The sequence below is a fragment of the Ambystoma mexicanum genome, chromosome 13 (genome assembly GCF_040938575.1).
Source record: "Ambystoma mexicanum isolate Mex_15411 chromosome 13, UKY_AmexF1_1, whole genome shotgun sequence".
Classification (NCBI taxonomy): Eukaryota; Metazoa; Chordata; class Amphibia; order Caudata; family Ambystomatidae; genus Ambystoma; species Ambystoma mexicanum.
Window position 1 is genome coordinate 678,823,864 of NC_090938.1, and position 72,089 is coordinate 678,895,952.

The window sequence follows — 72,089 nt, forward strand, 5'->3', positions numbered from 1 at the left end:
ACACCTTGGGAGGAGAAGATGAGTGCCCTGATTGACATTGGCACCATTGAGGGAATTGGTGGAGCGGAGGCAGGCACTGGCATTGATTCAACTGCAGGTGAGTCCCACCCCAAATGCATGCAACTGAAAGTACCACAAATGCAGACCATGCGTGAATGGATGTGAAGAAATGCGTGTGAGGCACTGCAGACACCCATAAGTGACCCCTTGATCCATTGAACCATAGTGCGGCCTAGACTACCCTGCACGTGCAGTGCATCAATAGAAGGGGCAGGGGATAGACATCCATAGCCATGGGACAGCTACGTAGAGTGTGAGTGTGCAAGAATACACCTCCAGGACCCTGAGCGCAGTGCACTCCAACCCCGCATGTAATCTTGTCAACCAAACATTCCCATGCAGTGTACCTCCACACTCACACCAAGCACCACATGGCGACTGAACAAAATGCAAGTTGAATGCATAATTGATACTGTCTTCAATCCCACTTGATGGCATGAACTGCATGATACTAATGTAGGTTGCCTTGAACTCACAGGCACACGGCAAACCCCACGGGATGAAGATGATGGGGAGGAGGCCACACCATCACGGCGCCCGAGGCAGCGAGCCTCCACCAGCACCACCACCCCACAAAGGGGCCGCATGGAAGGGAACCGACGCAGGCTACCTCCCACTTCACCACAACGCAGCCCTACCAGACCGCTGCAGCACCCACATGCCCACAGGGAGGCCACGGCCAGCTCGCCCGAAGCCACCAGGCATAGCCCCGATGCAGAGGGACTCGCCTGTGGATCGGAGCCTGACGTGGAAGTGACACCTCCACGTGCGCATCAGGCAGGACGTCTGCATTCACCAGGAAGCAGTGACGCTGAAGGGATGGTCACACCACAGGGGACCCCAGGGCCAGAAACACAGCAAGCACAAACCCCGCGTGTGCATGTGTGTCGTGTCCGCACACCACGGCCTGATGAGGATACGCCATTATATGGCAGCCCTGAAGACCGGCACTCAGAGCCCGGCAGCCCAATCCCAGCCGGCAACATGTCCCCATGCAGCCCCCCCCAACAGCGCACAAGTGGCAGGCCGGCACCTGCCACACCAGAGGTACCCTTCATCACGGGGGCAGCAGTGATGGGCCGACTGGACGTGATTGAGGCCAAACAGGCCAAAGTTGAATCTATGGCCAAGGTGCACAGCCGGCACATCAAGGCTATCAGTGCATCCATACGCCATGGATGCAAGTACATAGCGCGTGACAATGCGTGCACACGCAGAGTGGTAGAGCAATGCACCGCAGCCCTGACAGGGTTTGGACAAAGGGCGAGGGAGTTGTGCGAGGCAGTGTCAGCACTTGCTGAGAAGACAAGGGAGGGGAACAACCTTCTCCGACAGCACATGCAGCCAACCGGGTCAGTCCCTTCAACCTCTACCACACCCACAGAGGGATCCCTTGGGCCGTCTCCTAGGCGCTGTTCAATGTGCCACCTGAGGTCACACACACCGCCTGGTCAAGGAAAGCACCCACGACCATCCTAGTCGGACATGGCATCATTGTGGGTGCCCTGATAATAAACATGCACCTACCTGCACTGTTGTGGGCAGTTCATTGGGGGTAGGGGGGATTGTGTGCTGGGTGTTCACGGGGGGAGGGGGGATTGTGTGCTGGGTGTTCACTGGGGGAGGGGGGATTGTGTGCTGGGTTTTCACTGGGGGGAGGGGGATTGTTACACTGATAATAAATCACATTTAAAAAATCACAAAGCATGGACAGTAGTGATTGTGAAAAAGTGCTATTTAATGTTGAAGTGACATTTGTTAAATGCAGCCGTCACCCGTTTAAAAAGAAAACATCAATCAATCCCTGTCTGGCCAACCTCCCCTCCCTCAGCCCAACCCTTTGTGCACATGCAACACCTTCAGGCACGTCATCACCTTCACTCCCATCCTCAGGTGGCTGCACATGAGCATCAGGGGGCAGTGGCACATTCCTGCGACAGCAGATGTTGTGCAGCATGGCACATGTCAGTACACTTTTTCCAACTTTTTCTGGTGCATACATCAATGCCCCTCCCGTACGGTCTAGGCACCGGAAGCGTGCCTTCAGCAGTCCAAATGCCCTCTCCACGCAGATTCGTGTACGAGCATGTGCAAGGTTGTATGCCCGCTCCGCTGCAGTGTGTGGATGACGCACAGGGGTCATGAGCCATCTGTACTGGGGATATCCAGAATCACCTGCAGGGGAGAGAAAGCAGGTTTGGGGACAAGGTAATTTCAGTGGGTGTACAGGGCTCAGTCATCAGTGTCATTTTGACATACTTGTCATTTGGTCAATAACATTGTGGAGTGTGCTGTGCTACGAGCAGCATTGAATCAATGAGGTACTCACAACTTGGTACGCCTCTGTTTCAGTATGTGACAGTACTCATTCACTTGTCAGTGGGTAAGGGGGCCCTTCCATCTGCTTGTGCATGCGAGAAGTGGCTACCTCATGTGTCATTGCCACTCCCTTTGGCTGCAGTTGCATCTGCTGGTTGTCACTATTCTGTTCTGTTCTCCATGCATTTCATTGGCCATTCAGGGGGCAGGGTTTGTGGGATGTACATTGGCATTACTCAGGCTACTTATGTGTGGTGCATTTGTGGATGTGGAGACTTTTGTGTTACATTTGCATGACTGTCGGGTGGGCAGGGTGGGATCTCTGTACTGTGTCAGTGTTGGAAGCCATAGTGCTACTCACACAGGAGGCTTTGTGGTGGTAGGCCTTCCATATGTCACTGTGCTGCAACATGTCTTTTACATCCTGAATGGGTGTCTTCTGCTGTGTTGGACATGTCCAAGGTGTCACGTGCAAGGTGTTTGATTGGAAATGCTGCACTGATGGTGCTGCCTATTGACATTCAGGGATTTCATTGTGTGTGACCAGCCCCATCAGTTGTGGATTAACATGCATTATGGTATACAATTGTACTCACCCAGCAGCCTTGTGTTTTGGCCTCTGTGCCTTTCCATGCACGCTGGCAGGGTACTGTTGCGCAGGACCATGGAGTCGTGGGTATATCCTGGGTAGCGGGCACAGCAGTGGCTGAAGGTGAGGTCAGGGCCACATGTCATCTGCACATTCAGGGAATGGTACTGTTTCTGGTTTCTGTAGGCTGCCTCATGTGCCTGGGGTGGTACGAGTGCTACATGTGTGCAGTCCAGGGCTGCTATTACATTCGTGACTTGGGCAATGGCATGGAATTGACCCTTCAGCTGGTTCACCTGTGCCTGTGTGGCGGGCAATGTGATGTGCTCATTCACATGATTCAACAGTGCATCCAGCACCTGTCCCAGCATGGCACTGAATGTGGACTGGGCCATGCCATGCATCATGGCAACGGTGTGTTGATAGCTGCCAATCCGGACGAATTGTAGCACAGACGTGAGCTTCACTAGCAGAGGTACTGCTGTGCTGATGGCTATGCGGCTGCTGATGTCAGCCTGGATTGTGTCCAGCAACTGGGTGGTGGTTGCCCTGTCCAGCCGATATTCAGTCACCAACTGGCCATCGGTCAGGGCCCAGGGTGTTGGCCTGACCCTGGGGATGGCTGGCCGCCTTGCTGGTGCTGCTCTCCTCCTCCTTCTCCTCATCCCCACCAACCCCTGCGCTCCCAGGGCCCTGGCCTGGTTTGCTGGCCTCTGTAGCTCCAGGCGCAGCAGGTAGAAGTCCACATCAAGGGTCCTGGCTCCAAATGGCAGCATGGTGTTTGGAAGTGTGTGTTGTGCATGGGTCGGTCCTTTGTAGGTATCTGATTTGCATTGGTTTCACCTGAGCCCTTATTGCTGTGGCCTGTGTTCTTTTACCTCCAGCTTTTTGCTGGGGGTATTTTCAGCGGATTGTCCGCTGCTTTTCTGTTGCTAATTGCGCCTACGCCGGACTCGTGATTGCAATGTTTTAGCACGAATGGTTACTGGCGCTTTTACAGCCGACGCTTGTACAGCCGACTGTACTTGCACCGGCTGTAATGGCGCCGGCGGTATTTGGACTTGTGATCTGACGGACCCTTAAAATCGGAGCTAATAGCGTTACCGCCGATTTTAAGGGTTACCGCCAAACTTGTGATGAGGCCCTAAATGTGTTAAAAACAGATCTGAGCCCGGCTGAGGGAGATCCGAGGTGAACCGTGAGTCACCCAAAAAGTATTATACTACGAATATTATGTTAAGAGGATCTGAGCCCGGATGAGGGGAATCCAAGGTGATGAACATTGTGCTAAAGGGATCTGAGCCCAGCTGAGGGGTATCCGTGGTGAATAGTGAATCACATAAATTGAATACTTGTGAAAATCTGAAAGAGGAAAATTACGTATTGTTTATTTGGTTGCATCAGGCCCTCTGAATGAAGAGACTTTATAATCAAAGTGACTTCAGCACAGAAGGCCCTGATGCTAACGATTGAACTGTATCCTAGTGCTAAACAAGCCAGAGACTGTGCTGCGCTCTAGTGAGCCACCTTGTCCCGTGCTGAAAACGTGGGGAAGGGAGGCCAACAGCCTGAACATCCTGACATATAATTTCTTGAACAATTCTATCTTTTACAGAACATTGTTTACTACACTATTTGCATTTAGAGATAAGGATTGGCAATAGGTTTATTAGTATAGGCCCTTTTATTTTGACAAGACACCACTAGGACTGAGTTATTATTATTTGATGGTCGTAGCTTGCTCCCATCTGTAGATTTAAGATTAGATAGGTGTTTTTAAAACTTTTTGGGAAGTTCAATAAACACTGTTGAACTGTGGTCACTTGTGTCTGTCTTACTGTTGATACCATGCTTTCCTTACAGTCTATTGGACCCAATGGGGAATTTTTGGCACAATTACTGCCCAGTGATACCGCCAGCGGTAATTGTGCCAAAAATTGGCATTTTTCCGGTTGTTTACCCCAACCTTGCAGCTGGGGGTAAACACGCCAGACTTGAGATTTGGTGGGCCCTTAAATGTGGCGGTAACTCAATTTCCGCCGCATTTAAGCACTACCGCCCAACTTGTGATCAGGCCCACTGTCTTTTATAATCCAATACAGACAGGGACCATACAGGTAAACAAAACTCGAGCAATCTCAACTGCTGAACCTGCGTCACACATTTGTATTTGTAAGTGACATCACAAAAACAGGTCCACCCCAAAAACCTTTGGGGTGTTCTTGTTGGTCAGCTTAGACTTACTACCTATAGGACCTATATGGGTTAGTGGTTCTACTGGCTTTCGACATCAGGTGGCTCTGCCTGAGACTTCCCCCAATTTGTTGCAAACTACACTGTTGCAGGGTCGCAGGAAGACCATTGGCCCATGCAACATTTTACACCACCTCACAAATCGAGCTTCAGGATTGGCTACGGTGAGTCCTCCCAGGCCAGGGACCCTTTCTGGTCACAGAGTTTGGTGTACCTTTTCAAGGTGATGGTAAGGGACATGTAGGGCTGTGTGTTCCCTATTGTTATTACTGGTCTGATCACCTAGCCTGGGAGAGTGTCTGCAGGTTGCAGTTTTTGGTGAGCAACACTTGTATCATTCCTCTTCGTTGCGCTGGGAACTGTTTCTCTTGCCACCGCGAGTAAATGGACATTGTCCTGTCCCGCTGAGTCACGGGCGAGTGGACGGCAAAACAAAGTCCTTCTGTCTGCAATAATGAGGGTTTTATTCTGAATTCTTGCAGGTGGCTTTCCGCCTCTCGGACCAGAAATGTTCCACCTGCCCTTTTCTTTGGCTGTGAACACCAGCTCTGCGCCTCGTGCTGGAGGGATCATGTCTCCCATTCCATGTACTTGAGGCCTGGCTTTCCTACCTGATTCATTTCAGTCATTTTATAGGTTCCCTATGTGTTTTCATGGCTTCTTATAGTTAGTTGCAATAAGGCATATGCAAGCTTGGTCCACGTATATTCAGCAACTTGCGTTGTCGCTTTGGTGGAAGAAAGAAAAAAACAATACTTAGCATTATGTAAATGTACACGTCCTCTACCTACAGGAGTTATAAGCATGTTCTTCATGTCAGTCTGGTGTATGTCTGTGTAACTTCATGCATGGATGCATATTTGCTTCATGGCTAACGCAGCTATGTTGTGATGTCACTAATGATGTCATCGATGCCTGGCCTTACTGTCAGTCGATCTGATCCATTGATGAGACATCTGTCTCCTCGAAACCATCAACTGGAAAAGGTTTGAATGGCTGCCTGAGAGAATATTTTTTGTCATATCTTTGATACATTGGTGTAGTCGGTGACAGGCCAAACAGTGAGTTACACCTTTCATTCTTCATCCTGCAAGTCGACCTTCGCATAGGGGTCATAAGGGCCATTCCAGGGACCCTCTCTTCATTACTCTGGCAGTAAGGGTTACAATTAGCTAACTTCAGTATTGCCCTCTCTTGGCCTTGGCAATGGCGGTCATGAGTAGCTTCACTAGTGTAACGAGGACCCTCGCACCCCCTGCGGAGTGGGGGGCCACGCAACCACATGTCCTGAGAGGGGGCCCGCTTGGAATAGAAAAAAGAAAAAAAAATAAGATTTTCTTATTGTTTTGTCAATTTGCCTTCATAAAGAAAGTGTTTCTTTTTTAAGTTACTCTGACTTCATAAAGAAATTATTTCCGTTAAGGACCGCACCATAATGGAAATAATTTATTTCTGAAGGCAGAGTGTTTACAAAAAGAAACTCTTTTTGAAGTCCGAGGGCTCCCCCCACCCCAAGACATGGATGCCTATATGTTAGAGGCCTCCATGTCATGGGGTGGGGGGAGCTCTAGGACTTCAAAAAGAAATGGTTTCTTTTTTAATTCACTCTGCCTTCATAAAGAAATTATTTCCATTATGGTTCGGTCCATAACGGAAAAAATTTCTTTAAGAAGTCGTTGTGACTTCAAAAAGAAAAAATTTCTTTTTGAAGTAATAGGGCTCCCCTCAACCCCATGACGCTTGCATGTGTGAGTGTATGGTGAAAGGGTGCACACTTAAATGTATAGGTGGCTGCCTGTTTGAGTGTATGGTGAAATGGTGCACAATTAAATATATGGGTGGCAGGGTGTGCGTGTTGAGTGTATGGTGAAAGGGTGCACATGTAAATGTAAGGGTGGCTGTCTGGGTGTGCTTGTATGGTGAATGGGTGCACACTTAAAGGTATAGGTTGTTTCCTGTGTGAGTGTATGGTGGACAGGTGCACACTTAAATGTATAGTTGGCTGCCTGTGTGAGTGCATAGTGAAAGGGTGCACAATTAAATGTATGGGTGGCTGCCTAAGTGTGCCTGAACGATGACAGGGTGCACACTTAAATGTATAGGTGGCTGCCTGTGTGAGTGTATGGTGAAAGGGTGCAGACTTTAATGTATAGGTGGCTGCCTGTGTGAGCGTATGGTGAAAGAGTGGACACTTAAATGTATGGGTGGCTGCCTGGGTGTGTGTGCCGGTATGGTGAAAGGGTGCACACTTGAATGTATGGGTGGCTGCCTAAGTGTGCCTGAACGATGACAGGGTGCACACTTAAATGTATAGGTGGCTGCCTGTGTGAGTGTATGGTGAAAGGGTGCAGACTTTAATGTATAGGTGGCTGCCTGTGTGAGCGTATGGTGAAAGAGTGGACACTTAAATGTATGGGTGGCTGCCTGGGTGTGTGTGCCGGTATGGTGAAAGGGTGCACACTTGAATGTATGGGTGGCTGCCTGGGTGTGCCTGTATGGTGAAAGGGTGCTAACTTAAATGTATGGGTGGCTGTCTGGGTGTGCCTGTATGGTGAAAGGGTATGCACTTAAATGTATGGGTGGCTGGGTGTGCATGTGTGTGTATGGTGTGTGTGCTTGTGTTCACTGGTCTAACAGGGGCCCCTGCACTCCCCACAGTGCAGGGGGCCTGCAACCACATGCCCTGGGAGTTTTTTTTAAGTCACTCTGCCTTCATAAAGAAATGTAACAGAAATAATGTCTTTATGAAGCCAGAGTGACTACAAAAAGAAACTATTTATTTTTGAAGTCTGAGGGCTCCCCCACCCCATGACATTGAAGCCTCTAGGCTGGAGGCCTCCATGTCATGGGGTGAGGGGAGTTCTATGACTTTAAAAATAAATAGTTTCTTTTTTGAAGTCACTCTGCTATCCTAACGAAATTATTTCCATTATGGTTCGGTCCTTAATGGAAATAATTTCTTTATGAAGTCGGAGTGACTTCAAAAAGAGACCATTTCTTTTTGAAGGGATAGGGCTCCCCTCAACCCCATGACGTGTGCGTGTGTGAGTGTATGGTGGAAGGGTGCACACTTAAATGTATAGGTGGCTGCCTGTGTGAGTGCATAGTGAAAGGAAGGGTGCACAATTGAATGTATGTGTGGCTGGGTGTGTGTGTCGAGGATATGGTGAAAGGGTGCAGACTTGAATGTATGGGTGGCTGCCTGTGTGAGTGTATGGTGAAAGGGTGCACACTTAAATGTATAGGTGGTTGCCTGTGTGAGTGTATGGTGGAAGGGTGCACACTTACATGTATAGGTGGATCCCTGTGTGAGTGCATCGTGAAAGGAAGGGTGCACAATTAAATTTATGGGTGGCTGTCTGTGTGTGTTGAGGATATGGTGAAAGGGTGCACACTTAAATGTATGGGTGGCTGCCTGTGTGAGTGTATGGTGAAAGGGTGCACACTTAAATGTATGGGTGGCTGCCTGGGTGTGTGTGCCGGTATGGTGAAAGGGTGCACACTTAAATGTATTGGTGGCTGCCTATGTGTGCCTGTATGGTGAAAGGGTGCTCACTTAAATGTATGGGTGGCTGTCTGGGTGTGCCTGTATGGTGAAAGAGTATGCACTTAAATGTATGGGTGGCTGGGTGGGCATGTGTGTGTATGGTGTGTGTTCTTGTGTTCACTGGTCTAACAGGGGCCCCTGCACTCCCCACAGTGCAGGGGGCATGCAACCACATGCCCTGGGAAGGATTTTTGTTTTAGTCACTCTGCCTTCATAAAGAAATGTAACAGAAATAATGTCTTTATGAAGCCAGAGTGACTACAAAAAGAAACTATTTATTTTTGAAGTCTGAGGGCTCCCCCCACCCCATGACATTGAAGCCTCTAGGTTGGAGGCCTGCATGTCATGGGTTGGGGGGAGCTCCAGGACTTCAAAAAGAAATAGTTTCTTTTTTGAAGTCACTTTGCCTTCATAAAGAAATTATTTCCATTATGTTTCGGTCCTTAACGGAAATAATTTCTTTATGAAGTCGGATAGACTTAAAAAAGAAACCATTTCTTTTTGAAGTGATAGGGCTCCCCTCAGCCCCATGACAGGTGCATGTATGAGTGCATGGTGAAACGGTGCACACTTAAATGTATAGGTGGTTGCCTGTGTGAGTGTATGGTGAAAGGGTGCACAATTTAATGTACGGGTGGCTGCCTGTGTGATTGTATGGTGGAAGGGTGCACACTGAAATGTATAGGTGGCTGCATGTGAGAGTGTATGGTGAATGGGTGCACAATTAAATGTATGAGTGGCTGGGTGTGCATGCCAAGTGTATGGTGAACAGATGCACACTTAAATGTATGGGTGACTGCCTGGGCGTACCTTAATTATGACAGGGTGCACAATTAAATGTATAGGTGGCTGCCTATGTGAGTGTATGGTGAAAGGGTGCAGACTTAAATGTATAGGTGGCTGACTGTGTGATTGTATGGTGAAAGGGTGCACACTTAAATGTATGGGTGGCTGCCTGGTTGTGCCTGTATGGTGAAAGGGTGCTCACTTAAATGTATGGGTGGCTGCCTGGGTGTGCCTGTATGGTGAAAGGGTATGCACTTACATGTATTCTGGCTGGGTGTGCATGTGTGTGTATGGTGAATGGTGTGTCTGCTTGTGGTCTGGTGCACAAGAAAACCTACATTTGGCGGGCTAACCCTTCAAATGTTGGGAGAGGTGCTAACTTCACGGGCGGTGGGGAGGGGCAAAATGATTTGTGTGGGGCATCTAACTTCTTTATGTATTCTAATGAGGCTATTCTAGTGCAGCTTCAATGTTACAAGCAGTTAACTCTCTCCTTTAAGTCTGAAAGCACCCACTTATGGACTGCTGTGAGAATAAGCAGTCTCCTGTCCCCTCTCTACCCTTCCAATCACTTCCTTGGCATGCAAGTACTAAACCCACATCAAGATTTCAATTGCCTAAAGAATTATGCATTTGAATGCAGGTACTAACAGTTAAATACGTTACGTTAGTAATTGCTGAGACTTTGTTAACAACGAAACCAGGAGCCGTTTAACATCTGTGTCCTGCTCTGTCTGGCAACGGCTCTCTAGGTCAGCCAGGTCGAGTCAACATAGCCCTAAATTTCAAAGGGGGGTGGGGTGAGGGCTGAAGCCCAGTCAGATCAATGGTGTTGCACCACTACTTGTGTTTAATCCCTTGTTACTTGTTGGTAATCTTCATTACTCATAGCCATATTCTTCCTCGTCCCAGTACTTGTGTTGAGGCACTTTGACTCATACACAAGTACTGGGATGACGTAGATGGACATGGAGGTAATGCCTGGCTTAGTTACCTGTAATATGTATTACTCTTAGTCCCACTCTTCCTCGTCCCAGTAATTACCTATGAGGCAAGGAGCCTCATATGTGAGCACTGGGACAAGGAAAAGGGATGTGGAGGTCATTCTGGGCCGAGAAGCTGATTTTGGGGATTGGAGTGGTAGGGAGAGGGGATGCATGGAGGGGTGGGCTGTGACGGGGATTGTGTGATAAATCATAATAGTTATCCTTGTCCAGGCTAAGCAGACATGATATGTGGTATTAGTGGCTAGAGAGGCATTTTGGTGCACTCAGTCTAGTCATTTCTTAGTTTTGCTTGACTTTTTTTTAACTGGACATCTCTGATAAAGCAATCACGCTAAGCGTAATTGCCTGGCTAGACTGGCATTTGGGTGCTGCCAGTCTAGCCTTTTCCTACTGCAGCATTGTATAATTTTCTGGGCATCTGTAATAAAAACCATGATAAGTGTCACTGCTTCGACTGGCCTTTTGGTGCAACCAGTCTGGGTATGTCTAAATGTGGCCTGGCATGCTTTACTGTAATATGTTATTACGTTTCTAGACTGGTCTACATTGTGCAGCTAGTTGGACATGTTTTCATAGTGGCATGGCATTTTTAAAAGCAGAGCATTATATTAATTAAAGCATTAATGTTTCTCTGCGCTGTTGGTGACTTGCATGTATTAGATTTTTGGATTGGTGTTACCCTGCAAAACATTTGCGAACGCTCTGGCTTTTTAGCCAATTTTTCTCAGAAAGTGTGCTGTATAATGCATTAAAACACATATTTATATCTTTCAGTGTGCGGCATACCCCTGCAGCAGCATGTTTATGCGTATTGGGCAAGCGTGGTAATCTAGGCTGGCCCTGAGTGTGGCGCGACCAGTGATTTGTTGCCGAGTTGGGGGGGCCCTCAGCATGGCTCGCAGGGGGCCCCCCAAATTTTATGTTACACCACTGAGTAGCTTGTTTCAATATTGACCTTTCTTTACTTTGGCAATAGTGGTCATGAGTAGCTTGTTTCATTGTTGTCCTTTCTTTACTTTGGCAATGGTGGTTATGAGAAGTTTCTTTCAATGTTGCCCTCTCTTGGCAATTTATGTTTCCATTTTGGTTCAATATTGTTCTTTCTCTGCTTTCACAATATTCTTTGTTTGGATCATAGTAATTGTAACCTTTCCTTTCTTGACCCTTGTCAACGTTGTTATATTGCAAATATGATTCTCTTTCATTAGTTCGGTATTCAAAATAAGGAAAATTAGAAACCGGTCGACTACGGAGCGTTCCCGGATTACCTAGCAATGGTAAACTCACCGGATTCCTTATACACATCTGTTCGATCCGCTGCTGCCTCCAACTCCAGCGGCTCGTGCCGGGAAAAGGAGCTCTTCTCGCTCCTAAAATGCTCCAGTGCTCGCCTGCCACCGGAACAAGACGCGCAGTCAGGAGAGTCTCTCTCTCTCTCCATGGGGAAAGCCTTCCTAACCAGCGCTTTGCGTTGCGCGATCCCTGCACTCTCGGTCTACAAACACCAACACCCTCTCAGGGCCGGCACCCGCTTCAGGTACAGCAGCGGTTCCGGCGCCTTCGGTTCTCCCCTCCTCTTGCTGCAACTGTGATCTGCGACTTCTTCTGCCTCTTCACCTTCTTGTTCTCAAGGCCTGCACTGGACGGAACCTTATATATTCAAAAGTCCTGCTCAGGTGTGGGACATTAGAACCACTAGACTGTGCTTTGCAGTTCAGTACCTCTGAAGCCCTCGTCCCAGTACTTAGGGCATTGTGGGTCTTGAAGTCCCCAATGTTCTGATTTCTTTTTCCATCAAAAGCTTCAATTTCTACTTTATGTAATTTACTCTGCTTACTCAGTATATCTTTGGAAAAAGATAGGCAAGGCTTTATTATTGTCTTCTTGTATTCTTGTCTTCATAATCCAAATCTAAGGGAGAATCATAAGTATTCAACACTAAGGAGTTACTGCTGAAGTTCTTAAATATATTTTTCCATATTGGTCATCAGGATTTTAATTACTGACAAGGTGGATAGTTTTGGGAAGAGAGGATGTACTTTGCCAGCAAGCCATTAAATATTCTGGCAATATGGAATCTTCTTCTTCTGAAGAAGATAAATATTGCGTCTCTCCCAGCGGAACCCTCCTATTCCCTTGCGGCGCTTCTCGTCTGAGGTGATCCTCCCAGCTAATTCCACACCCAGGGTTAGGATCAGGTAGCGGCTGCCTTCCCCTGGCCACCGGGGAGGAGACTTCAGGTGGGGTTTCTGTGAGAATTCTGCAGGGTTAATCACAGTCTGCCTTCGGTTGTGCTTTACTCTGCTCCCGCTCTGCATCTCTCTTATTCTCCTTCTCACCTTTCCATTCGAAAAGGCACACAATTTTTCAATGTCCCGCACAGCTGATTGGCATTAAAATGTGTCTGCACATTTAGCTTGGTGTGTTCTCTGCTCCAAATTAACTCCCTTCTCTTCTTCCTCGTCCCAGTAGTATAGGTTTTATGGGAGTTGGAGTCCATAGGAGTTTTAGACTTTGTAAAGCTGTATTACTTTGGCTCTTTGTTCAAAGTAAGACTTTCAGAAATGGGAGCTGTTGAGTGAGCATATGCCATGGTATTTTGCTCAGATTTACAATACGTCATCAGTATTTTAGAGGTTTAGTTTCAGGGAGGCAGGATGAATACAAATCTCTTTCAAGGGAGTCATCCCTTCCTCCTGATGGTCATCACCTCCTACATGATCCACCCTCATAGTACCATCCCCATGGTCAGGATCAGGTAGCAGCTGCCTTAGCCAGGCCTTGTGGGAGGAGATCATCACCGGGGAATCAGTGATGACTCTGCAGGATTCATCACACCACTCATTTAGTAATATTTCACATGTTGATCTGAGCTAGACCATGCCAGACAGTGCTTCATTGCAATCTGTTTAGGGTCAAATTTCAGGTGATTTTTTTACTGTGATGTCATCAGGTCAAAGGTGACATGAAGTCATTGCTTATGATTTCATTATGCTAATTACTATTTTGAAACTTAAAGAATCCCACATCTTTTTGGTCACAGAATGTTGACAAGAATGAGTTAACTCATTCATGTTCTTTGCTGCTTGCAGATCAGTAAAGAGGTTAATTCAAAATGTACACCTCTTTTACCTTTATTAAAATCACGATTTTCCTACACAGCTTGCTAAGAAAATTGACAATTCTGTGGTGAACCCAAAACTACAAATTCCACAAGGCAAAAAAGGCAGGCCTGGATACACACCATACATGCCAACCCTTCCGATTTAGGTGAGAAGACTCCCAATTTTTCTATTAAAAATAATGCTATTTTTAACTGTCTTCTGCCTAAAATCATTATAACCCCAATGCATAGCTCTCAACCATTTGTCTCGCAAAGGCGGGTGAAATCACCTGATTTTGTTTTTGTCGGGTGAGACGCCCATTGGAATGAATGGGCGTGCAGGAGGCTTGGCGGGTGAGTCAGCCCTTTGCCAGGCGGGTGACACCCGCCAAAAGCGGGTGAGTTGAGAGCTATGCAATGCAGTCTTATGGGAAAACTGCATTCTACCGATTTCTGTTGTGAAATCTCCCTCTCAGAGGCTGCACAATGTTGGCATGTCTGACACACATAGCTCTCAACTCACCAACTTTGGCGGGTGTCACCTGCCTTGCAATAAGCTGCCTCATCTGCCATGCCCCCTATACGCCTATTCACTTCAATGGACTCTCACACCCCCCCCCAAAAAAAAAAATAGGTGTTTTCACTCGCCTCTGCAACACAAAAGGTTGAGAGCTATGTACACATCTCCTGAATAACCTAAGACATATTGGCATTCATGAAGATCCCATTGGTAAAATGTGCTTAGTCAGTGTTCGAAGTGTGAGAAAAGAAGTGGAGCTATGTTCCCTGCTGGTCTGACCCCGCTCCCCACAAACCCCATCACCACGCCCCCTCCCACGTGCAATCTAAACCCCCAAAGTGCTGTTTAAGGGAATGTTCAGTGCCGTGCACTGGAGTGTCAGTTTCAACTTCTTCCTACACTTTTATTTTAAAAGGAAAACATTCTGGAACTATTTCTTTTTAAAATAAAAGTATAGGAATGGTAAAATGTAATTTAAAAAAGTAAACGAGCACCGCTCCCGCTCACTTCGACCACTGAATCCTAAAATGACCAAGCACTGAAGAAGCTCAATTTTAGGCTGTGTGGAATTATTTTCTTTGCACTGTGGGACTTGTAGTGAGTTTACATTCATAAGGTTGAAATCAAATATTCACATGCCAAAAAAACAGGAAGAATAAAAGTTATAAAACCAGGAAGGGATTGGAGCTGCTCACGCTTCACTGGGACGAATTTAGTAACTCTGCATAGTGTTTCAGTTTTATCACAGAGATCCAAATAAGGACCAGAGTATGATTCCGTTCTGCATCAGGCTTATCTAACAACTAACATGTTTGCTATGATTTTCAAGCTCTGTGGCGGCGGGCGGAACCAACTTCTGACAGTGACAGTCTCAGAAAGTCCTGTCGGCACCGATTCCTAAGCCACCATTTTAAAGTCTATCGGTGGAAATTGCACCACGTGACAAAGGGGAATGAAAGCTCATTGCGCAAGCGCAGCAGAACGCTGGAAGAATCCATTTGCAGCGGGTGGGAGTCCTAAACCGTTTTACGCTATATTGGTGATCCAGCAAATGCTCTCGTTCAATTGGGCATCTTCCTGAGTAGTTATATTTCATAGAAGCGCTTGTATGTGCAGAAGAAGGCTGGTGAGAGTGCCAGTGTGCGACGTTTCGGTTCAGCCGGTGGTGTTGGGATCTCCCCCTGAGTGATAATGGGTGCGGCCGGAAGAAGAATCCTTCCTTTCCGTTCTTCGGCCGAGCCGCCGCCATGAGGTGAGGATTCGGGCTCCTCTGGGCTAATGGGTGATCTGTTGATATTTCTCGGGGGCTGCTTGATGAGCCATATAAAGGGTGGAACATTCGGGCCATGAGACAGTGGGGGTCGCGCTAGTCTGGGAACCGATGTTCTGGTGCCAGCCGACTATGGGCAGGAGTGGGTCTGAAAGCTGGCATAGTCCGGCCACCAAGGGGGGTGGTGCGGGCGGCCGATGGGAATCTACGGCTCTGAATGCTGGACGTATGAGATGCATTCCGTCGTATTTGGCGTGTCTAAACTTCTCAAGTTGAGACCTGACATGAGATTGAGAATAGGGTTACCTGCCAATACAGCCTCACTTGGTCGCTGTCACCTCCTACCCAAATGACGCATCTCGCATTCAAATATTTATGTTCTGTGAGATCCCATCGGAAACACTACAAGTTGACAGATATAATTGTGGCAGATGTCGAGTTGGACCATGTGTGGGATTGAGTAAATGCACTCATGCTGTGGGCATTTGGCAGGAAAGTGGAGGGGGTACCTTTCCGTTAAATGAGAGCAATTTTCGGAGCTGGAAGTGTTCTTAGAAATTATATTATTTGTGTCGCGCTCATACACGTGTTTCAGAGCGCGACAAGGCAAGTGAGAACACAACTACGATCTTTCTAGGCCCAGTGACATTGAGAACGCGCAAGTGCATGGGGAAGGGGGTGGGAGAGTGCAAAGGACTAAGATAAATTACTATAAAATAAATGGCTAATAGAGGCAAAAAACAGTGGTATGGCAAGGGCTGTTTACGGCTGCAGACTGGTAAATCTGAAAAGTGCAGACCAAGAAGAAAGTGGATATTGTATGGGTAAAGATGCAGTCACCAGTTGTGGCCAGGAGGCAGTGCAGGAGGGTAGCAGGGGGAGCATGTACCTGGGGCCCAGGGGACAGTGTAATGGTGCGTTTCTACTCAATAGTAAGTTGGTGACCAGTGTACTTATGTCATTCAGTGATTGCTCCAATTGGAATGTTCCATTAAAGCATGTGGCACCGGCAGCCCTATTTAAAGCATGCACACTTCCCATTTCCAAGGCAAAGTTTAGTGATTTCTTATGCTCTTAATCGTACTGACATGTAGCTTTTTCATGGAATAGCCTCAACGTGGTAAAATGTTTATGCAACGTTTCTCGATAAAGTCGTGCCTCTTCTGTTGCAGTCCATAGCAACGTGTACAGCAATACATGGAACCACGTTGTGTGCGGTACACATCCTGTAGACGTGAACTGGTGTGGCCCTTATTTTGGTCTTTGGTTTCTGGCCTATACTTTGAAGTGTAGTGACTTCTTGCCTGGGGAGATGGTCACCACTCAAGGTTGATGAGCAGACGTTTGTTAGCATGCTAAGCTTCATATTAAGTGATGTAAAGTGCAACAAAACAGGGGCATTTAGACAGTTGGAGATCTGTCACACTGAACGTGGGCCTTCACCGTGCTACCAAGTGACGTACATGCTGGAGTGCCGTATGCTATTGATGCAAAATACATAGATTTTTCAAGGCATACATTCGGGTTTTAAACCTCAATTGGGAATTATTACGTTTTTTTTCTTGATTAGCATTTTAGTGGATTAGCAGTTTATTCCCAGTTTTACATTAAGCTATTGGTATGCAAGGACATCAAATTAACATTGCCCATGTTTTTGCTCTTCCAAAACGATAGGCCAGATGGCTGTTACAGTTCAGTAGTTGGCCCCTGCAACCAGAAAGCAATATAACATGGGTTTGTGGCTTGTCTCATGTGCAGTGTTGATTCTGCAGTGTCCTGGTAGGGTTCATGCTTGTTTACACAAGTTAATGTATAAAAGGAATGCTGGAGCTGGTGGGTAATGTACTGTTATGGTATGGTGGACATTATCTTTTGGTGTGATGGAAGGAGGGTCCTTGTCTGGATCAAGTGGTTTTGTGCTCACTTTAAGGTGGGAGAAGAATCTCCTGATCCGGCTTCCATTCTGGCACTCATAAATATGGATTTCTATTGTTCTAAGCTACTAACTGGGCAAATGTGGGCGTGATGTAAGCGCAACATCAAGAGACTACGTTTGCAGTATTCGGGGATGGAGGCAGAGTAGGAGTGGTCAGACTAAATTGCATGATGTACTCATGGGGAGTGCTAAGCAGTTTCAAACCACTTGGTAGTCAGAGATAAATCTGCTACGTGCAGGGCATGGGTTCTTCTGTCTAAACTAGTTGAGTGAATGTGTTTTGTAAATGTCTAGATCACTTGCAGGATCCAGAATTGAAGATCAGTAAGATGGCACATTTGTTAAAGCAGCTGTAACCTACTGATCTACTTGCAATCAAGGGAACTTGATTGCTATCTGGATCCCTTTCAACGTCCTACAGCACCTGGCCATTTGAGTTCAGTTTCCCTGCACAATAAAAATAGTGTAAATGCTACTACAGGGCTCAAAATTAGTACCGTCAAAGCAGACTTTATTTCTGAACCATTAAATTATATTTTATTTATATCATGCTCCTACACAAGTGTTTCAGAGCGCGACCAGGCAAAAGGGGAGGGGGCACAAGGGAGGAAAAAAGAAACGGCGGTCTTGCTAGGCCTAGTGACATTAGTGTATGGAAAAGGGGAAACTGGGGGGGGGGGGGGTGAGTGCGTGGAGGGGAGTGGAAAGTGCGAGGCAGGGGAGAGAAAACATAAGGGCGATAAACCATGGTAGTGCAGCCAACAAGTGGCAGGTGAAAGTTAGTCGGTATATCTGATACGCGCAGAAGAAAAGTGGGAGGGGGACTGTATGGGTACAGAACCCTAGTGCAGAGGGTGGCCTGGAGGCAGTGCAGGAGGGTGGCAGGGTGAGCAGGTATCTGGGCCCGAATGACATAGGGTGGCCAGGTGCACAATGCCAAGAGAAGGAACAGATCAACAGGGGAGAAGCCATGCACGTAGCAAACCTGCATCTATGACTAGAAAATGAGTGACCACATGTTGGCACTGTAAGAATCCATTATAGTGCGCACATGTCTGCCGCTGGCTAACAGCTTGTAACACTAATTATGCCAATGAAGTAACGGCTACTCTTGTGAACGTGGTCTGGACCAGGTATTGCATGAAATCTAAAAATCCATTAAAAGAGATGAGCTGTATAATGTGGGTAGGCTGAGGGGAAAATGTGGGAGATCGCGAGTAGTGTTGCAAATCTGTGAGCTTCATTATGCTACATTAGGTTACATGTTAATGTATCATACTGAACTTGAGGCCGACTGTGTAAAGTCCTGAAGGTTGTGTATGGGACCATATTTTTGGGATTACTATACCAGCTGAATGGACATCTTCTGTTGCTCCCTGGTGTTGCTTTTTGGGTTGTTGGTGATTAATTTGGATTTCTACAGCACTAACCAGTGACTTGTGATATGACTCTTGACAAGTGATAGTGTGTGCTGTTATGTGGAGAACTGGCTAATAGCTTGTGACACTCTACCTCACGTGTGGCATTTTGAATGAGTATCGAAATGTCCTGGTTTCACTCATGGATCTTCAAATGGCAGACGGTTAATTAAAGCTTAAAGAATGCAATGACATTTAAGTGCTTCCAATATATACAAAATAAAGTGAGAACGGGACTGAAGTGAAGGGGTGTTATTCCTCAATAGTGCTTCATCTTCCCACCGTGAGAACTGTGACAAGGAACTCTATAGGGAGTGATGCTTGAATAAATGAACTTCGCTTTTGAAGTGTGGGCTGAATTGGCAAACTCCTTGCTTTTGATATGGTCAATCATGTCACCCTTATAAATCTGCTGTGTGATGCCCTTGGCATCAGACCTCTCACTGGACTAGCTGACCTCCCTCTCTGACCAACCTTCCCAGGTTCCACTGGGCCTTTTTTGTATTTATTTCCCTCCCCAATCACTCTCCACCTGCAGTCTCCTCGGGGCTCTATCCTCTCACTGTGGCTCTTCCACATCTACCTTGCCCCTCCGGCCCGTTTTATCGTTGCATAACACTGGAAGTAAGGAGAGAAGGCAGACAACACACAGCTCTCCTTCAAGCTTCCCTCCACTTCACCCTCATTCCTGACTGTTCAGGTTAGTTGTGCTGCTAACAATCTCTGCCTTAATGCCAGTAAGACTGACATCCTTCCCGTTGCGAGCCCTGCTCCCCATTCCCTCCTACTCTGGCCACCCTCCATTGGCTCTCCCCTCACTCTCTTGTGAGGAAGAGAAATATTAGTGTCATAAGTGTTTCACATCTTGGACCAAGAAGGCCCACTTTCGTCTGCACATCCCCACATGCATTCTCCCTTTTTTCACCTTCCCCCAGAAACTCATTTTCTTTAGAGCGCTGGCCCTCGATAGGTGGAACTACTGCAACAGCCTCTTCCTCAATTGCCTAAATCCTCCCTTTGCCCCCTTCAACTAATCCAGAATAGGACTGCAAGACTTACCCTTGGCCTCAAGCCCAGGGGCGGCATCTCTCCAGCCCTAAAATGTCCACTAGCACTCGGTTTCTGTGAGGATGTTCATGTCAAGACCCTGTGCATCATCCACAAGGCTTTCTGGGGCCTTGGACCCCGCTACCCCCATCTCCGTAAATACCTCCCTGCTAGATCCCTTTGGTCTGCCAGCTTCAAACTCTGCGGGTCAGATGCCTTTCCAAGCAGAGAGTGGGTGGTAGATCTCTTGCAGGACCCTCCCTCTGGAATGGCCTCCCTGCCCCCCTCAGGCTTGAGCCGGATCTCCTTAAGTTCAGGAAGCTTCTAAAGACACTACTTTTCTCTTCTTCCGTTGCCCCCCTCTGCAGCATTTTGACTTGCTGCCTGGTGCCTTCCGAGTCTTACAGGGCACCAGGCCCTCCTCGCCAGTCTACCAAAGCACTTTCTTTTCACCCGATTCCCACCCCCCGCAGTCCCTGTTGGGCTTCCCCCCTTACTATCATGCAGAGCCTACACCCTTATGTGCCCACACTTCTTGTTAGTGCACTTGCATGATTCGAATGACCATTTGTTCATCCCTGCCCCCCTACCTTTGCTGTATTGGCGCATAAGAACCCAATAAAGAAAAATAATCTGCACATTTATTTCCTATAGGGTGAATACATGCAACAGGGAACTAACCCATACCCAGGGGGAAAAGGGGCTTCACCTCAATGCTATACAGCACAGTTTCTTACTTAACAAATCTCTTATCACTAGCCATTGGCTAGGGACATGTGCACATTTTGCACCCTGTGCCCTGTCGTACCCTCATCACTTTCAAGACTTTTTGGTTTTCTAACTAGACACTTGTATTCAGTCATGGGCTTTATCCAATTAAAAGCCCACCCTTTGTTCAATCGTTAGTCATGCATGTTGATGCACACGGCTGGGAACAGCAGGAAGGGACTACTTTTTCAATATGCCTGGCAAGTAGCTTGCAGCTTGACACTTTACCCCTGTGATAGTTGTAGGGAAAGTTGATTGAAATATACGACTTGATAAACCTCCATGGGACAAGGAGCTAGTATATAGCAATAGCAAGCTTTACTTGTTATGTTGCGCACAAATATCTACTAATGCTTTACTTTCTTCCCCGTTATATGATGAAGTAGGTTGTTTTAGTTTGTTTGCTTGTCGTTTCAAACTGCCCACAGGGCAACAATGGGAGGGTGGGAGGGCCATGGGATTGCAGATACAATTAACGTGTGTATATATAGAAAAAAGGTGGCCGAACCTGTGAGTATTCAGAATGTGCAAGTGCAGCGGGGTATGTGAGTTGTTGGTGCTCGGGGGTGAGCCACCAATTAAGTGCAAGACTTGAAAGTGCTATGCGGACCGTGGCTGTGGTGGGTGGAAAAGTGTGTGCCAATGCAAGTGCTGAAAGTCGACAGAAGCTGGAGATGGGGGAGGTCAGCGTTCCAGAGAGTGCATAAGTAAGACACAATAATCACAACTGTGAGATGAGGCGCTTTTGGAATTAAGAATGTACTGCTCAAGACATGGAGGGTTGTTTCAGAGGTGGGATCCAGCTGAGGACAGAACCTCCTGGTCTGTTCAGTGACACTTTACATACAAGGAGTTGGTTGAGGGAGAGTATCTTGTGAGTGTTCCCTGGCTCAGGCAGCCTTGTGGATGATGCAGAGGGATTTAAATGTAATCCGTGCAGGAGCCAGTGGAGACTTTTTAGGGCAGGAGAGATGCGGTCCCTGGGCTTAAGGCCAAGTCTCAATGCTCTATTTTAGATTGGCTGAAGGGGTTGTGGGAGTGGAAGGAGGCTGTAGCAATAATCCAGCCTAGAGAGCAACATTGAGCTTCTGGGGGGAAAGTAAGAAATTCCTTTGAGGAAGAAGAGTTGGAAGTGGGACTTCTTGGCAATGTCCTGGGGAGGGGGCAGTCAAATATAATTCAAAGGTTTCTGGCTTCAGAAGAAGCGAGAGCCCAAGGAGGGAGGCCAGAGATGGGAAGGAGGAGGGAGCAGGTGTCCCAATTGGAAGGATCTCAGGTTTTCTTGCATTGAGGCAGAGATCATTAGGAGTGCACCAGGCCTGGATGGCAGATGGGCAGTATGGGATGAAGGAAGGTGAGGGAGTCGGCAGGAAGTCTGAAAGAGTCAGCTGCGTCTGGAAGATGAGTGCCAGCTGAGCAAGGTAGATATTAAAGAGCCAGGGGGAGAGGATGGATCCCTGGGGATACCACAGGTGAAGACTGAGGTTGGCGAGGAGAAGGTAACCAAGATGACGTGTGAAGAGCAGCCAGTTAGGAAAGAACACAGCCATTCCAGTACCCGATCGGAGATACCAACGGTATCTTGGAGCCTTTGTATGAGCATGGAATGATTGACCGTATCGTATCCAAGGCAGAGGAGAGATAAAGTAGGATGACAGCTGGTGAGTTGGGAGTCGAGGGGTGCAAGCAGTTCTTCACGGGTGTTCAGAAGCAGTTTCCGCTCCTCTGAATGCTCAGAATCCAGAGTGATTGTGGAGACAACCAACAAGTTCAGTGTGCAGGTTGAGTTGGGGGCAAGGCCAGCTTCTCCAGCCATTTCCCCAGGAAAGGGGGTGATTGGAATGGAGTGGTAGTTGGATTGACAGTCTGCGTATCAAGGGTGTTCAGAATGTCCTGAGTTATGGTGTCAAAGTGTGTGCCCCGTGCATTGCAGAGGGCCTGGGGTGGAGGAGACTGCGGAGGGGTTCCCCAGCTCCTTGCAGATTTTGAAGTTCAGCTGTTATTGGATACACCAGATAGCAGCGTGCCTGAATGTGGCCCTGGTAATAGCTGGATTTATTACTGTAGTATTTTCTAGGCTGCAAGTAGGAGCTAAATAGTTCCTTTAAATATATTGCAATCCCTAACGCAAGTAACTCTGTGTAATTTACGAAGTTGAATTTACTACGTTGAAATGGGCATGGTTCTGGCACTTGTTTAACTCTCAAATTGTTAGTATATAGTGGTTGGCTAAGGATTTAAGATAATTAACTCTCAAATTGTTAGTATATAGTGGTTGGCTAAGGATTTAAGATAATTATTAAAGCAAACGGAGTTGTTGGATACCCAAACTATGTGGTTTTGTGTATATCTAGTTCAGTTGCTGAAATACAATGCAGTGGAATTGAGGGCAACTGGGGACATGGCCTGTATGCTACACAAACCGATTCCACTTCACACTATCTGAATTGTGCCATCTTTCTTCAGTATGCTCAGGCTTCAGAAGAGGCTTGCCTCTAGTGTCCTACGCTGTGGCAAGAAAAAAGTATGGTTGGATCCAAACGAAACCAATGAGATCGCCAATGCAAACTCTCGTAAGTAGCTGCATGTGTTTTACTTCACCCTGGTTGGGAACATATTGTATTTGTTAGTGGAAAATGGTTTTAGATCTCTGGGCTTAGGCCTAATTTACATATTCATGCTGGACGTAGAGGATTTTATAATGACATCTGGATCGGATTTAAGAAGCCGTTATTGATTGAAACGTGATGTAGCACATTATTGTGTACATTTGAAGTGGGTTGATCAGTGACACTGAACTGTTTCAGTTTGTCCGATGTGTAGAATATGGGGGCATTGGAGATTATGGTTTGATGCATCCTTTGTTGGCAGTTACTTCAGTCTTATGTTTTGCATTACAGGTCAGCAGATCAGAAAACTCGTGAAAGATGGTCTCATTATCCGCAAACCTGTGACTGTTCACTCCCGTGCCCGCTGCAGGAAGAACACACTTGCTCGCAGAAAGGGCAGGCACATGGGCACTGGTAAGTGTGCTCTACCCCATAGAACTGCTGGATGTGCAGCAGTGTTTGTAAAGATATTTCAAATGAAGTTATTTTTCTCTCATCAAGAATGTTGGCACATATTTCGCCAAGTAAGCAGCCATGCATTTATATACAGGGAGGAACAATGTTTTTTGATCACTAAAGAACATAGTTATGAGACTGCTTTTTACAATGGGGCGAGTTCGAATGACTTACTGAGTTTGTGGAGTAAATGGAACGGTCACCAGGGACAATAAATGGGCGGGCATGCATAGATTAATGACAACCAACATTAGACGTTAAGTGCTGGTAGGCTGTATGGCCGGCTGTTTTGTGTGGTCGGACTGGGGGATCATTTTCAAAACTGATATAGGGTGAGTCCATAGGGTTAACATCGATATATACCTACACTACCACTTTTTATTTACATTTCGATATTTACACTGCTGTGTATTCTCAAACGGGAAGAGGAACCCTGAACTATTTTGATCAATGCCTTAAAAATAAAGGAGTTTGTGACATTTGCGTGTAGTTGGTGGCATAGAAATGTTTAACTTACATAAATAATATCGAGATATCGATCGTAAATTGCCATTCAGACAAATATTTTGAGTTATGACTTTTGGTCCATCGCCACCAGCCCTATTGTGTAATATGCTGCGCTTCCTTTGCCGGTGGATTGTCTAGCATGGGTTTTGTTAGTGTAATTCTCTCCTCTCCTCCTAATGGTCAATCATGACCTGTAGCTATTTCTCACCTAACACCATCTTCTGGAATACTGCATTACTTGTTCATAGACGTGGCTACAAGGCCTTAATGATTCACTTGCATTGTTCTGTTAGGGATTTGCTGTAGGCCTGCATCCCACGATCATCCCTCAATAACGTTGCCTGTTTTGTGGTTATGAAAGTGTTCGAATTGCTGATTGCACGGTCACTAACAATTCAAAGCAAGTGCCAACCGACCTGGAGTATGGTCCACTAGGGTTTGAAGAAGCATCTAGTCTATCCATGTGTAACGGGTCATTGGTTCTTCCCTGGAGGAAACTTTTCAGACAGTAGTTAATTTGATTTGCTGTAGTTGCCTCTGGTTACATTTCAGCATGTGGCGAATACAGTTCTACCTGTTTATGTTTAGTGATATTAAAATGTTAGCACTGTTCAATATTTTATGCTGGCTTCTCTTTCTTTAGGTAAGAGAAAGGGTACTGCCAATGCTCGTATGCCAGAGAAGCTGTCGTGGATGAGGAGGATGAGAATCTTGCGCCGCCTGCTCCGCAGATACAGGGAATCCAAGAAGATTGATCGCCACATGTAAGGATGCACTTAATAGGCTTGCGTATTTTCAATTGGCACTAGCCATGACCTTTGCTTTATTCACCTGTTGAAGCCTGCTTGGTCCTATTCGTGTGGGTGCCGTTCCAGCATTACCTCTGTGCTCCACCAGTCTTCATTGGTGTTCCCACTTGTATAGCTGTTGATTTCCTTGGGGTCAAAAACGTTAGCTCCAGCTTGTTCTATTCTTGCAGGTACCACAGTCTTTATCTGAAGGTCAAGGGTAATGTGTTCAAAAACAAGCGCATCTTGATGGAGCACATTCACAAGCTGAAGGCAGACAAAGCTCGCAAGAAGCTCTTGGCGTAAGTATACAAACTACGTGACGTCTTCCCCCCCCCCCATACATCCGGGGGGGGGGGGTATAGCTGTCCATGGGTGGGGTCCAGGCATGGAGTTTCAAAAATGGGTATGCTTGTGGTGCAGCTCCTGCGGGTCGTTTGTTCAGCTAATTGAGCATTTGCTATAGCTTTTTTTAAAATTAAGGTAGTTGGATAGGGCTTCAATACTTGTGCTAAAGTTAGTTTGTTGCCAAACGAAATCACTTTACTGGACAACTGGTGTTTTGTTAACTCAAATATTTTAAATGTTCGGTGGCTGCTTACCTAGAAATGGGCATAATCAAGAGATTTCAGAAGATGAAACTTCAAAAAAGTGTCTACTGTTCACAGCCACTAGCGATTCTCAATTTAACATCTAATGGGTCCACCATTCTACACATGTGTAAGATGGTTCATATATTTAGATGGCAGGCATATTGAGTAGATTTGGGGTGAGGGTGTAGTAAATGGGCATTTTTGGGCTTTTATATTAATGTGCTTTCCACTTTCCTTGCAGTGACCAGGCTGAAGCTCGCAGGTCTAAGACTAAGGAGGCTCGCAAGAGACGCGAGGAGCGCCTGCAAGCCAAGAAAGAAGAGATCATAAAGACTCTCTCAAAGGAAGAGGAGACCAAGAAGTAATCTGTCCCATCTGTGTGTAAATAATTCCATCAGTGTCAATAAAACATCCAGACCTAAGGCTTCTCTGTCTATCCTAACCTCAGTAGGGCGCCTGCCTGTGGTATACACTACTCTATTGTGATTTTCCTCATAGGATGAGTGTTTATTGGAGATGCTATTGGTTACCCTGACGAAGATCTGCCTATCCCAGCAAAATAGCTTCTCACGAGTGTCAAAACGATGCCTTGCACTCTGCATACAGTCCTCTGATCCGTTCAAGATCGATTTTATTTGGATTTATAAAGCGGTCTAGAGTCATTGTGCTGTTGCAGTATATTCACTTGTATACATTCAAATTAGATGCATTTATATTACTTGCGCACAGTTTTAGGACAGATACAGGCGTTGCAGAAGTTCATGTTAGAGCCAATGTTGTGGAGTTGTTCAGTGGTTAAAGATTGAACAACCTTGGACAGCAGCAGATATAATCTTAATTGAATAGCTTCGTTTTTAGCGCCTTTCTGAAACCTGAGGGAGTCCTCATTTCTTAAGCTAGGTGGGAGGGCCTTCCAGGCTTTTGGGGCTAGCAGTGCCCCCTGCTTTGGCTCATTTGTGTGCACGTCCTATGTGCAACAGGATAATTTGTCTTCATGAGCAGCATGTCTCGATTGAGTATGAAACACGCCTGTTGGAACACGGGGCTTTTTAAAGGCCTACTTGGTAGGTGTGCATTGCTTGAGATGAAGGTGGCAGTTCCCCGAAGTGGGGCAATCCTACACATTGCCGAGGGTTTGAACAATCTTCTCCCATTCTGCAATATATCACTGAACACGGCTTTACCCCCAGAATTATAGTACTGCGAGTGAGAGCCCATATTCATTAGAGTAACTGTCATATATTGGAACCAAACTGCTCATAAAGTACTCCATGGTTGGTTTACACAACACCTGTTGTACGTGAAAATCTTAGTCTTGATACAAAAGGGCCCTTTCTTTGAGATATGAGTATTAAATATAGCAAATTAATCCTATTGGTATTGAAATATGGCAAGTGCAGGAGAAAAATCATACAATAAATTGAACCTCAGCTGCTTAAGTATGCAGTTAAGAAAATATAGGTGGGGAATTAGAACCTTATTCATGAAACCTACCACATTGTTCAGCCACTGGGACATCCCAGTCATCAAATTGTAGATCACCATTTTATACACAAACATTTGTGCAGCTGTTGCTATTTCGATATCTTATGCCCAAATATATCATTGCTTTAATAAAGGTAGTGTCTTCTGAATGCTGATAGTCTCTACCAAAAACTGGCAGCAAGAGATCTATACCCAGGATTTCTGAAACTTGGAAAAAAGTCTTTCATAACTGCTGATGACAGCACTTGCTATCTTGTTTTGGGGGTAGCATGTAAAATGGGCTGTTGCCAACTAAATTACCAACTAATCTAGTAAGTATTGGACATTGATAACTGACCCAGGTTGTTGAGATTTGGCTCACCAGGAGCTTTCTCCTGACATTGCCTGACTGTTAACAAGACGTTGCCAACATTTGCTCGACAGGGTGATGGAATCCCCCTCGTCAGAAAAGGAATGAACAAATAAACCCTTTTTAAACTATTTGGTTCTCAAGCATACAGAAAGAAAATTTAGTGACTAGTGTTAATTGTCTAGAGGCCATCTCAACAAGCAACGAGAACTTGTAACACCTGTCTGTACAGTTCAGTCTACCCCTCCATTGATCCATCAGAAGTGTAGCTGCGTAGTTTCCCAGCAAGGCTCACATGGATCATAGTAATTGCCTGGATTACCCAATCAAGTCTTCTGTGGAGGCATTTCATCAGAAGGACGGAGGCATTTCACGAACATCCCTTGCGTCTGAGTGTTCCATGCGACCAAATCACTCTTCTCTATATACCGCTCTGTGCCAGACTAAGGTTTCTACAAATCCTTCCACCATGCTGCAATATTGGGCCCCTCCTTTGACTTCAAGCTCATCGCAATCCTGTGTTTTGCACGTACCACAGATCTCAAGTCTCTGTTGCTATGTCACGGTCTTCCTCGTGAGAACATTCCGAGCAAGCAGGCCTCTGAGGGCCATGCATGCATAGCAATCCCACCTCTTGTTACTCTTATCTGCATTGCTAACCAGAACCTGCAAATCACCAGAGAACTCCAACATATGCATGTCTGCCTTATTGCCTGCACATCTGAGGCAGACCAGCTGCACAGCCATGTAGAATTGTGATCTCATGTGGGGGTCATGTATGCCCTGTGTAATGAGACCCACTGGCTACCCGTTCGTGATTGGGCCCTCTTTAAAACACACAGGTGTCTCAATGAGATCCCTCTCCAACCTCTCACAGAAGAGCTCCCTGCTGGGCAGCTGTGCATCCCACCATTGGGGATTTTCTGGGCTTGGCTGATGCCTCCTCCTTTGTCGTTTCCCTCTCGTGTCCCCACCAGTACTTGTACATTCCTTGCCCCATTCCTATCCCCTGCACTTCACTGGCACGTGTCACAAGGCCTAGTAGGACCATGATTGTATACTTTTTTTGCCAATGTTATTTACTCCTTGTTCCCTCCCCACTTTGCCTTGTGGCGCTTGGAAACGGCGTTCTGTTTTATAGGCGGCTAACAAATGCTCAAATAAAAATGTCCAAGTGACCTCTTGACCTACAAAAACTTATGTCCTCTGACTCAGCCCAAATTTAAAAGGCTGAAGGCAGGTGGCTCGAACTTCCCAACCCTCACAGCCAAACAGTGGAACCTACCACCCCTCAAACCCCCTCCCAGCCATGCATTCTAAACCCTACTACTGGACCTTCTGTAAATCTTTAAAAACTGAAAACCGTACTATTTGCTTGGCTATTGTACCAGTAACCTTTTTTTTCTTTTCAATTTTAAAATGTTTGAAATGACGACAAATTTACAAAAGATTACAAAAATAATCATAGTACAGAAACCCCTCAGTCCCACAGTTCACATTTATACAGTCAGATTCAATACAACACCAAAAACTTTCTCAATCTTTCCAAATAACCCATTCTTGCCTTGTTTCCTTGTTCTTCCATATCTGCCAAAATATGCATTTCATTCAACCAAACATCTTTATCTTTTGTAACAGCAGATTTCCAATTTCGAAGGATGATTTTCTTACCCACTGCAGCACCTCTAATTTCCTTTGGCATTGAGTGAGATCATCCAAGATTGAATAATTTCCCAAAATTAATAAAATTAAAACCAATCGAATCAAGACATTTTCTAAAATTAACCAATCTCTCCCAAATCCTCGTACCTTTCTACAATCCCACATATGTTCCAACGTACCAGTTTTATGAACACCTGCCCAACATTCCGGATCATCCTTCAAACCTCTTCCAATCTCTCCGGGGTCCAATAAACACTGTTTAGGATCTTAATTTGTCTCGTTCTTTCAGTCAAATCCAAGGAACAAAGTGACATTTGCACACATCCTTGTCCAAGTCGCTACTGTAATGTCAGAGCCAATTCTTCGACTCCATTCATTCCTCAGCAAATCATTGCTATTGTATTCATGCACAATCTGCTTGTATACCCGGCTAGCTAAACCACCCTCGTCCACCAATGACTTTCTTAAGAAAATCCGGTGACTTCCTACATTTAATCCGATAGCCCTTTTTCTCATCCAATTTCAAATCCTCAAGTAACTGCGAGTCATGATCCGTAAGCTTCGCCTTCTCAGTCACCACTTCAGACGGGTGCATCGTTTTCACTCTTGTAAACATTTGTAGTCTCAAAATGTTAATCTTTCGGATGAAAGGTGATCCATCCATCTTCATTTTGAATGGATGTAATTGAGCGTTCTGACTCGCTCTTCGGCCTATAGGCCAGCCATCTGTCACATTTCTCTCCTTTCTCAAAATACACTCTTCTGGTTATATTTCCGTTCCATCCTTTCCTCAATTATATTGATTCTCTCTTCAGTTTCAGCAATTCAGTATTACCATCCCTGTCGTGTGGGTCAGCCATTATTTTCTTATATAAATCACCAATTGCCATTTCAAGTTCCTTCTGTCTATTAGCATGTTTCCTATTCAATCCGCACATTAGATTAATCAAATAACCCCGCATGGTACATTTGAAAGCTTCCCATACAATTTCCGGTTTCAGATCGCCCTTCATATTCTCCACTTCTTCGTCCATTTGTAAGAATGCATTGTGCATCCTCAAAGTATATGTTTGTTCGTCACAAACCAATTTAATTTCCATTTTCACATGCGCATGGTCTTATCAGAATGTTGCCTGTTTCACTCATGCTATGGTTTTCCCTGATGTCAGTAAAACATCAAGTGTGCACCCGAGTAAAAACTATTCTCTGGTTGTCGGGTGTGTCATCCTCCAACAATCCTTTAGTGCATGTTCCTCAAGTAGATTTTGCAAGGATGACTATCAGTCTGCTTACCGTTAGTTGATATACTTATATCCAAATCCTTGTTTACAACAGTATTAAAATCACCACCTAGAATTATATTATCTATACCCAAATCTTGTAAAGATTGAGCAACATTCCTGTAAAATGACCCGTTATCCACAGATGGGGCATAAATATTACATTCGCCACAATGCATCCCTGAATATTAACCAGTAATGCCACCATTCTCCCCTCTCAGTCTGACATTGGAACATTTCTCCGAGCCACACCCCTTGAGCGTGGAAAACGAGGAGCCGTAAACCCTTCCTCGGGGTCTCAATTTTGTCCTGAAGAGCTTCTTGCATAAAACAAATCACTTATCTCTTAAATGTCATCACCTTTTAGTTTCTTTTTTGGATTGTTCAATCCATTAACGTTCCAAGTAACCACCTGTAGGTCATTCGCCCCTTTCATCATCCCACCTTTAGTGGTCATATATTTAAATAAAGGAGTCTCCACTAACTGTATTGAACCCAACAAACGATTATTAGAAGTGAACCAAACTCCTCTCCTCTGAAATGGAAGCAACAACAGATATATTTTACAAATTGGATGTAAACATTTTTAACAGTCCAGTGTCCTGGACACCTATAAACCTTTGAACATTTTGTAGTAACATTATAAAGCAATTGAGAGAACCCTATATGAAACAAACATCACAACATGTATATTAAATTAGGAACAAACATACAACATACAATTGTATGCCTATCACAGTAATATCGCAATATTCCCCAAACTAATATATACAATTTGATTAAATGAACTAATCCATTCACACCCCAAACCCTACCAACATCCACATCCTTTAACATTTCCACAGCCCACTAATGATAGATGACTTCATACCATGTTGAATTTACCTTTACATCATACATACAATTTCAGTGGCCAATACAAGGTCACATATCAGTGAACCCAGAGAAGGTACGAATAGCTTAGGATTTGATTAAACCAATACAACATCACTTCTCTAAAATGTTATATATTAAAAAAACAACCATACCCGTGTCCCACACACAAGCCTCACCTGAAACTGTATACCTGTGTATGTGGAGTAATAGAACTATATTGGTGGGATATATCAAAATATGAAGCTAATACAGGTGCATATACAAGCCATATCTCAGTTGATGAATCCTGTTTATTTTTGTTCCACATCTCAAGTCATCACTACCCCCAACCAACCCAAAAGCAGTATAGAGCATCATTCATATCTGGGTGCGTCACCCCACCAGGTGAACAGAGCTAAAGGTAGTCTCAATGGAAATGCAAACGTAAAGTCCCTCGGCAATCGGCGGGAACATCAATTCTTGACCTATCTACACATTGAATAGGACATCTAAATATCAGATGATTTGACAGTAATTGAAAGTAACAGGCAAATTTGCAAAATATGATCATACATTATATATTTAGCAGTCTGTGAATCATCTTGAGTCACCCTTCTCTTTACATTGCCAGATAGTGGAGCAGCATCATATTTGTATGTTTAGAAACAAATTTCCCACAGTATCAATCATCTGACTTTTATCAGAAAGAATAGACGCAGTCTTAGAAGAAAGACTCATGAAAATACATGTCATGTAAAATCACAGTAACTGCCCCCTTACTGTATTGCTTGTCACCAGATACACCCCTCACGAACTAGTATGGTAGATCCCAGGTTGGATTAAACCCCACACAATTCATTGCCCTCTACACTCAAAGGCGGCATTACAAACCATCAAAGCAGAACATTTCCAGTGCAGGATATTTGGGAGTAGCAGTCGCCAGCTACACAGGCCAGAATAAAAACCTCATAATTACACCAGAATTGCTAGCACTGGTTGTATTGGTCACAGGGCCAGTTCTCACAGGCAGATTAACCACTCCCATCATTACTTTTGCTCTCAGATCTCTGTAATCCAGACCACATCCCATCTCTGTTGCAGCCAATAGTTAACCACTAGCGATAAAGGCGGATGGGATTTCAACTTCAGTTTCCCACGCTTCTCCCTCCACTAAATATCTACAAGGTGTTTATCACTCGTCTGCACGGGTCGCCCCATTTTGTAAGTGCTTGCAATCAGTTATGGTTTCTATCCGTCATCACTTGAAGTTTAGTAACAATGACAGCCTGGTATCTGGTGCCGCTTTCCTCTGCCTTAACCTCGTTGGGCTTAGCATTGTCCATATAGGCACCTTAAAGCAAATGGTTTTAGGTTGAGCATTTATTCGAAACGGTGCATGCATCACTTTTCAAACGCCCAAAGATGCTCCTTTACCAACTGCAGAGGACAGGTATCGATGCACATGGAACATCAGCTTGTAACAATTAGAACTATGCACACAGATAACATGCATGCAAGCTTGCAGGCCATCATTAACAGCAATACATTTCTCCACATGTAAGTCTACTGCTGCCACACAACCTAAATTCCAAAGCGCCATCGCAGTTTCATCAATATTGACAATGCAAATTAATTGTAAGATGTGTAAAACAGGATTGATTGTTCCCAGATTGCGGTCGATGCCAATATTTCAAGAGCCATTATCCTTGTAAACTTGGCCGTTCAGTATTTCTTTCCATCTGGTAAGTTATGTGGTTAAAAGGGGATCTGTTCAACCTAATTCCATTATCAGATATTCAGAACGTGGTCTACGACGTGAAGCAGATGTGCAATACGTTTGCAGTGACCCCAATTAAGGAAAATGAAAATCAGTATGAGGTGTAGAAGCAGCGCCATGCACGTTTAGTCAGCCATCAAGGGCGGGGGCACAAGGCTTGTTGAATTTAAGCAATTAAACTCATTTGACGTCTGAACAAGGTGACCATAATGCAAGGCCGAACTCAGTCTGTAGGATTCTGGTAACTGCGGCATAGCAGGATAGGTCAAATACGGTCACGAAGATGAGGCACTACGACTTTACAGACCTTTTGCAGCTCTTCCAGTCATTGAGCGAGGACCCAGGTGTAGGACCATTGGCTCAGTCAAACCTGAGATGCACAGCAAGAAACTTGTGCATTTACTGACACCTCAGTGTAGGAAGGCGAGATTTGCTGCCACACTCTTGGTTCATTCAGATCTCGGTTAGAGGCGAGATACACCAGCCAGTTGCAGTGTGTAGGTGACGCATATGGTGGTGTATAATGGGAAGTGCATGAAGGGGATGCACAATGACTCGGCTTTACTAAAGGCTGTCAGCCTCTAGTCTGTTCATCTTTGTCCCTGGATAAGTTGGCAGCAGTTGAAGACTTCAAGAGACCAATGTCCATGGAGCCTTTGTAGCCCAGGATAGCGAGCAACTGGATACTTCTGCTGCTTGGAAATCCGGGCTCAATCAGCAAGACTAATTTAGCTGTCGGACGTAATCCTGCCTCCTAGCAGGATTCCTTTGCACCTTCCGCAAATCCATAAAAACCATCTTATTCACATAAGATTCCTCGCACCAGCTGAATACATCTCCTATGTTCCAGTGCATGAACTGTTTGTAATGACCAACTGTACCAACCAAAACAGCAGCCCTATGCCTGTTGAATACATAATGTACTGATGAATGCTTCTTTGCCTGTAACTAAGCTCTTGCAAGTAACAGCGCCTCAATGCCCATGGGTTACTTGCGCGCTATATAAATTTAAATAAATAAATAAATAAATAAAATAAATAAATAGCAGAATGACGAAGTGCGGAATGGAATTAAACTACACAGGGTTCACATACCTCGTTCTCCTCCCGACGCCTCGATCTTGTCGCAACTACTCCAGCATACAATCCAAGTCTTCCACGATGCTTTGGGTGTATCCACAAGCCGTATTGGGACGCTGACTTCCTGGTTACGCACGCAAAAGGCACGCCGGAGGGTCCTGTCCTCTATTCCCACGGCGCTGCTACAGAGCATCAGAAGCAATCGTGAAGGTTTGTTTAAATATGAAACCATTCCAATCCCATAACGGCTGTAGTCGTGTCAGCGGCATTTTAACCCATTTAAGTATTAACAAGTGGGAATTTAATCAAGTGTGGGTGATGTTAAATTAGAAATGCAGTATATACAGAAAGGAGGATCAGACTAGATACACATCTCTCAGTGGTTCCAGCCAATTCATGGCTTCTTAGGGTCAGAAGTGATCTTTTCACCATCCGGTAGAGCCAGGGTTAGTAGATTCGCCTTATTAAGGAAAGCTTTAACTCCCACCAGCCCTGACAAGTCCTTGGCCTCCTTAAAGGATTTCCTGTTTATTAAGTTTCTTTCGGATAATCGGGATACATAAATATTTGGGTACCTTCGAAATAGGTGTTGCCCTTCTTCCTTGCTGCTCCTAGAATGGCCTCTTTTGTCCTGGTGTTCATTAGTGTGATTAGAATTTGTCTAGCCTTTGGGCCAGGTTTTCTCCCCACTCTATAAATATTGTCAATATCTGCCTGGACTATTTGGTCATAGCCAAAGCAAAAATTCAATATGTCCAGTACCAGATGCATCAAATCTTCATTTACATTTTCCTCAACTCCCACAAGTCTCAGGTTTTTATACCTTATCTTCAAGTCCAGTTCCAGATTCTTTTCTTTCTTTTTGAACGTCATCCTTCAAGGTGTTATATGCTCTGAAACTACCAGTAATTTCTGAAGACCTAGAAGCTGAACTGCTCTCCAGGATAGAAATTGTGCTGTCTAGATGGGAGACCTTGGATAGATCATCCATTGATGATTTAACATCCCCCACGTCCTGTACCACTTTTTATTTCTCCAGGTCCTTAGCCATCTTGAGTAGTAAAAGATATCTTGAGTATTAGGAACTTCACCCATCTCTGATGTTGGTTTTCATTTTAGGTATAGGGTTCTCAGCCACTTCAATCTTTTTCTTAGTGTTCATAATCCAATATCAGTAGCAGGAGAAGGGCAGGAGCTACAGGATTAGGCTGCTGCCTGTATTCCGGAATTTGTAACCTTACATTCCCTGCCTGCACATGTTTTTGTCCTTGAATGGTTATGGAACGGCGCTTCGATACCCCAAGGCTTGGTGCGCTTTATAAATGCTTGCATAGTAGCTGAAATGTTAATATACAAAAAGGTTCGGCCCATTTTGCAAATGTCCTCCCATTGTGCTCGCTCAGTTTGTGAACAAACTATCTGGAGACACTGGCCCCCTTCCAACACCGTGCATCATGCTGCGAAGAGCCTCTCCCTCTATTAAACCCAGCCTGCCCCCCAGGAGTTGGGCCATCTAGAATCTCTATTGCTTTGACCAAGTACAACCAGCATTTTTGCATTCCTGGGGTTTAGTCCATCTTCCCCATCTTGCTGCAGATCTCACTGTAACACCCCATTGACCTCCAAATACTGAGCACACCTTTTCTAAGAAATTTAGTCCTAGCGCCCCCCTCCCTCTCCCCCTTACCAGGCGGTTGTTGGGGGAGGGCGGTGCTACAATAGGGGTCCACCTCTTACAAAATGTTAAGAACGTTTTACCTTCTTATTCCACCTATCCTCCCATTTGCTTGCAACAAGGGACAGAAAACTCGTGGATATAGCGTCTAACCTGGGGAGTGACATGGCACCTTCTCATGAAATCTGTATAGCCTGGAAATTGGCCAATGCAAGGGAATCTTGTTCTCCTGGGGTTGCTGTGCTGGCAGCACGGCTCACTCCTCTCAGGTTTGCATTGATGGCCGTACTGCCAGCACCTCTCCTTTCCTTTACCTAACGGACCTAGCCTGGACACTGAACACCCCCTCATTACCTTATGGTTTCCAAGCCACCATGTCCCTCCTGCCTAATCACGTGTATATGGTTGCCTAGTTCCCAGCACCCACTCCAGGCAGATATTTTAGTGCACCCCACAGGCGGGAACAATCATGGCTTTTATAGTGCACGCCTATTGGCTTTTTGGGTCGTGGGCGCGTTAAAATCCCCCTTGGTGTGCTCGGCCCCATAACTCCCGGTACAGCCCTCTGGCAAGGCCTATAAAGCTTAAGTAAAAGCCCCTCTGCACAAACCTAGTGTTTTGTCTTATAATCCACTTTTAAAATTGGAGCAGCCCATTGTGGTGTCTTACCAGCCCATGCATGGGTTAACCACGGAAAGATTTAAATGAAGTAATCTGCCTTAATGGCATATACAATTCTGAAGTATTAGTGTGCCATTTTAAATGGCCCTAGTTAATTTTGGCAAGCTGTCTTGTAACTATGGGGGACAGATTGTAGGGAATGAATAACTTTGTGGTCAGTTCGTGAAACCACTAGACTGGTCTGACTAGCTATGCTAGAGCTATCCTGACCTCCACTAGTCTCAATTCTTTTAAGCAGCATTGCTTCCAGGTACTTGTCCATATTGCAAACATTGTTCCAGTGTTGATGTGAAAAATTAACCTCAATTGCATTTTAATCTGGATATTTTTTTTTGGTTAGCTTTCAACCTTAAACATAAATCCATCACATTCTTTCCACAAATGACACTATCTCCCCCAGTTCATACATTCATTTTCTCAGTGGAATCACCTACTTGGGGGTGAAATCCTGGGACCAGGATTTATCAGCGATGTCTTAAAATGTTAGGGCATCAATTGTACAACCTAGTCTCTTTGCCGTTAGAATAGATTCCCATTACTGCTCTTCCTAGATGGAACCATTATCCTGACCCTCCATCTCATTGCCTTTTCCCTTCTCTCGTTTATAGAGGGACAATTCAACATCAAGGGTCTGATTATTTTTTCATGAGTTCACCTCATTACAGTACCGACCATATAGCTGTAGTTGGTATAACAGATGAGATGATCTAGATAATCTGCCTCTATAATCTGCATCTAGGGGGAATCCTACATGATTGGGGATTTCCCTTGAGATTACTGGTTACACGTTCTGTTTCATCTGAGAAATGGCTACCTGTATTTATCTCCATAATTCTTGCTCTGGACCCATCTGTTCTGATCCATTATATATGAATATGGTGCTCGGCTCTTCCCAGCTGAATCTTATTGATCAAAAGCCTTTTCAGGTTTTAAGTTCACTAGCTCAAACCTCTCTCCTCCTCCTCTTAGATCTCTGCTGCCTTTGATCTGGTAGATCATAAGACCCTCTGCCATAATCTCTCCTCTGCAGCCAATTTCTCCCAGAGGGCCTGTGCATGGATAACTTTGTTCCTACAGGAAAGAGTGATGAAGGTCTTTTCTGAATCCTCTTGTGCCAACCCTATTCTCATCAAATGTGGGGTCCCACAGGGCTCGTGCATAGCTCTTACCGTATACAACCTCTTTACGAGGCCTTTGTTCAAAACTCTGGATGCCCTGGGCATCTCATACTCCCAACTATTCAGAAACTCGGGTTCTCATCCTCCCTCTCGGGCGATTACCTTTCGGACCTGAACACCCTCAATCCTGGATGGCAGAGAACTGGTTGTCTCAACAGTGAGAAAACCAAACTTGTGCCGATTGGTTCCCCTTCCACTCTGGGTAAACTGGACAGGCAATATTGCTACTTCACTATTGATAACATCCCCATTGCTGTATCACAAGTAATCAAAACACTAGGCGTGTATCTTGAACCTTACCATGATAGACGGGTCAGTGCAATCGCATCTTCCTCCGCTTATCACTGTAAGTTGCTCCATGCTGCCAGACCCTTCCTCTCCCAACAGAATTGCCTCACCATTGCTAGGGCAATTAGGTCTAGGCTGGATTACTGCAATGTCCTCTTTGTAGGGACCTCCCGTAAGAATCTGGCTAAACTTCAACTAGCCCAGAACAATACCTGAGGGCCGCAACAGGAATTTCATGGAAGGACCATATCTTGGATCTCAGAAGACAGGTTCACTGGCTCCCCATTTAGGAAAGGATTGTCTTTAAAACCCTTGCTTTAACACACACGTCTCCATGGCTTGCCCCCCCCCCCCCCCCCTCCTTACCTAGCTCAAAGGATTATCAGACACACGCCCTCCAGACCTTCTAGATTGCCTATGCTAACAATCTCTATTCCTCTTACCCGCAGAGGGCGTGCGGGTGGCACCGGCTTCCCAACCATGGCCGCAACTTTTTGAAACACACTTCCATCCCAGCCTTCCGGATAGCCATTCAAACCAGACTCTATCTGAAAGGGCCTAATTTCATCCTTTGTATGTATCTGTCTTGCAACTAAGTAATCCTCATCAAATGTATTTTTGCTATGAAACAATTGTACCGGGCTTTACCCTTTGTTGGGCCGCATTCTTGTAACCCTGAATCAAGCCTTCTTACGTTCATCATAGCACCTCAATACCTGTGGGCTGTAGTGCGCTCTATAAATCCGTAAAATATAAATTACTCCGTTGAGGCGTTTAGCCAGTTTTTTTTAATCCCCATTCAAAAGTGGTGTAGCAGGGTGGTTGGCGACTGGGTATCTTGCATCTGTTCCCCTACTAAACATGCTTGTTAGTACGTTTTACGGTTCTTTGCAAGAAGCACTGCCTCTGGAATAGAGGTGGGGTTCACATTTCCATCTAGAATGGGAGCCAGTAAGAAGTACTATAAAGCGGCGCATAAAGTGCTTCTAGCACAATGCATGTGACTACTTTCCATGTAGGTGACCAGAACTGAATGTGGGTATTTTTCACATGGCATCGAGTGGTCTTTTTGGATCCTCGTGCAGGGTTCGGTTTGTTGTGACAATGTCCTGTTGCTTTACGCAAGGCCAAGAATCACTGAATTTGCTGTAAAGTGACTGATCACTCACCAAAATGCCCAAAATCATTTAAGGTGTTCAGTGCTGCAATTGCCCAGTATGTCAAATGACAACATGAGCATGCTGAGCACAAAATCCCCCACATCAGGATAAGGTAACCGCAGCCCAGCCTGAATTATGCAATCTTACTCCCAGGAAAGGCCCGTCTCGTTTCCATATTCATCCCTATAAAGCGGACGGGTATCAAGCTCCAGGCAGCTTAGACCAGGGCGTTGCACCCAGAGCAGCTGCAGTTACCTCCACCTACGTCCTAAGTAGAAGTGTGCGCTTCTATTCCTTGTGCACCCAGGCTAATGTCTCCCCGTATTGTCGGAACGTTTCCAAGACAGCACTGCAGAATATGGCACACGGTTCTATGCTGTCACTGCATACAGGACTGACCTCTACTCTGCCCTCCTAATCTGTCTCCACCACATTTCGCTGTATTCTTGAGGTGCCACTAGGCTTGGCTGTCCCAGAATTACGTTATTTATGGGAGAAACTAAATTGGTCCCTGTGCAAAAAGGCAGACTCCAACTGTCTGAGCACACCTAGATAATCGTACTGCCACACTGTTTCTTAAAAAATGCCCTCACCTAAGTATTTTTCCTGAAGACACTGTTAGCATTTAACTTCCTGACTTTTGCAATTAAGTTGAAGTAAGTTTGCACAATTCAACCTGGTCACCTTCACAGCCAGGGCTGCATTTTATTTTTGGGGGCGTGGGGGGGTTGGAGGATGGGGCGGGTTCGATAGCTCAAGGGCAACGAGTTTGTCTTGGAAGTAAGACCACGCTGCACAGCAGTGGTTCGAATCCCGAGCCTGTGCTTGGAAACCACACGCTGGTATACGCGTGTTAAATGAACAATAAAAAATCCTCTTCTGTTCCACTTGGTTGCATTGACATGCTACCGGAATCATTCTTCCTTTAGCCTGCCCCTGCTTTGGCAAGCTGTCTCTTACCGCCTTCCCTTTGCCCACATTCCTCAAGACCAGTGGATACCTCAGTGGTGGCACAACATGGCAATTTCCAGAGAACTGTACTTTTGATTTCACTTTGTTGTGGATTAGGTGTACTATAAGCTTTTAACTTACTATTTGGATTCAGTGTAACCTCCAATTCAGTTTACCAAGCACTTGAGATCCAGTGTCCAGGTTATTCTTCTAGTGTCTCTTGCGATATGTAATGGCATTGAAGCTCTGTAGGAAGCATGGCCCTTTGACTGGCAGTGCTCTGACTCTACTAGAGAGTAGCAACATTATGCACGCAGAAGACATTGTAGTTTAGCCACTAAGGATCGAATTAAGATCCTCTCGTCACAAACGCATGGAGGTAAATGTTTTGTTTTCCCACTTACGTTTGCCAGGGAAGCCAAAAGTAGCTCGTGGTAGCGGTTGGTGTCAACGGACGAGGCTCTTCTAGGTTTCAAGCAGGAGGTAAATGGCTCCCGGAGATAAATAGTTTTGAGATATTGGAAGGTTAAGTGGCTACTGGGGTGCAACGTGCATTACACATGGACTGAATTTCTTTTTGTGGGACTCTGCTTTATGCTATGCTGCAAACTGATATTAGAGGAAAGTGCTATGAACCACTAGGTTAACCATTTGCAGTTGAGGGATCTACTGTAATTTACATACTGAGCACATGAATATGGTGAATACGGACAGCTGGACCACATTTTTATTTTGTTGGAATCCACTGCTATGGAGCACATGGATGCAGTGAATTTGCGCCTTGATGCCTGCGGTCTCCGCCACACTATGAACGAACCTAATTATATGCAGTCCCTGCAATAGATATTGTGAAAATATCACATTGGCTTTGCAGAGTGGTAGAGTTTTGACTAGGTTGTGATGGGCTGAGGTTTGTTTTAGCCTTTTGTGTGTGCAAGTTGGTGAACATGTGTTGCGTGAGGTGAGCCCAGAGTGGGCTGACTGAGTTTGAGGCCTTTTAGAAGCTGTAATGAAGTTGGTATTTGTGATGTGGTTGGCAGGTGGCCTATCGGGCTAAGACTGGGCACTTCTAGGGATGAATCTAAATAATTCATTTTTGTCTATGCTTTGCCAACTCCTCAGTTCACAAACACATTAAAAAGCTTAGTACAATGTAGATTTACGTGTAAAAAGTTCATCCACAACAAAGTAACCATACAGTCTGTTATGTAAGGGCATTTGTATAGCACCTTTCACCATTGGTATCGTCAACTCTCTGTAGGTTTAACACCCTCAGCCACTCTAGTCGAGGCTTGTGGAGGTGGTCAGTAAGTGCTTGTGTACATCTTCGGTCCAAGACCTGGCTTGCCCGCTGAGAAAGGCAGCCCACGCTGATGTGCAGCTTTGCAGGAAATGACGCAAATCTTCAATAATTAAATGTGGCATCTTTCAAAATGTCTCCTGACATATGACCATTTATTGTTTGCTTGTTAGGCTCTTATACAATAAGAATATACTACACACATGGCAGTGAGGGTGGGAAATAAAATGACAACACAATATTAAGAGCAGACTGGGAGGGACATACCTATGCCTTGTGAGTATTCAGGAAGTGCAGAAAGAAGGAACAATGGGTAAGTGCTGGGGAGTCTGAGATCGAGGGTGAGACATGGACCAAGTGCTATGAATGATCGAGTGCTTCACAACCTGGGCCGCAGGAGGTGTACATTTGAGCCTACAGGGCAGAGGATGTGCAGATGCAAAGTGCTGTGGAAGATGGGAGCTGGGGAGAATTGGTGTGGGAGGTCAAGGCCCTGAAGATGCATAAGAGCCAAGGACACCAATACAGCACCTGTGAGATAAGCAGAGGGAAAGAGGAGAGTTAGGCAGAATCCAGTGCAGTTCCCTTGGGGAGCACTACACCAGATTAGAACTACAGGTGAGAGCAATAAAAATCCCCTTTGGTATCAGTCTGTACCACAAAGATTTAGTTGGTAGCTGTGGCTGTGCAGTCAGACTTATCTCAAGAGGGAGATGAGCAGTATTCAGGGTTTACACAATAGGCCTACTGTACTATGGCACAAGGAAACACTGACCAAAGCTTTGTAGTTAAAAAGTAGATATATATTTATTTTATGCATTTCTAAGAAAGTACATGTATCCCAAGTATCAAGCAAGTAAAAATTAAGTCAAATAGAAAAATATACACTCCCTATATAAATTGTAGACCAAGTGAACCAGAGTGAAAACTGAGCAAAATGGCACAGTGACAACTACACACAAGGGATCCTCTAACAATTTCTCACAAGGGAGGAAAAGCAAAAGTTATCTAGAAATGGGTTCTTATACACCCTAGCAACACTTCCTATCAGTTGTGAACCAGTTCAGCAAGACAGTGCATCGGAAAGAAAGGGTAGTTATAAGAAGGGGTCGCACCACACAGTTGGAATTGGGAATCAATCTCGAGAAGGCAGGTTTAACAAATGTGACCAGAGTCAGTAGGCCTGTGCCAGAGTTAGTGGTACAGGGCAAGGGCTCAGGTGCAAAATGTTCTTGTAGCTGCAGTCAAGTCTTTGGTTAACGATTTTGAAAAGGTGGATGCCGAAAGCGAACGGACAATGGGGGCGGCCAACCCAACAGGTAGGTAAAGGATTTAAATTTAAAACACCTTTAGCACTACCGCGAAGAAAGGGCGGACTGGCGGAACAATGTGCCTTGAAAATGAAGAAGTGGCTCCTGTGATGGCGGTTGTTCCTAGTAGTTCCTGCAGTTCGTGTGATCCAGCAGAGGAAGAGAGGCTCTCGTCGTGGAGGAAGGTTCGAGGTACTGCACTACCCAGGGATGAAACCAGCCGCGGTGCTGCCAAACGAAGTTTAAAATGTACGCTCCTTTTAATCACGGTCCGGGTCGATGGCCGCGTGGCTATCCGGTCTCCAAGTGCGGGGCACTGGCAATTCGACCACAGCAGGTTCGGGAAGACGATGTGCAAACTGGTTGGCCCCACCGGCTCAAGGGAAGAAGGCTCTTGCAGATGAAGATCTCCTCCCGTCTTGTGGAGAAAAGTGGTGAGACGCTTCACCGGTGGTGGTAGTCATTGCAGGTGTCTTTGGCTTCTCTCCTCTTTGGCTTTGGTTCCGTAGTTCCAGTGGCTACGTCTTGCTCTTCCAGTCCTCAGGACCCTGCTTTTATGCAGAAAGAGACCCATTCATACAGCCTAGCTGTCACTCACACAGTGGAGTGGTCAGGATAGAGTGCGACATGAGTTGCTGTGGTTACCCTGTCCAGGGGTCCTACTCTCCCTCCCACACAAAGGACCCACCCCAGACTCAGTGGCGCCGAAAGGAGGGCTTCTTGGCAGAAGCCCGCCAAAAGGACGAACAAAGAATCCCCGACCTGGGTTAGGATTGTAGAGAAAGACACGAAAAAGAAGTTATATCAAAGTTCTGGCAAATAAAACCTACCGGAGCAAGTTAATATTTAAAATGCACCGGCGGTATGTTAGAGGCTGTCAGAAAAAGTGGTAGCCTCGAACAATGGGAAAATCCCATAGAGAAACATTCACGGTTGAATATTTTTGGTAGTAACCACTGCCACCAGCCAGAAACTTTTTAGATAGGTACTGTAGGGTACATTCTCTAAAATGAACATAGGGGAAACACTATTAACCCCTTTCAGTACCGCCATAGTAAGATGGGTTGTACTGGTTTAGTTCATATAAATTGACTAGTAAAGTCAATGGGGACTTTACAGGCCCTGGGAGACAGTAGTCAGTCCCAGGGTATGGAATCTATGTTTGGGGGTCGCTACGACGCCACTGTGTCACTGCACTGAGGGTGCTGTGTATAAAGATGGTTCCTATGGGGTTGAGAAAATCCCATAAGCATTAAACACAAAAATAGCCTAGGACACACATAGCAAAAATGCCGAAGAGTGGGAAAAAGAGTCTCTCTCTTAGCAGGTAAAAAGAAACAAACCCTTCAAATCCAGCAAAGATGCTGGGGGACTCTATAGGTAAGGGACATTAACCATTGAATGAAAATTCTCCCTAACCAGGAGGAAAAGAGGAAGAGTTTAAGGAGCTTCTGGAGTTTGAGGAGATCCTGCTGAAGGTGCAGGGAGAGGGGGAGACTATTCCAAAGGAGGGAGCCTGCAGGAGCCTGCCGAAGAGGACCCCAACTGCCCTTTGTTTAGCAAAACACTTTATGCACCAGGAGTTGGTGCCAGCGGAGCGAAGTGGTCTAGAGGGAGAGTACTTGGTGAGATAAAGTTAAAGATAGTGAGGTCCCCTGTCCCAGACAGCCTTGTGGATGATGCGGAGGGATTTTAATTTAATCCATGCAGCAACCTGGAGCCAGTGAAGACTTTTTAGTGCAGGAGAGATGCAGTCCCTGGGTTTAAGGACAAGTCTTGCTGCCCTATTCTGGATAAGCTGGAGGGGTCGTAGAGTGGTAGAAGGAAGATTCTGGAGGAGGCTGTTAAACTAGTCAAGTCTTGAGAGAACCAGTTCTTGTATCACATTGAGTCTCTGAGGGAAAGTGAGAAAAGGTAGAATTCCCTTGAGAAGCAAGAGCTGGTAGTTGGACTCATGTCCAGAGTGTGGGAGGAAGGAGAGACAGGAGTCAAAGATGACTCCAAGGTTTCTGGCTACAGTTGAAGGTGCCGGGGGTTCCCAAGGAGGAGGGCCAGAGTGAGAGGAAGGAGGAGGGAGCAGGGGTTCCAATGGGAAGGATTTCAGTTTTTTATAGGCGTTGAGGCGGAGATCATTGAGGTGTACCAGGACTGGCAGTTACGGAGGGTCAAAGAGGGTTAGCGGGGAGTCTGAAGTGCTGTCATCGGCGTAATACTGGAAGTTGGAACAGAAGGTGGAGATGAGGCATGCAAGGCGATCAAGGTAGATGCTAAAGAGCCAGGGGAGAGTATAGACCCCTGGGGGACACCACAGGAGGAGATGAAGTATGAGAAGGGGCCCAGGAAGACTTGGGAAGAGCGGTTATTGAGGAAACGCGACAGCCAATCCGGTGCCTGTTAAGATATCAAGAGTATTGTGGAGCCTTTGTGGATGGAATGGTTAACTATCAAATGTAGAGATCGAGGGATAAGGTCAGCTGGGAAATTGGAGTCCAGAGATGCGAGCAGTTCTTTGCAGGTGTTCAGAAGAGCAGTTTCCGTGCCTCTGGATGCTTGGAATCCAGATTGATGGTCATGGAGGCCACCAACAAGTTCAGTGCGAGTTAAGTTGGGGCAAGGCCCGCTTCCCCAGGAAGGGGGTGTTGGAGATGGGGCTATCGCTGGCAGGGCAGGTAGGGCCAGAGGAAGGTCTTTTCATGAGTGGGCGTACAAGGGAGTGCTTGTGGGAGGAGGGAAAAGATCAGTGGTAAGAGTGATTGCAGAAATCAGCAAGAGACAATGTTAGTTTTGATGGTCCTGGATGAGCAAGGGGAGATCTGTTAAGAGACCTTCATGGAGTGGACAACTGTAAAGGGGGGAAGGGGAGAGTAGAGGGTGGTCAGAATGTCCCGAGTTTTGGTGGAAAAGTGTGAGACCAGTGTATTGCAGAAGGCCTGGGATGGGGAAGAGGAGGAGGAGACTGCAGAAGGGTTGGCTAGTTCCCTGCAGATTTGGAAAAGTTCAGCCGCGTTATTGGATGTGCCTGTGACCCCGTGCATGAATGTGAGCTCTTTGTACAGTTGGTGAGTCTGTATTGGCTTTGGAGCAGTGGCAGGCCAGTTTGTCCGAGGATGTGCCAGAGGTTTGCCACTTCCATTCTGCTGCTCTGCACTTTCGTTTCAGGCCTGCACATTGTGTCGTACTAAGTATTATGCTTAGAGCCAGGTTTCAGACTGATCCTCATGACTGGGGCAAGAATGTCAGTGATGAAAAGATGGAGGTTGCTGAGGGCAGAGTCGGAGGTAGAATCGGAGTTGGGGGCTGCAGGCAATAGCATCTGCAGGCATTTGTTTTATAGGGTTAGAGGTAGAAGAAAGTAACGAAGAGTAGAAGTCTGCCAATTCATAGATGAATGGGGAGGAGGCGCCTGGGGGCCGGTAGATGGTAGCGAGGGTCAGGGATGAGGTGGTAAAGAGGGCCAGTTTGCAAACCAGGCTTTCAAACGAGGAATAGTTCTGGGTAGGTAAGATGGAAGCAGGAACCCACTCAGGGAAGATTAGGGCAACCCCCCGCTAGAGTGGTGATGTCGAGGCTTGGAGATGATCTTGAAGCTGCCAGGGTGGAGGGAGTCCAAAGCAGTGACTGAGCTGGCATTGAACCGAGTCTCTGTAAGAGCTAATGCCGGTCAATGTCTTCAAGAAGGAGACGGATGTCAGGGGTGTGTTTGATGGCTGAGTGAGCATTGTATCGCCAGGTAGAGATGGTCTGTGCTTTTGAAGGATTTCTGAGGTGAAGTACAGGGTTATGGTACACCATTCAGAGGAGGAAAAGGGTAGAAGGGGAGCTGCAGGTGAAGGAAGTTAATGTGTGATGCTGGAAATGCATCGAAGGGACAGGGCCTCTGTATCCTTGTCCTTCACTGTTTTTTATCGTGTGTGCTGTCGTGTTTTCCGCGCAGGAGTTCATGTGGGACTCCTGGCGGTGCAGCTCTCTCTCCTTTGGTTTGGTGAACTGACCCGTGGGATACCCTTATGGCACCCATGGGCAGGGGTACAACCCTGTGCCCCTAGTGTATGTTTGTGGGCACCTGTGTGTGACCCACAGAGCAGGGTATGGGCTGGTGGCAGCTCTGTGCTGAAATGACTGGTGCCCTGAGCGTCCTTCATTTTGGGATGCCCAGGCCCCGTCATTGGAATCAGTAGATTCCTGATGGAGACAAAATGGTCCCCATGGCCTCTTGCCTTCCATCACCTGTTACCCTGATCTTCCCGAAGTCCCGGGTAGCCCTGCCTCTGTCCCTTCCCCCTGACTGGCTGTTGGGTGGAAGTTCTGTATATGGTAGTTTGGGGAAGTGCCGACCAGACTGGCTGGAGCCTTCTCAACGACCGTATGTTGTGGGTACGCCTGTTGGTGGGACCTGGGTGAATGGAGTGTGGGACGAATATACATTCTATGTTGTGGCTGTCTAATATCTGGTGGTTGACACAATGGTTGAGACAGCCCTGCCCGAAACCGGTATGAATGCAGTTTGGAGTGTTGAATGGCTCGGTACTTGTCCCAATACACATAACTTGTTGTGAGGGTCTGGAGAGAAGTGAATGGCCGGAATAGCTCATGTGCCTGATTGGCTGCCTGCCTGCATGACTGCCCGTAGTCGTGATTGGATGCTTGAGTGCGACCCAGCGGAATGAATGGGAGATCAACAGTATATCTGGGGACCTCTCACTGCTAGGAATTGTGTTCAGAAGCTGAAGTCCACTACGACGAGTAACTGGAGTGAAGCTTAACCTTGAGCCCTGCTGGATGAGAACTGCTGTTGCTCTCCTTCGCAATCAGAAAGCTGCTGTGCTTCAAGAACTGACCCAGAGAGGACCTGGTAAGGCGCCCTCTTGCTGAGCTACGAGGGACCATCGTGCACAGCTGATCTTTGCCTAAGCTCCCTGGTAGACAGACCTTCGACAGGCTGCCGACCCAATACAGGGACTGCTGCGGAACTCCAAGGAAAAGCGCCCGGACTATTGTCCGCCACTGTCGTCGACCGCCGTCGCCGACTGGAGCCGCCGTGCTCCCGTTGCCTAAGAACTTCATTGATCCAAGGACGCTCTCGTCCACATCGTTGCCACCGTATCCTGCTGGAGAAGGCCTGACCATCGACACGCCGAGGAGCATCCACCGGTGGGTTTCCCGCCACCCAAAGACCACAGATTCCGATGACTCGACGCCCTTGCTGGGCCACAGTTCTTCAACTCTTTGCGGTCCAGAACTATCGACACCAAGGTGCCCCGCACACCTCTTCCTGGCAGGGCGTTTACGCTTCCCCGTCAACGAGCACCGCTAAGAACGACGCGGCCACTTCACCGTCGTAGCTCGACCTGTTCTCCGTCGGACGTTCGACCCGTGACTCCTGCCTGAACGAGAGGACACTCAAGAAGGGTTGTAGATTTCCCCAACGCGGAACGCTACAACACCAAGGTACTTTGGGGTTGCAGAACTATTGGGAAGTCTAAGGGTGAACAATATATGGACTGGGCTTGTATCTTTCTTCTACAGGTTGCCCAGGTGGGAGGATCTCCACACAGAGCTGTTTTTAACTGTAGTTACCAGTATTCTGCCTAGTGTTCAACCATCTTGCTTTCCTTCCTCTCTCTACTGCTGGTTTCCTCTTTATTTTGATCTGTGTCTCATTCTGACCGTATGCACTTTAATAAAATCGAGTAACGTTAGTGGTACCACTTTAGAATTGTACATATTTACCATTGTTGATCTTCGGAGTACAAAGTGAGTTATCGTGTATATGACTTTGAATATTAATTATATAAAGACTGTGTTTTAAACCAATAGTGTGTGGACATTCCTTCGTGGGTGCTTGGGGACTACACTGCACTTAAGAACCAGCTCGCATCACCTCCTGAGAAGCTAGGCCTTGATTGCTCGACCACGTACCAATAATAGAGAATCTTGGCAAGGGTCTCTGTGCCTCCCCTCTACCATATAGAGAGCGGAAGTGCAGACCCCTCTCTCCCCCCCCTTCCGGTCTTTACAGCTGGTGGCAGCAGTGGGATGCTTATGGTTTTAAGACTGTGTATAACCGTGCCACTTATGAAGGATATCTGCACTTTGTTAAATTAAGGTTTAGTCGTGTACAAGATAACTGCATTACACGCAATGGAATCTATTGCGAATGGTAAATTGACTTGGATGAGCTTAGAGGCTCTCTAGAGTGCTTGTGAAGCCAGGGAATTAGACTTTGTGGATAAGTCTAGGGCTGAGCTGATAGCCGCCCTGATGGACTACCAGATCGATTATGATACTCTTGAAGGGGGGGGTGCAACCAATGAGGATTCTACCCCGGGGGTTGTCGCCGAAACTGATTCTGGGAATGCCACCATACCTGCTGCCTCTGTTCCGAACCCCAGCAATTCTTTAGAGCTTGAGTTATTGAGGATGAAGTTAGCCTTTGAATATCGCAAGTTGGAACTAGATGCTGAGCTTAAGAGGAGTTGGCACAGCAAGTGGAGCTCAAGAACCGCGATCTTAAGCTAAAAGATAGGGATCTTGAACTCAAAGATAAGGACCTTGAACTCAAGAACCGGGACACTGAATGTCAGCGAATCCAGCTAGAGAAAGCTTGAGTGGAGACTTCAGCGAAACCAGTTGAGTGTGTCAGGTCTCCAGCAACCAAGTTTATGAAAGATTTGGTTGGTGTGTATGCGGAGGGTTCTGATATCCTCCAATGGATTGATGCGTTTGAAATGGCTTGTGCAATTCACGATGTTGATAAGAGAGATTGGGCTACGTGTTTGTTAAGCAGAGTGCCTCAAACTGGATATGACTGTATTCTGAAACTGAGTGTGGAAGAAAGGGGTCAGTTATGAGTGCATGAAGTCTGCCTTAATCGCTAAGTTTGGCAAAACGCCTACCCAATATCTTAAACGGTTCAGGGATTTTAAGAAATGAGAGAATGTGTCTTGGGTTGACTGGGTGAGTGCTGCGCACATGAACATGATGGGTTGGATTGATGGTTACAAAGTGAAAACGTTTGAATTGTCTCACCTTGTTTTTTTTATCATTTTTCGGAAGCCTGTTCACCAGAGCTGCTTCAGTATGTTGCTGACCAGAACATTTTGGACCCCTTTAAGCTGGCTAGGTTGGCTGACAAGTGGGTCTCCCACCGGGTGTCCCCTAAGGACTCCAATGGGAAGGACAAAGAAAAGGAGGCCTCTCAGAAAGCTGAGGAGTCCCAAAAGCAATCACAGTCGGGTAAACCAAAACCTTCGTCTCCGAAGACCCAAAAATCTAGTGGGGATAAGTCTGTTGTGGGTGGGAGTAAGAGTAGTGGTGCGCCTGCTGCAAAGCAGGGTCCCAGTGGTTCCAGTACCGTACCCTGCATGCCCGGCACATGCTGGGATTGTGGGGCTCTGGAACACCGAAGGGGAGACCACAAGTGTAAGGGTAAGGCACTTGGAGTCCAGGCTGTCAGACTGACCTATCCCTACTCTGTACCTGAGGTGGAGGCCACTGTCCTCCCCATCTCTACTGGAATCACCTTTGGTGCTCCCGTAGAGATTTCCTTAGTGTCCCTTGGGGCCTGGGACGAGTATGCAGAAGTACTGGCGACTATCCCGCAAAACACTCGTAGGTTTTTGAGAAGTGTCCTCTTGAATGGCCAGCCTTCTACTGGTTTGAGAGACACTGGGGCAAGCATGACAGTGGTGGACAGGACCCTGTTCAAGCCAGAGGACTGTGTAGGTGCTCCTCTGAGAACCACCAGGTTAGCTGGTGGGCCTCCCAAACGATCGCCTGTAGCCTTAGCCAACATTACGATTGGGGACCAGACAGCAAAGCTTCCGGTCCTGGTTCAGGACAATGCGCCTGCAAATATTTTGTTGGGAAACGATTTGGTCGAATTGGGGATGATCATGGATGGTCTACCGATGGCTGCTGTGGCAGTCACCCGATCGCAGGTCACACAGGGACCGGCTGCGAGCCCGGTGTCCTTGCCAACGGGGAAACCCAAGGCACAAAAGATATGGAGTAAGAAGGGCGCCTCTGTGGAGGGAGCCCCTACTCCTCCCGCTGTTCCGACAGCACCCATTGGGATCCATGCTCCGGACAGGCTGGGTCCAGTGGTACATCCCGTCTCAACTCCTGTGGGAGATGAGCCAGAAGACTTTCCTGTGGGAGAGGCTCTTAACCCGGAGGATCATCACTTTCCTTCAATGCTTGTTGGCTGAAGCGGGACCCTCCCGGGCGGACTTCTGTAAGGGACAGAGAGAGTGCCACTCTCTCGAGGGTCTGAGGACACCGGCCCTGTCCCAGGCACAGGGACAAGTGCCTAGGACATTTTGGATTTATTGGGAGGGTGAGCTCCTTGTTAGTGAGCTCACTAAGCCTGAACCTGGTGCCCTCAAGGGGTTGGTGATACCCCAGGTTTACTGGCCCTTCCTCCTGCAGTTGGCGCATGAGGTGCCCTTGGCTGGTCATCTTGGTACCAAGAAGACTAAGCAGAGGCTCTCTGCCCATTTCTACTGGCCACGGATGGGAGTAGAAGTGGAGTCTTACTGCAGGACCTGCCCAACCTGTCAGTTGTCTGGAAAGACTGGAGGCAGAGTCATCGCCCCACTGCAACCGTTGACAGTGGTGGGCACACCGTTTGAGAGGGTTGGCATCAACATCATCTTTTCCTTTGAGCCTCTCACGTCGGGTGGACATCGGTTCATCCTAGTTTTGGTAGATCATGCCACCAGTTACCCTGAGGCTATACCCTTTCGGACGGTTACGGCCAAGGTGGTTGCCAGGGCTCTCCTGGGCATTTTCACCCGTGTTGGATTCCCTAAGGAGGTTGTCTCTGATAGAGGATCCAACATCATGTCGAGTTACATGAAAACCATGTGGAAAGAATGCAGAGTTACTTACAAATTCTCCACCTCTTACCACCCTCAGACCAACGGTTTGGTGGAGAGATTTAACAAAACTCTCAAAGGCATGTTAGGCGCTTTGGAAGAGCCCCTCAGGAAGAAGTGGGATCTTCTCCTGCCATGTATCTGCTGTTTGCTTACAGAGAGGTACCTCAAGAGGTGTTGGTTTCAGCCCCTTTGAGTTACTCTTTGGACATCCTGTGAGGGGGCCCCTCGTCTTGATCCGAGAATGTTGGGAGGCCACCCCTCCAGGTCCCGCCAAGCAAGTGGGGGACTATGTGTTAGGCCTCAGACAGAGGATGACACAGATTGATGGGTCAGGCAACAGCAAATCTTAAGGCCAGACAGGAATTGAATAAGTACTGGCATGACCTTAAAGCGTCACAAGTGGATTGGACTCCGGGACAGGAGGTCCTCGTGATGGGGCCTACCAAGCCTCGGGCTTTGGCGGATAAATAGACTGGATCCTTCCGGATAATCTCCAAGATGGGCAAGGTCAATTATCTGGTTGACATGGGAGCCTCTGGGGTAGCCCCTCAGATATTCCATGTTAACAGGCTCAAGCCTTTCCACAGGCGGGCCGAAGTCTCATGCCTCTTGCTAGCTTCAGGGCAAGAAGAGGATGAGAGTGAGCCCCTTCCTGATTTGCTGCATAGCAACCCTCAGGACTGCTCAGTGGAGGGAGTGCATCTCTCTCCCGATCTGACGACAGAGCAGCAGAAGGCCTTGTGGGCTTTGCTCCGACAGTACACCTCTCTGTTCTCACTGACACCAGGCCTTACACCGTGGTGTAGGCACGAGATTGACACTGGTGACAGTGTGCCTGTCAAAAGCAGGTGCTACCGTATGTCAGATACCGTCAAGAACCACATCCAGGCTGAGGTTGCCAAGATGTTGGATCTGGGTGTTGTTTAACCCTCAACCAGTCCCTGGTCCAGTCCCGTGGTCCAGTCCCGTGGTCCTCATGCCCAAGGCAAGTTCCCAGGCAGGTACCAAGGATTGGAGGTTCTGTGTGGACTACCGAGGAGTCAATGCCGTCACCAAGGCTGACGTGCACCCTTTGCCCTGGGCTGATGAGCTTGTGGACACCATAGGTGCTGCCAAGTTTGTGAGCATCTTCGACCTTACCTCAGGCTATTGGCAAATAGCTCTGACAGACCATGCCAAGGAAAAGACGGCATTCTCAACACCAGAGGCACCATTTTAGAGTCTTGCCTTTCGGGCTGAAGAACACCCCTGCCACTTCCAGAGATTAGTCAACCATGCACTCAGTGGGCTGGAAGCCTTTTGTGTGGCTTACTTAGACGACATTGCCGTCTACAGTTCCACCTGGGAAGAGCATTTGACTCATCTGGATAAAGTGTTGCAGGCGTTAAAAAGGGTTAACCTCACTATCAAGGCCACCAAGTGCCAGATAGCTCAGGGGAAAGTCACCTATCTTGGTCATGAGGTAGGAGGGGGTCAAATCCAACCTCTCCCCAGTAAAGTACAGGATGTACAGGACTGAAAAACTCCCAGTACTCAAACCCAGGTGAGAGCCTTTTTGGGCCTCACTGGGTACTATTGCAATTTCATGGCAGACTATGGAACCATAGCTGCATCCCTGACAGCGTTGACTTCGCCCAAATATCTGAGGAAGGTTAATTGAACTGAAGACTGTCAGAGGGCCTTTGATGGCTTGAAAGGAAGTCTGTGTCTGGCACCCATGCTGTGTGCGCCTGATTACAGCAAGCCCTTTATCGTTCAAACTGACGCCTGAGACACTGGAATTGGAGTTGTCTTGTCCCAGTTAGATGACAAAGGAAGAGAAAATCCGATAATATTCATCAGTAGACAACGTAAGGTTAGGGAACTTAGATGGGCTGCTGTTGGAAAGGAATGTTTTAGTATTGTTTGGAGCCTTAGGCGTTTTAGACCCTACCTTAAGGGGTCTACCTTCAAGGTCCAAACCGATCATAAGACCCTGAAGTGGCTTATGCAGATGAAGGGTGAAAAACCGAAACTGCTCAGGTGGTCCATTAGTCTGCAAGGACTACACTTTATCATTGAGCACAGACCAGGGAAGAGTCACGATAATGCAGATGGCCTTTCCAGAAGGTATGTTGACCTTGGAAACGAATTTAGCGGTTTTTCTTTTGGCAACATTTTTTTTCTTCACATGTGCTCATAGCATGTAGCATAGCATAGGGAGATGCAGGTCCTGAAAAAGCCATGTGGGCTGGATGCAGGAGGGGGGCCTCCAGGAGTTGTGGAGCAGTGTGAGATCCTTCTTTGCCTGATGCCTCATACTGCCTCTGCACCTCAAGTCTGTATGTAGCCAGATGTATTAGGTTTCCCTCCGGCCCGACTTGCCGACCCTAATGGCAGCACCAGACCACTGTTGGGCACAGCATTTAAACACTAACACCAGTTGTATCTGGGCAGGATCAGATGTCATGAGGACAACCCAGCAGTGCCAAGGAAATCACAGCAAAACTGAACCCCAACCATAGTCTTCCTCCAAGTGGATTACCAACCAAACTTGAAGTAACCGTTTAATATGCCACTATCGACCTTGCTATGTCTTGGATTGGCATGTACTCTTCTACGCCCCACGCTTTGGTGCTTCCCAAGGCTGTCCTTGGACCTCTTCTGTTTTCAGTGGTATACTATTTACCTTGTCTTCAATCCGAATCCATTTTATGCAGGCAACACCCAGTTCCTTTTCTTTTTCTTAACAAATTAATTTTTCGATTTTTGGATATGATGGCTATTAAGTCGTGCATGCTTTCGTATTCCTTCCATCTGAACTTATCCAGGGCAGTTTTCTTTTTTCTCCTGGCCTGTATTGATCCCTGCCTTCGATCAATCTGTCCCTGAACTAGCTTTGGTGTTTTTTTTTTGCATACATTTTGTGCGATTTCTTTCATCCTTTTCCTCCTATCTTTAGATCTCTTGTTAGCATGACATTCAACTATTTCAATATCTGAAATGTGTACTTTTTTGTACTCTTAATATTCTGATTCTTACTCTTGTTTTTTCACGACTTCACTGTTATTCTCTATCGAATGGCTCTTATGTTGTGGCTTTCATACTGCGATCCACTATCATTTGCATGCCCTTCTATCGTTCTTGCATCTAAAGCTCCTATGAGCACTGTTTTTAGCTATGTTTGATATTCAGACTTCCCCTTTTTTTCCTTCAACTTCTTTGAATTTATGCTGGTTCCGTTTAGATTTGTAATGTTTAAGAGACGGCAGGGTTTTGCTTACTTCTCTCTGTTCTGTATATATTCCTTGTTCTCCTCTGGTTTTAAATTTGTATGTAGTTGACTGTCGCATCCCCCTTGTGCCGAGTTCCCATTCTAGTGTTTCTTTTTGCCCCTATGCCCTGGAATGGTGTACCTTTTTTGTCTCTGCTTGGTTTGATTCTCTTGCTGCATTTCGTTCTACTCTTCAAACTCCTTTCCTCTTTCTAATTTTCAGATCCATTAGGGTGGTTGTACCTAGTTTTACTGCAGTGCTTCTTTGGTATGCACTTGCATCAGTTGGAGTGCTTTATTAATCCAAAAAGGAGCACCTTATGGTCAGGAAGGAACACATTTGGCACTAAAAGAAGGCTTACACAGTGTATCTGGTGCGAGCTGGCAATAGGTACATTACATTCATGTAAGTCATTCACTAGGGCCTGTGTGCCAGTTGCTAATAAGCATTCTGGAGCACTGCGCTGGATTTGCTGGTACAAGCAACTGATTGCTGCTCCCCGGGTTGTAGTGTCTGGCCACTCCCCTTTGCCCCGGCATACCCACTTTCTCCACTTGCCAATGGCCTCTTTTTTTTTTTTACTGTCTTTATTGACATTTTCAAACAAAACAAACAATGCGCCCATGCACCGGCCTTTTCGAAAAATCCCCCCCTGCCCATCGTTCTGTCATTCTCCGAGAACAACTTCTCTCTCCTCGTAAGAATAAATTGGATGTTTACACTGGAGTTAGAATTGTTCGTTGCCTAGGTCCTTGACGATACCTGTCGGAGTGGAACACATACTCTGTGCTGGGGATGATTGCTGTGAGTCCAAGATGTCTGTGGTTGAGAGCAAGTAGGCTATAAACGGGCCCCAGTTGTCTGGAGGGCGCGTGTGGAGCGGTAACGTCTTGATAAAGTTGGTTTCTACAGTACGTGATGTCTTTTAGCCAGCGTTGCATACTCGGTGGTGGACCCCCTGCCCCCCAGATGCACGCGCCTCTCCTCCGTGCTAAGACCAGTAACAGGTCTGTCAGTCTTCTCCCCGTGGCAGGCAAATTTTGGGTCAGACCTAGCATTGTTAATTTTGGGTCGACGACCAGGTCCATTCCGATTATTGCCGATGTTTTTTCCAGCACGGCGCCCCAAAATGTGGTAACTGGTGGGCAGGACCACGCCAGGTGGGGAAAGTCCGCTTCTGGGGCTCCGCATCTGCCACATTCCGCTGGTATCAAATCTCTTTGGGCATGGGAGTTTTGCTGGGGTATGGTATGTTTGATGGGGGTAGTTAAAGTGAATCTGTTTAAATCTCGTATTAATTGCCACTTCTTGAGTGCGGTTCAGTATGTAATTCCACTCCCCTTCCGGGATCGTGTTTTCTAGTGTTTTTTCCCATCTTCTTTTCGCGTTTGAACAAGATGGTTTCTGCTCGGTTAGGAGGGTTCTGTAAATGTTTGATACTAAGTGTCCATCTCCTTGGGCTTGTATCATATTATTCAGGAGTGGCCATACATGTGGTTGTTGTGGAAAGCTTGGGATACCAGTTTGTAGTCAGTGTCGCAGCCTGAAATAAATGAAGGTGTCAAGAGCATTGTTGTTCCCAAATCTTGAGCTTGCTGTAGGGACAGGAACGTACCTTCTGGGAAGAGGTCCTGCATAGTATGTAACTGTAGTTTCTCTGTCCATTGCTGGAAGATTTTTTTTAGCCGTGACTTGAATTCCTGGAATTTGATCGGAAGAAGAGGGGAGAATCTGGTTGTGACCTCGCCTTTTTTTGCCATCTTTCTCCATATTGAGTATGCTGTAGAGACAATGTTCATGGATGACTGAGTAGTTGGAAATTGGCCAAAGAGGATGGCGCGGAGGAGGTGTGGTGTCGCCAGCGCCCTTTCGATCTGAACATGGGGTCTTACGAAGGGTGTAGTTTACCAGTGACTGAGAAATTGAGCTTGGGTGGCCCAGCAGTAATGCTCCATATCTGGGAGGGCCAGTCCTCCTTGTCGTGTTGGTAGGACCAGTGTGGTATAGGCTACTCTCGCCACTTTGCCCACCCATATCAGGTCAAGGACCATGCTCTTGATGCGCTGTAGGAACCGTTGTGTCGGCAGCCAAGGGATGTTAGAGAAAAGGTACAGGAGTTTCAGTAGAATAATCATTTTAACGATGGATATTCTGCTCCAGAGTGTAAGCGGTAACGATTTCCACCTATTGACCTTAGTTTGAATAACGTTCATAATGGTCTCGTAGGATGTCTTCTTTTATTCTGGACATGTAGGTATCTGACTCACGAGTGTTGCGATTGAAAACCAAAGTCGTCTGCAAATTCGCTGGTAGTCTCAGTGGAAAGATTACAGACTTGCTGCTGTTGATTCGCAAACCTGAGAAATGACCGAATTGTATCATTGCTCTCATTACTGGGTTCTGGTTCTCGCTGGCGTTCTGAAGAAATGAGCGACGACGTCTGCGTAGAGGGTGATGATCAGCTTATGTGGGCCAAAGGAAAGGCCTCTGTGTAGGTGTTGTGTTCGACGATCGGAGGCTAAGGGCACCATTACTAGGGCAAACAATAGTGTGGACAGTGGGCAGCCCTGTCTAGGTTCCCTTTCTTAGGGGTATGTCAGACAAGCGGATGCCTCCTAGCATGACATTGGATGTTGGCTTTTTGTAAAGGAGTGATATTAATTGTATAAAGCGTTTGCCTAGCCCCATCCTTTCTAGGACTGTGAAAAGAAAGGGCCATTCGACCGAGTCGAAGGCTTTTTCTACGTCCAATAAAACCGCCACTGCCTGGCACTCTGGGTCTAAGGCCTCCATCACCCCAAACATTCTTCGTATCCCGTAGGAGGTGTTCCTGCCGGGGATGAAGCCGGCCTGGTCGGCAAGCACCATGGCGGGCATCAAGGGCAACAGTCTTTTGGTCAGGATTTTTGAAAAAGGTTTGTTGTCCAGGTTTATCAATGATATTGGTCTATAGGATCCACAGTTTTCTTTAGGTTTGGCTGGTTTGTGGAGAAGGATTGTTAGCCGTGTAGAGTGATGGAGGTAGCTGGTTGTTGACTAGGGCTTCATCATAGACCTGTAGCAGGAGTGGGGCTAGGTGGTTTGCATAAAATGTGTAGAATTCACCAGTCAGGCAATCTGGACCTGGTGCCTTTGTGTTAGGTAGGTCTCTGATGACCGAGTATTTCATCTGTTGTGATGGGTGCATTCAGCGGTTTCCTAAAATCGGTGTCTGTCCAATACAGTTCGACTGTGTCTAGATACTGTGCCAATTCGGAGGGGTCTATGGAATAGCTTGAGTCGTATAAACCTTGGAAGAAACTGTGGAACGTTTCAATGATGTCTTCAGCGGAGTGAACATGGCTGCTGTCGCGATCAACAACTGATTCAATCGTTGTGGGCTTTCTGTCCGCTGCCACAAGCTGCGCCAGGAGTGCTCCGTGTTGTTGTCCTTCACCGTAGTGGCGAGTCCTGTGATGCCTGTCTAGAAATGTTATTTCTCTTTCTGTGGCCGTCCGAAACGCCTCTAGCTCTTTCTTGAGTTCCGCCAAATTCTGTGGACTATTGACGGTTAGCAGTGAATTCTCAAGGGCCTTGAGTCAGGCCTTGCTGGAGTTCAGATCTCTATGTATTAGTCTAAGGATCCCATGTTCTTTCGCCAGGCAGACACCTCTAGTGAAGCACTTTAGGGTTTCCCATAGCGTCCCTGCTGAGGATACGGATCCCTGGTTGATTTCGAGGAAAGACGTTATTGCTGTGCGGAGTTCTTCTGCGAAGACTGCGTCTTGTAGCGCTCTGGGTTTGAATCTCCAATTAGATCTGGACTTGCTTGGTCGTGATGTGATGCACTCGAGAGTCACCGCAGAGTGATCAGAAAGGGATCTGGGCAGGATTCGGCGAGAGGACACAAGGAGGTAGCCTATTCTTGAGGTGGTTTTATGGACCCAGGAATAAAAGGTGTATTCTCGGGAGTCTGGGTGTTTGTCTCTCCAGATGTCTATGAGGCTGTAAGCCTTACATATCTCAGTGATTTGGAGGCTTGCTTTGGAGGGAGCCGTTGTTATATTGTTAGACTTATCTTTGATCGGGTTGAGTGGCGTGTTGAGGTCTCCGCCCCATATGACCGTGGACCATCTATTTGTTTCCAGATGCGTCATCACCCACTGAAAGTTATTAGGGCTATCAGTATTTGGGCTGTAGGAGTTCACTAGGGTGACTTCTTTCCCCTTGATTATTCCATGTATCAGGAGCTTTCTTCCCTCTGTATCTTTTTTTGTCAAAATGAGTCTGAAGTTGGTTGTTTTATTGATGAGGATAGCTACCCCTCTAGCATATGAAGAGAAGTACCGGTGGCACCCCCATTCTTTTGCCCAAAGGTGCTCGGATGAGGGGCACAAGTGTGTCTCCGGGATGAGAGCCACATCTATTTTGTGTCGGCGTAGGTATTGTGGGACTTTCCTCACTTTGGCTGGCTGGTTACCTCCTTTAATTTTCCACGTGGCTACATTGAAAGAGCCGGTTTATTTCTCATTTGTTCAGCTAGTTTTTTCTGGTGTGTCCACTAAAGTGCAGTAGAGGCAGGGTCTTTTATGGTGGGACCCGGTGAGATGTGGCTTCCCTGCGGCCGGTGCATGTGCGCGACAACAAGCTTCGTTCAATATAGCAACCCCCAACTTGTGTAGATTACCCTCCTGTTTCACACAAGCAACCCCCAACTTGCTCGTCATCTTCTCCCCTCCCTCTTGCATGTAACTGGTGAACTTTAACTTTGCTGCACAAGGGGTGCTCAGAGACTTCCGAGTCGAGCGGCCCATGGGTAAGAGATACCCTAATATTGTTCTCAGGTGGGGTTGTTGCATGTGATGCACCAGACTTTAGTTAGCTGTAGCTGATCATGGTGGATCCCTCCGGGCTCTCCCTCTCTGTTGTGGTGCTAGGTTGTTGCCTGGTGGCCCGTAGCCAGCCCGGTCTAAATAAGAATTAGCCTTATCTGGTGTCTGGAAGAATTGGGCTTTTCCGTTGTGCTGTATTCTTAGTCGGGCAGGAACAAGCATCAAATAGGGGATCTGGTTATCACACAGTCTGAGTTTAATGTTTGCAAAGGTTCTTCTCTGTGCTTGCACGGATGGCGAGAAGTCCGGGTAGAATTGAACGGTATCTCCGTCAAACTGTAACTTGCCCTTTTCTCTCGCCAGTCGTAGGACCGTGTCTCGGTCTTTGTAATTAAGTGATTTAGCTATGATGGGGCGTGGCGGGGCCCCGGAACTGGCCTCGTTGCTGGAATCCTATGGGCTCTTTCCATGACAAATACATGGGAGAGGGCCTCTGCCCCAAAAAGCTCTGTGCAATTGCAATTTTCTTTGCAATTGCTGTTCTCTGACGTCGACAATTCTCACGTTATTCCTCCTAGATCTTCCCTCTAAATCTTAATTTCGTGCATTCGCAATTTTCATCTGGGATTATAGCGTGGATACTCTGGTGGTCAGAGCCACCGTGCTGTCGTCGAGGTCGGATACACGCTGCTCAACTGTATCTAACCGTTCAGTGTGAGTGTCCAGTCGGTGTTGCAGCTGGTCCACTTTGGAGGAAAGACTATGAATGTTGTTGTCGAGGCCTCCAATTCCGGCTTTCATTTCCAACAGAATTTCTCTAATATTGAAGGGTTGGGAGGGGTTGGCTGCCTGGAGTGGCACGAAATTCAACTTTCTTTGTGATTTGTCAGTCTTTCCCATGATTCTTGTGTCTTGGCAGGCGTTATTGAGCCACTTGTTGCAGTGGGGGGGGGAGGGTGGTTCTCACCGCTGATGTGGAGTTATGCCCCGGGAGGGTTCTTCGTAGGTGTTAACTGGGATCGGGCGAAAATTAGGGTGTTGACAGGGCCGGCATGAAGTGAAGCTGTATCAGTTGTTGAATGACTAGCAGCTTTATAGCCAAGGTATATTCAGAAGTGCTGGATGTCTAATCTAGCTGATAAGGCCATGTCAATGGGCGCTGACGTTCCCATGAGCAAACTGTGCTGTGTTTATTACCAGCTGGTGAGTGTATTACTTGTGTGATATGCTGTAATGCCAGAAAAGAGAGGGGGGGGCGGAGCCAGCCAGGTTGTAGTGCTATATTGGTGGTCTATTCTATTTGACTTATCAGGCCCTATCCAGGCTGCCACTCAACATCCACTGTCTCCGACCCTTCAAAACTCCAAGTTGACCTTGTGACATGGCAGTGATGAGTACGGTCACCTCGACGTTTGGCCTGTGTGCAATTAGGATGTCAGGGCAGACCGATGTAGGCCGCAGCCTGGAGTGCACTCCCCAATGCCTAGGTCTTCTGAGTTCTAAGCAGTGTGTTCTCCTCTTTCACGGGCCAGCTGTACCCCCGATGTCGGTGTCGAATGCCTCACTTTTCTTATGTGGTCACTGGCCGGCTTTGCCCCTGGAGTTATGAGTTGCTGTGCTTGCCGGGCCCAGTGGCTGAATACTGTGGATGAAGCTGGCCCTATTCTATGGAGCGGGCTGGCTGGTGGTCAGTCCTCACTTGCGCCAGTAAACGTAGCCTCGCTCAAGGCTTCCCCAACGCAGCTGAGTTTCGCGCTTCACAGTTGCGAACGTGGACAGCCTCTGCGGCGTAATACGATTGTAGGTGCGCAGTCCGCCCCGCGCCGATATGGGGCCAGGGGACACAACGGTGGTGTGGGTTCCAAAGCACGCTGCGGGCGCTCACCTCTTACTGGAGCGCTTGCTCTCGGCCAACCGTTTACACCTCAGTCTCTTTGTGGAATTGTGGTCATTAGGAACACTGTCCACGCGGCCTCTGCCCTGCCGCCTCGCTCATCTGCCCCAGTCCAGGCGACTGCGATTCCATGTGTCTTGTCCGTGTGCCAACAGTACTAGGGATGTAGATTCTATCTTGTGCGTTTTCCGGAAAAATTCAGTTCAGTTAGTGCTTTGTGCACGGGGTGTTTGAAGCCTGAGTCCGTTCATGGCCGCACCCGTGTTCAGAGAAGGATTACGACGGTGACCGCTCTTTCGCAAGTAGTCAATTTTGGCGCGTCGTGGCTCTGGTTGTTAAGCACACCCCACCGCTGGATACAGGGGGTCGGCAAGCTGTACACTCCTATTTTCCCTGCTCGGAGGGCCCGACTTTGTGCTATTCTGTGGCCACGGGAGGGCTCCCCGACCAGCGCAGTGGCTGTCTCCACTGGAGCTGGCTGTCCAGCTGTTGCTTCCCCCGGGCTCCGGGGGGGTCTCCCGCCCGGCGCTCATCCTCTCCTGCTCAGTAAGACGCCTCCGCGGTCAGCAGACCCTCATGGCGCTCTGTCCATGGCCACCAGTCGGGTGCAGCTAAAGCGCTGTCAGCCGCAGGGGGATGCAGAGGGAAAACTGGGTCAGTCGCCGCGGTGGAGCCGAACTCCTCTTGCTTCGTTCACCAGCTCGTAGGAGGGTTCACGGCCGGCCACGGGCCAGCCAGGCCGTTATAGTTGTGCGGGCCCGAAGGGTGTCCACAGTCTGTTGTTCAGGCCAAGATAGGGTTCGGTTCGCCACAATTTTCTGGTTCTTCGTTTGAGGTGCTTATTAGCAGTGGATACAAGCGTTAAGTCAGGTTGATCACCCACCGGAGTGCAAGGATTTATCAGGATTTATTTCAGGGCCTCATCGGAGCTCACCAAGGAGCGGCCATCTTGGTCGACTCTCTAGCGCCCTCTCGCCACCAATGGCCTCTTTTAAAAAATAAAAAATGTTTAAACATTTATAAGATTTTCAATTACAAAGTCTCATAAAACCAAGGACTAGACATGCAATAGACACACATATAAACATAAAGCTAATTAAGTACAGCACATCTTTACCAAAAGCAAGAGATGTAAACCATCCAGAGATTGGCCTCTCAATTGCCGGCTCATCCCACTCTGCTGCACAACGCTGCCATGGATAGCAAGAAGGGACTGGCTCCCAAGCATGTCTTGCAAATCTATAGCACTCCCCTTTGCCACCGCACATATCCATTCATCAAAGGGAACATCCTTTTAAAGAAAAAATATTCTAGCACCTGGCAGTTTCTTCCCAAGTGTGCCCCAGAGCATGGGGCTTAACACTACATGAATAAAATGAGTGTTCTATAGCTAGGCATCAATATCTGACTGTGCCTGAAAGGTATGACCTGAAGTTGCCCAAGATGCATTTGGGTCTGCTAGAAAACACTATCAAATTACAATAAATCTTGTAAGCTTGTTGCAGTAAATTGCATTTAGAGTGCCATTGTATATGAATTTTGGGGGGTGACTGTTGCGTCATGCCCTTGGATACCCTTCTAGCAATTGGAGCCAATACAGAACAATATTGTTTTTCAGTTGGAGCACACCCAGCAATTGAGGGCTGGGTTGGAAACTTGCAGTCAGTGTTATTTTTGAGGGTGCTCCATATACTTGGCTAATATTTTTCAGTAGGGGACAATTCCCACAATAAGTGAAGGGAAACCAGTATCGGATTGTTGAGTGTACATTCCTGAGAGTACTGTAGATGCAGAAACGTAGTAACTCTTATGTTTCTTCAGTGAGGTTCCTTGTGTTGCTCCAGGCAATTTGCCAGCTTTAATCCGAAATCGAATGACCCTGTGATTCTTCCCATTGGGCTTTAACTCTGGCTTAGGTAGGTGGGCGATCTGATTGGATAGATGCTACATATTAGACTGGGTGTGAGCAATTACCAGGCATGATGATACTTTGTAGCATAAAGATTTGGCTTTTCAGGAACTCAATGGCTTATCCTTTTAGTGAATTGTGCAGCCTGAATGGTTATCTATAGTCCTTTAATTGTCAACAATTTTGTAGGATCATTCAAACAGTTGTAAAGCCCAGTGCACTGGAGAGCTTACAGAAGCCGTATTCAAATGTTGCCAGTCCTTTATATATTGTATGCGATGTTTAGTGAGTATGGAAAAGATGCTTGTTAAGCAACATTGCTTTCCATTAAGATCTGTAAAGGGGCTGCATCTCCCCGCTATCTTGTGGTAGGATCCTACAAAGGTTTCCAAATGCCTGTGGGGTGCCACTGCACTCAGAAGAAACATGAGTGAATTCCTTGGATTCAGGTATCTGATCATAGAATATTGCGTTTAGACCAGTGGATACCTGTACATCTGTTAGAGGGCTATGTGCCTTCTGGGTTGTTGGAGGTGAAGGCCACTTTGGAAAGTTTGCTGGCCCAAATTGGTCATGAAAACAATGATACACTGCAACCTAGTCGATGCTAGATCAATGTCAAAACACATCAGAGAGACAAACTCCTAGGTGAACCTGAATAACTTAAAGGTAGTCGCACACTAATCCCTGCCGAGAAACTTCAACCTTTCATTCCTACTGGTCTGCAGACTGCTGACCTTTCAACCCTACTTTCATGGACATACTTGTGGATGCCATTACCGGCATAGCCTTAAAATTACCATCTGATCATACTAGGAGTTTTCAGCATCTGGTTTGAAGAAAACACCACCAAATCAACTAGCAATGATGCATTTACAGAAATTAGTCAAGAGAGCAACACATACAGAAGGGGAAACCCTAGATGCAATATTTTGCAAAACAAATCTGGTCACAACTGCACCCCTGATGCAGATCCTAATACCCTTCATCATCCAGGTGCCAACGGGAATACTAAGCTCCCAAAAACTCCAATTCAGAATAACTTAAAATTCATAAACATTGCAGAACTAGACGCACTGGAATCCACGAGAAACATCAATCACCACCTTGTACTCTAACATTGAGGAAAAAGGTCAATCCAAAAATGGATCGCAAAAACACTAGATGACATTGCACTGGAAAAACCATTCATCCCCTCACTAAAGGAAACCATGGCAAGATTGTTCACACCCCACCCATCTCAGAGCCCTGAAGAAAACTAGGAGGAAACTAGAACAAGAATGGAGGGAAAAACTAAAATCAACCAGAAGAAAATCGCACAGACAGGTTCTTAAAAAGCTGAATACTCTAAGAAAAAAAACCACATTGCACTGAACGTATCACAAATGCAAGCAACACCCTATCAACAAGCAAAGAAACCCAACTGCCTGCAACACCACACCCTTACAAAAACTTTGCGATGACCTTGCAGACCACTCCAAAACAAAATCACAAACATCCAGTAAGCCATACACCGACAACTCTCTTAACCAGCCAAAGACGAATCCAACTACAAGACTAAACAATTACTAACCAATTTCAAAATAAGAAATTCACAAGCCTATTGAAAAAAAGCAACGGAGCTGGCTCGCCAGCTGATCATTGCCCACCACACATGTACAAGACAATCCTCCCACAAAACACACCTGTAGAATACTTCCACAACCTTTTCAACCATTCACTAGCAACAGGAATCGTGCCACAAACCTTTAAATCAGGATACATTGAGACACTCGAAGACCCATTGGGAAACAAGGAAGCTCTAACCAACTAATTTCACACATCCAATAAAACTCATAGAAGGCGGTTTATGAACAAATCCTGGAAAGTGTAGAAAACAATTGTATACTAGATCGGACACAAGTCTGCTTCAGACCCATGAGAGGAAACTGCCGTACTATCTATATGGGACGATCTAAAGACCAATGCAGACTCCATCGGCACGAATGCCACTAGATCTATCCGCAGCCTTCGACACAGTCCACCACGAAACACTCATAAAAAGATACTAAGAAACAGGAATCTGCAACAGTGTTACTGTTTAAAATCCTTCTTTGCAGAAAGAACACATTTATCTTACCCACTTCAACTCAGCACCCTGCCCAACAACCTGCAGAGTTCCACAAGGCTTATCACTCACCATTGCTCTCCAACATCTACATGACCTCTCATCAACTTCCTTAAAAGATGGTCTCATTTGCTACGACTAAGCAGACACACATCTACAAAATCAACACTAGAGGGGAATAAAACCCAATCCTTGCCAACTGCCTCACAGAAACAAACCATTGAATGAGTAACCGCCTTAAATTTAACCCGGACCAAACAGAAATCCTCACACCGCGTTTGGCCCGATTCCACATTCCATGGCCTGCCGAAATGGGGAAATAGACCGAAACCTTCCAAGTGGTTAAAAACCTCTGGAATATTAATGGACAACGACTTCAACTTAATACTCAAAACTGCAAGTCAACACAGTAGTAAAGAGTTGCTTCTGCCATCTGCACACAATCAAGCGGATACTAACTTTCTTCACGTTCCCAAATACACTCGCCATCATTTCCCTCGTCATGTCAAAAATGGGTTACGCTAAGAGCATTTATCTCAGAATGCCAAACCTTACCAAAAAACGACCTTGAATACAGAAGGCATCAGCAAGACTATTCCTCAGACTCAATGAGTGAACACATCACACCAGCACTGAGATCCCTACATTGGCGCTACCAGTGAAAATGTTCTTCAAAACACACTGTATAGCAATCTACAGCTAAGGAGCTGAATTCATACAAGCCAAAACTAAGGTACAGCAGAATTTGCCTAGAAGCAAAACAATATTCAAAGCAGAAATTTGGTAGATCAACTTTCTCAGCAAAACTTTGGAACCTACTCTTACAGGAAATACGAACAGAAGATGACCTAAAATTAAAAACCATGCTAAAAACATGGCTCTTTAACTCACCAAGCTAAACAGGAAACTCAGTTGAAGGTAAACTGCCAGCACGAGAAACAGAATTTTGAATACTCCAACGAAATAAAGTGTTTTAACACCACACCATAGAAGAATCTGAACCCTGCCAGACCAATATAACCACTGCACAGAATGGCACTGACTATTAACATCGCAAAACATTTTCCAATATCCTGCATAGTGACTGTAAACAAATAAAATGCACACAGCTCTACCATTGCTGAAACCTACAAACACCACAAAATGCACACTCGACAACACGCAACTAAACGCAACGCACTACAAAAAACGAAACCAATTGCGCACATCCCACGCACACTCATACAACAAACGCCACCTAACCATTATCAACTAAAACAAACCCAGCACACAGTGACCAAGCAGGCAATGAATGAACGTTGTACTATTTTTTCTGAATTGAAGCTATTTAACAGCACATCAAAGCTCTCTTGCGGTTTCCTTCTATCACACTTAAGCTCTCCTTCATTTTCTGATCCATCAGAGCTCCTGAAGACCATGAAAATGGCAGTGGCGTGTGGTATAAATCACAATAACAACCTGTAATTGTTGATGGGTGGAGGAAGTGACAGGTGTGCTCTGGGTAAAACTAGTTGTAATTCACACTTTAATCCAAGATAAGCAATCTATGGTGGACTGGGGAAATGTAATACAGGGCTCTTCCCTAAATTTGAGTGCTTAAGTTTCTGATGTTATCATGATGGAGCCTCTTATTGTAAAGTGAGAACTGTCCCAGTTATCTGTATTTCTGCACTTAAAATCCAACAAGGTTGATCGAACGAGCAGAACTATTTGAGGGGATTTTTTCAAGTTTAAACGTATTCCTCAAAGAAGCAGATTGCCTCTGTTTTATGCTGAGGTGTTGCTTGCTTACTGTAGAATATAGTCTATGTATAAAGTGGTGGGTGGGTGTCATTAACAGTCTATGCCCTTATTTGCGTTGAGGGCTGCTACTCCTGGCATGCCGGGAACAAGATTGTGCAAGAGAATGGAGGTGGTTTAAGTTCACTGCTGGCCTGCTTGTTCCTTAAGTGGGGTATGTAGAGGATAGCAAATTATTTTGTCAGGATCTTGTTGGTGTTCAGTGGGGGTAATGAACAAAAGTGAGGCTAGGTGTTTAGGAGCACTATGAATAAGCGTGTTTCTGGTGGGAGCTAGAAATGGACCATCCTTCTGATTCATCCGATACGGTTAATAAATGGGGAGCAAGATCAGAGCATTAGTATGATGAACTGTCGACCCATCGGGGCCTGGGGCCTTGGTAAGATTTCATCAACTCTCATTGATTCGGAAAGTGGTTCCCTCAACTTGCATCTCCCCAGGTTAGGTAGATTGGCTCTAGAGATTTGCTGCTGCCATACTGAGGGACTGGTTTTTGTAATACATGATCTGATGAGCCTTATTAATCCCTGTATCATTGAACAATTGAGGACTACTGTGCTCAGAATCTCTGCTCTGTCCATGTGGCCTCTGGCTCAATGGATTGGCCGCACTACACAGCAACTCGTACCTAAAATGCTAAATCTCCTTCAGATGAATATGATTGCCTCAAGCAACTCGGACCTCTAAGTATATTCATGCTTCAGTGTTTCTGGTACTTGCATGTCACTCACATCCACTCTGGAAGAACACATGACTAGGAAACGATGGTCACGGTTACCTGTATTGCCAAGCTGCTGTCCCCTGACCTTAGTTTCTTTTCAAGGAACACTTATATCCCCCTCAAAGATATTGGGAAGCCAGTTCAGGACCTTTCCGTAAATCTCCAAAAGTTAGCCTCTGGTGGGCACATGGCTGCCATAACCAAGGATGTGGGTTGCCAGTGTTTTGGGGGAATAGTTTGACACAATGTATTCTCTTGAAATAAAGGCACAATGATTCAATGAAGTCTCACGCACTGAGGAAGGAAACGCGAGACCCACTTGCTGTCTATGGGCATGGGTTAGAGCCATGGAGTCAACCAGGTCATGTAACGTGTGCACCACCTTGAGGAGTTGTTATTTGGAGATGGACCTGTCAATGCTCACATTAAAGTCACCTTTGCATAGAATACCATATTGCAAAAAGTATAGCTTCTTACCACTGGATTCAAATATTTTCGGGGGGAATATTATTGACTGAGTATACCTTTGTACCCTGGGCTTCCCCAGATACCAGTTAAGAGTGTCATGTCCTTGCTGATCACCTTTAGCAGTATCAGGATTGCAACCCCTTTTTTTATTGTGTTAGTAACAAATTAAGACTTTTCACAAAGAGAAATTACAATTTGGAACAGTACAAAAACACCAACTTTCCTCAACTCTCATATTTTCATTACCAATTAAGCCTGACCTAAAAATCATCTAGTCCCAAAATTAGGACTTTACACATAAGCACAATCAAAACGGTTCCATGTAATAAAGTCGCCACAAAAATCTCACCATGCAAAAATATCGCTGAAAAATGGCCGTTTTTTGTGGCGACATTATTGCATGGAACATGTGGGGGACACCCCTGCAACCCCAAAACTTTTTTTTTTTAAAAAATCATTTTTTTTGCCCCTGTCCCCATATATATGGTCACCCATATAATATCGCCGCAACCTTTTCCTGGCGATATTATTTACGGCGACCATATATATGGGGATAATATTACCTGATACCATCAAAACACAAGTACTATAATTTTAAAATGTCCCTCTTTCTGAAATCTCCTCGTTAAACGGCAATAAGATTTAGCTCTTAACCCTTTTACAATTTCCATTCTTAGGAGTGCTTCGTACCCTGACACCAGTACCTCCCAAAAGGAGACCGTTGTTAACCACCAGATTTTATCAACAAATCTTGACATTTTCATCACTCTTTTCTAATGTCTGAGCACACTCACTGAAAAGGTGTTTCAAGGTCTGTGCACGAGTTCCATCACATATTGGGAAGAGGTTATCCCCATACTCATCCTTGTACCTAATGTGTAACATTTCTCATGTGGGCAACAAATTGATGCGCAGTCTCCAAAAATCTGACCTGCTATGAGGATCTGGAAAACTCAAGTACGTAGCTAACCACGCTTGCGGTTTGTCCACACTCAGTGACGCAGACACAATCAAGGACTGCATTCATGCAATCGTCCTGATCCAATCAGCTCTTTTTATTGACTTTCACTTTCATAGGATTTTGAATCGGATCAAATCTGAGCTTTCAGAATTTATGAGAATTAGACTAGAGCCTTCAAGTTAGTCAGATAACAATTGGAAGACCCCTCAAATGCACCCCAATCCTCATAACGTGGAATTTGGGAGAACAAGGATCAGCCTATCCAAAGATGCCCACCTCCAGTCCAATGATCTCATAGACTGAAGACCCAATTCGTACCTCAGACTAGCATTTGAGGTACAATTTGGCAGATTTAATACACGTTTTCACAGTTTACCCTCTAATCTGTCCCAGTCCCTTAGTCGCGACTGTGGGTTTGCATCCAAACCAAATAGCAAGCATGGAATTACCTTACCGGTGTAGTTTATTTATGACCGGAGACGAGGAGAATTTACAGTACATATTTAGAATTGTCTTTATTTGGGCGCCAAATTGCAATATTTTCCCATCCAAGTTTGTTGCTAGATGTATTTTAGTTGGAAACGATCTCACTATTGACCCCAAATATGTTACTTCTTTAGGAACTGGGATAATTTGATTATATAAACGCCAAACAAATGGGTGAACAGCCTTAAGTAGACGCTTAAATATTACAATTTTTCACTGGTTTATCTTCAGGTCATTTATCCTCGCATACTCCTTGTGCATTCAACAAGCATTGCAGACTTATCGGAGTGTAGTCCAGAAGCATGATGTCGTCTGCGTAGGCCCTCCAATGAATTCTCTCCTTTCCAATCGTTGGAATGGCCAACGCAGACCCACTTAGTCTCTTTGTCACATCCGATAGGTAGAGGTTAAAAAGAAAAGGAGCCACAATACAGCTGTCTTACTCCCCTTTCCGTCTTCATAACACTAGACAGTCTCCCTTTTGTTTCAAAACTTACCTGTAGTTGTGAATGGATGGATACTTATTCGATCTAGATACGTTTCTATACCCATTTCTCAATGATTTGACTTCTTTCAAGTACACATCCATATCCCCTTTCTTCAATTTTAAAAGCTGCAGTGCTTTCCTCAATTCTCTTTTCTTTTCCGAAGTCCTATCATCAAAGCGATGTTTGTGCTTGCATATAGTTTGCCCACCCTATCTGGTGGGTTATGGTCCCACAGTACATTTATAAAGCTTTTTGCGTTACAGAATGTGGCCAGGTCATAATCACACATGGTACTTGTGATGTTATTCAGACTATTAGATCAATTCTCCTTCTGTCAAATTTCACAACTCGATTCTTCCCATTATTTGAACATAATTCTTCTGAATAGTTATCCTCCCAAACTTCATTAAGGCATGAGAGAGTACCTTCCAGCATTTCCTGGTCACTTTGTCCCCCCTTTTTCATACGAAATTGCTTACATTGCTCAAAGAAGTCCTTTGAGAGAAAGCGATAATCTATGGTTGAATACCAGCCACCTCTCGTGCAGGTGGGATATCCCCCTCAATGTTCCTATTGGCCATAAATAAGTTCCACTTACTCTTCCTGTTTAATGTTGATTCTTTAGTTTGTTCCCCCCCGGACCACTGGTACAGATAACATTGGGGTTCAGATCCCCCAATAAAATTATACTGGCAGATGGGAAATCATCTTGAATGCTCTAAAGTAGGTCTGAGAGAGACTGCTGAAAATCAAATGGGGAAGAACAGGAGGTGTTCCAGTACAGATTGATCACTATCCATACTTTACCTAATGTGCCAACCATCATGCCAGTTTTTACTGCCAGGATTCCCGGTGTTACATCACATAATAGCTCGGAGGATCTAAAGAGTGAATTTCTGCATGCAATCACCAGGCCTCCGGAAAGGCCTTCCTGTCTCCTCACCCATTGCCCACTGTTGAAAAACTGAAAACTCATCCACCTTGAAGCTCGATTTTAACCACGTCTCCTGAAATGCAATTATGTCAAACTGGTTAAAAACATATTGCCTTATTAACATGCTTTTAAAGGAGCTGGAGCCCCTCGTTTTCCAACCCAACAATTGCAGTTCTTGTTTAACTAGAGACACTTCTCAGACAACCCTAATCTTTGAAAGATCTGTGTCGAGATGTCTGACATTAAAGCCCAAACAGTTGGTTTAGCATCTGTTTGTTGGGACACTTTCTCATTTGTTTATCTATCAGTGGCAACAGATTTATTCACATTCCCCTCCACACCTTGCCTTTCCATGGTGGTCTTATATATTGCCTTATTCCTACATGTATACAATATATTAGGGTAAACCTCGTAGCTCTGTTCCATCAACTCTTTGCTTGCCTCTAAGATACCACTTCTAACCTTGATTGTCTACCTATTTCTACAAAGTCTATGTTTAGAGTGTGGAAATCGAATATGCTCGATTGTCAACTGTAGACTGATAAAACAAGTCTGGAACTCCGTTAAAGATGGATAGGATTGTACTTTGATTCAGGGGCCTTGAACTCATCCTTGTTTCGATTATTTCATCCACAACTTTGGACCGTGCTTAACTGCAGACCCCACGGTTTCCTTTCTTGATATGTGGTTTGTTGACCTGTCGGATCAGCTAAACATTGGCAATACAAAGTTCCTAGTTTCGCCGTTGTTTCTGAACTTGAATCGAGA

At 46.1% G+C, this 72,089-nt stretch overlaps 1 protein-coding gene across 1 annotated transcript; it reads left to right on the forward strand.

The window, feature by feature from the left end:
* Window positions 1-15,299: 15,299 nt before the first annotated feature.
* RPL19 (ribosomal protein L19) lies at window positions 15,300-25,998 on the forward strand. The gene is made up of 6 exons (XM_069634711.1): window positions 15,300-15,436; window positions 23,090-23,196; window positions 23,524-23,646; window positions 24,839-24,959; window positions 25,175-25,285; window positions 25,818-25,998. Exons 1-6 carry the CDS (start codon window positions 15,432-15,434, stop codon window positions 25,939-25,941), a joined length of 591 nt encoding a protein of 196 aa, XP_069490812.1. The 5' UTR covers window positions 15,300-15,431; the 3' UTR covers window positions 25,942-25,998.
* The last annotated feature ends 46,091 nt before the right edge of the window (window positions 25,999-72,089 follow it).

Excerpts from the sequence above, each read along its gene's own strand:
- RPL19 (XM_069634711.1), top strand. Across the intron at positions 23,197-23,523 it reads GATCGCCAATGCAAACTCTC|GTCAGCAGATCAGAAAACTC; the intron begins GTAAGTAGCTGC and ends TTTGCATTACAG. Across the intron at positions 23,647-24,838 it reads GGGCAGGCACATGGGCACTG|GTAAGAGAAAGGGTACTGCC; the intron begins GTAAGTGTGCTC and ends CTCTTTCTTTAG.